At 33.3% G+C, this 72,089-nt stretch overlaps 3 protein-coding genes, 1 long non-coding RNA gene and 2 pseudogenes across 4 annotated transcripts; 2 read left to right on the top strand and 4 right to left on the bottom strand.

Moving 5' to 3' along the window:
* Window positions 1-19,005: 19,005 nt before the first annotated feature.
* LOC108450946 (uncharacterized) lies at window positions 19,006-22,060 on the bottom strand (annotated as a pseudogene).
* Window positions 22,061-22,120: 60 nt separating this feature from the next.
* On the bottom strand, window positions 22,121-27,472 carry LOC108450945 (uncharacterized; annotated as a pseudogene).
* Window positions 27,473-29,409: 1,937 nt separating this feature from the next.
* LOC128293118 (uncharacterized) lies at window positions 29,410-30,801 on the top strand. Its single transcript, XR_008283189.1, has 2 exons — window positions 29,410-29,611; window positions 30,528-30,801. It is a non-coding gene; the product is annotated as an uncharacterized LOC128293118 (long non-coding RNA).
* A 4,605-nt stretch (window positions 30,802-35,406) lies between these two features.
* On the top strand, window positions 35,407-37,806 carry LOC108450944 (patatin-like protein 2). The gene is made up of 7 exons (XM_017748706.2): window positions 35,407-35,786; window positions 35,879-36,066; window positions 36,205-36,391; window positions 36,494-36,655; window positions 36,760-37,062; window positions 37,204-37,376; window positions 37,492-37,806. The coding sequence occupies exons 1-7, from the start codon at window positions 35,625-35,627 to the stop codon at window positions 37,592-37,594; spliced, it is 1,278 nt and encodes a 425-aa protein (XP_017604195.1). The 5' UTR covers window positions 35,407-35,624; the 3' UTR covers window positions 37,595-37,806.
* Window positions 37,807-41,158: 3,352 nt separating this feature from the next.
* LOC108450943 (patatin-like protein 2) lies at window positions 41,159-42,943 on the bottom strand. The gene is made up of 6 exons (XM_017748705.2): window positions 42,728-42,943; window positions 42,410-42,591; window positions 42,143-42,332; window positions 41,867-42,028; window positions 41,488-41,787; window positions 41,159-41,373 (listed from the first exon to the last, which is right to left on the bottom strand). Exons 1-6 carry the CDS (start codon window positions 42,857-42,859, stop codon window positions 41,197-41,199), a joined length of 1,143 nt encoding a protein of 380 aa, XP_017604194.2. The 5' UTR covers window positions 42,860-42,943; the 3' UTR covers window positions 41,159-41,196.
* Window positions 42,944-45,392: 2,449 nt separating this feature from the next.
* Window positions 45,393-52,784, bottom strand: LOC108453852 (uncharacterized). The gene is made up of 16 exons (XM_017752198.2): window positions 52,140-52,784; window positions 51,135-51,535; window positions 50,780-51,005; window positions 50,432-50,677; window positions 50,201-50,316; window positions 49,747-49,845; window positions 49,506-49,593; window positions 49,151-49,380; window positions 48,776-48,960; window positions 48,327-48,526; window positions 47,500-47,832; window positions 47,307-47,408; window positions 46,789-47,086; window positions 46,256-46,404; window positions 45,891-46,175; window positions 45,393-45,809 (listed from the first exon to the last, which is right to left on the bottom strand). The coding sequence occupies exons 2-16, from the start codon at window positions 51,431-51,433 to the stop codon at window positions 45,600-45,602; spliced, it is 3,066 nt and encodes a 1,021-aa protein (XP_017607687.1). The 5' UTR covers window positions 51,434-51,535; window positions 52,140-52,784; the 3' UTR covers window positions 45,393-45,599.
* Between the last annotated feature and the right edge of the window lie 19,305 nt (window positions 52,785-72,089).

Below are 72,089 nucleotides of genomic sequence, written 5' to 3'. Positions count from 1 at the left end.
AATCATACATGTGGGCCAAACAGTGGGCAAGTCGTGGTCAAATTCTTGGGCATGAAAAGAGGCAAAATATTCTCAAAAAAAATATATATATGGGCAGCAATAACCAAATCGACAGTAACAACAAAAATTCAGCATCTAAAACGACAGAAATAATGAGGAATGCCTCCCCCTACTTAAAACACATAGTCCCCGCTGTGGAATAAATAAATAAATAGGTAGAAGAAAGGTTTAGAATAACTCCCCGTATAGTTATTGTCGTTCGCGCTTTATGGTAATGAGTTCTCCTTATTTTTGCTTCGGTTTACCTAGATAAAAGAAGAGAATTTTATCAACATCCAAAAAAATAAAATAAAATAAAATAAAATAAAATGAATAAAAAAATTGGGTTGCCTCCCAATAAGCGTTTGTTTAACGTCGCTAACTTGACGCCACAACTAGTATTGGGGTTGTTCCAGCTGAATTCTTTCGTTTGTATGAGTTTGAAAATTCTCCTTTTTTATCACATCCACCATATTTGGGTTTAATCGTCCTTGCGCCTCTTTCCTTGGTTTCATATTTTCCTCCAAGGGGTTGATCCCTTTTAAGTCGACAATGGTCTCATCATTCTCCAAAAATGTGCATTTGAGACACTCGAGAAGTGGTTTTAATTTTAGATCTGGTGCCTGCACAATAGAAGATAGAAGTTTAGTATCCATAGGAGTCAATAATTTATTAACAGATTTAAAATAATCAAACATCATTTTAGATTTATCTCCATAAGATAGCTCAAAAGTTTTTTCTACTGATGAGTCAATTATGTCGACACGGTTTACGTCCAAGACTTCACTTGGGTGACTAATAGTGTCATAAAGTTAAACTTCACGATCTCTCCGTCAAACTCAATCGTGAGGGTTCCGCTTCGTACATTAATTTTAGTATTTTCAGTACTGAGGAAAGGTCACCCCAACAAGATGTCTGAAGACCCAGGAGCGTTATCCTCCTTGATTTTTATTACATAGAAATCTGCAGGGAAGATAAGCCCATTGACTTTAACTAATACGTCCTTGAGGACTCCTTTAAGATGCACAATGGATCTGTCTGCCAACTGAATGATAACACCTGTCATTGTCAAAAAACCCACGTTAAGTGATTTATAAAATAGAAAAAGGCATGACATTTATGGAGGCCCCTAAATCACACATAGCCTTCTTAATTCCTAAATGGCTTATTTTGCATGGTATTGCAAACATACCCCTATCTTTACATTTCGCTGGCATTTTCTGCTGTAACACTGCAGATACATTCTCACCAACACTTACATTTTTATTACCTGTTAATTTTGGTTTGTTGGTGCAAAGCTCTTTGAGGAACTTGGCATACCGCGAAATCTGTCTGATGGCATCCAACAGTGGTAAATTGATCTCAACATTCCTGAATGTTTCGAGGATCTCTTTGTCTTCATTACTTTTTCGACACTGATTTAATCGTCCTGGGAATAGAGGTTGGATTTTAGGCAATGGGGGTTTCGCTTGGACTTGTTTGTCATTTTCAGGATTTTTCTAGGTGATTTCTTGGCCAAGATTCCTATCAAGAATTGGTTCCAATACTTTTCCATTTCACAACGTCACTGCATTTGCGTGTTGTCTTGGATTAGGTTCTGTTTGTGACGGAAACTTCCCTTGAGAGTTCAATTTCTTAATTGATATGGTCAATTCTCTTATATATGCCTTAATTTTCTATTGAAAATCATGCATATTAGTTGCTAATTTATTGACCAAAGTTTCTAGAGAATTACCTGAATCTTGTGGCTACTGTGGAACCCGATTTTGGTATGGCTGGTTATATTGTGGATTGGCCTTATTACTTAAGTTAGGGTGGTCCCTCCATCCTGGATTGTAGGTGTTAGCGTAAGAGTCGTATCGCCTTTGTGATGGCCTAGGGAAATTTCCCGTAGCATCTAAATGAGCTATAGTATCATCGTTCAAACTGAGACATGCATCAATTGTATGTTCAGCGGTAGAACATATTCCACATACTAGGGCTGGTCTGGCTTTTTCTACAACAAGAGAGCTCATAATATTAGTAAGTCTATCAATTTTATCTTCTAAGGTTGAATTACTTAGCTGATGAACCCTTTTAGGGGGTTCAGGATTGGCTCGGAATTGCTGAGAATTTACAGCCATCGTGAAGATTAAGTCTCTTGCTTGTTGTGGAGTCATGTTGACCAACGCTCCTCCACTAGCGGCGTCTACCATATTCACCTCCATGGGTTTCAGGCCTTCATAAAAGTACTAGAGCAAAGACTATTCCGTTATACAGGGTTGTGAGCAACTTGCACACAACTTTTTAAATCGTTCCCAATAGTCATATAGAGACTCTGCGTCTTTTTGCCTTATTCCCACGATTTCTTTTCTTAACTTGGCTGTACACGACGCCGGAAAAAACCTGTTGATAAACAAATGAGAAAGATCAGCCCAAGTCGTTACAGATTCAGGAGGTAAATAAAATAACCATTCCCTAGTAGAATCCGCTAAGGAAAAAGGGAAAACACACAATTTAATTTAATCCTCACTTACCTCCTGAGGTTTCATACTAAGGCAAACCATATCGAATTCTTTCAAATACTTATGGGGATTTTCGTTCTGTAACCCCCGAAAAGTTGGCAATAGCTCGATCAAGCCTGAATTTAATTCAGAATCAATATCCATAGTAGGATACGCGATGCATAGTGGCGGTTGTTCTGTCGGCGCTTCGGCCCGTTGCCGAATTGTCTGAGCCATAGGCTGAGGTGCTAAATTAGGGTTTTTGTCAACCCTAGCATTAAGCACTTCTTCTTGGGAATCGACTTCTACTTTTTTGCCTTCAACAGTTTGAGTAGGGTTTTTGTTAACCTTAGGCTCTGCTTCGTCGTCGATTCTGATTTCTGGCAGTGGATTACTTTGAGTCCCAACCACCGCTAACTTTTTTTTCTTAGCTTTGTTTACTTGCGATTAGCTCTCGCAGTCTTTTCAATCTCCAAATCAAACGCAAGAGTTCCTGGAGTAGATCTGGTCATAAAAAACAAAAAACTGGATTAGTACATTACCAATCCCTGACAACGGCACTAAAATTTGATGTGTCGTTGAGAGCACCAAAAATATTCTATTCCCTGTAAAATAATAAAAATAATAGTAAATGGGAAGTACGGTCTAATTCTCAAGGACCGGTGTAACACCCCTAACCTGTATCCATCGTCGAAACAGGGTTACAGAGTGTTACTAGTACATACAAAACATTTACAGATTAATCGAAACATTACTATTCACTTTCTGAGATCATATATATATAACGACCTTTATTTGGGCCCTCGAAGCCCAACACGAAGGTTAAAATCAAGTTGGAGCTCAACTGATTTCTCATAAAATTTTTCGCTTAATTTTTTTTTTTAAAAATTTACTTGTGAACAGTACCCACACGCCCATGTCATTAGGCCATGTGGATTCCACACGCCCGTGTGGCTTGGGACATGCCCGTGTCCCTTGTCCATGGAGCTTTTTGTTTATGACATCATCATCAATTTAGGGGCACATGGCCACATCGCACGCCCGTGTCCTAAAGTTGTGTTCCGTATACGGCTGAGACACATGGTCGTGTCTCTGCCTGTGTGGTCAATATCTAAGCTATTTTCCAAGCCTTGGTCAATCTTAATCTCTTACACACTTATACAAAATCAAAAACATATAACATGGTATTCATTTAATGATTAAACATTCTCAATTAAACTAAAAACATAGCATTTGTATGTCATCATATATGTGTCTCTCATACTCATTTTACCTGTCTATTATGGTGCCACTTATACTTTTATACCATGATTATCATCTTACCAAATATTTTCAGCTTAATCATCAAGCATTCATATTTAAAGCTAGATCATATCTTTATAAAATACCACATTTCAGATGCACGGAATAAAATACTTGCCTTAGACATTTCAATCCAACTTCATACCCAACAAGCATCATATTGAAACTAGTCATATATATACATGTCATGATATGTATCATTCTCACACTGTTTTCTTATAAACATATATCATTTGTTTTCCTCCTCCTCCTCTCCATTCCACATCCTTAATGTATATAACATTCTTGTAAGTACAATTTCACAATTTACTTATTAATGCTCACATCAAGCTGTTCACACGACTCATAATCACTCAATTATTTAAAATTCGAGCTACAGAGCTCCAAATTAAGATCCGTAAATTTTCCCTGAAACTAGACTCACATATCATTCCACCATAAAATTTTCAGAATTTTTGGTTTAGCCAATTGGTACAGTTTATTCATTTAAGTTTCCCCTGTTTCACTATCTGACAGTTCTGACCTCTCTTCACTAAAAATTAATTATATCACATTACAGAACTCGGATAATGTTCCCGTTGATTTCGATTGAAAATAGACTCATTAAGGATTCTAAGCATATAAATTTGAGCCTCTAATTAATTTTATCCAATTTTTGGTGATTTTCCAAATTCAGAACAGGGGAACCCGAATTCATTCTAACCTTGTCTCACAAAATTCATTATATCTCATAATTTACAATTCAATTACTTACACTGTTTCTTCTATGAGAAACTAGACTCAATAAGATTTAATTTCATATATTATTCATTCTCTAATTCGATTTTTACAATTTATCGTGATTTTTCAAAGTCAACCTACTGCTTCTGTCCAAAACTATTTTAGTTCAAGATGTTTATTACCATTTTTCCTCTAAATTTCACAGGTCATACAATTCAATCCTTGCTCAATTAGCCCATCTATTAAGCTATTTTTTCTCAATTAACATTTTGTTCCATCATTATAAACTATTACACAACCTTTGAAAATCAGAATTTTAACACTAATCCTTAATTCACAACTTTTTCAGAATTAGGTCCTAAAATCAATTTCTATTGAAATTACTTGATAAAATCATTAAACAACAAAATCAAAGCTTCAAATTCATTTTATTTCATCATAAACAGCCAAAACTTATCATTGATAGCTTTTAATTTTTTTCATAAAATCAAAAACTAATGAATTAAACACTTGGACCTAATTGTAAAAGTCACAAAAACATAAAAATCTCAAAGAAAAGGACAAGAATTGAACTCACATATGTCAAAGTATGAAACACCAGCAGCTTTCAGACTTCCCATGGCGTTTTTGCTGAAGAAAAATGATGATATCTCTAGATTTTTCAAATTTGTCTTGTTTTATATGTTTAATTTGCAAAATTTCCCATTTTGCCCTTGTTTCTCCTTGTCTTTTTTGCTGATTTTCTTGCCTAACCGTCCAGCCCTTACAATTTGGGTCCAATTTCCTTTTAAATCCCTCCTTTTTAATCACTTAAACTATTTAATCACAATTTAATAAATTTCGTACTATTTTCAATTTAGTCCTTTTTAATTAATTGACTAACCAAACGTTAAAATTTTCTAACGAAACTTTAATACTAACTTAATAACACTCCATAAATATTTATAAAAATATTTATGGCTTGGTTTATGAATCCGAGGTCTCAATACCTCGTTTTCAACCCAATTTACCTGATTAATTCTTTTAAAATCGCAAAATTCACTAATTAAAAATAATTCTTTTAAGTTCGTGCTTGGCCTATAATTATTATTTGTTAAAATTTCTAAACTGATTCGTCGGATTTAGTGATCTCGAATCACTGTTTCCGACACCACTGAAAAATTTGGCTGTTACAACTCCTCCCTTTTAGGGATTTCGTCCCCGAAAATCTTACCAGAAAAAGTTGCTTTCAACTCTCATGAAAAACATTCACAGAATTTCTCAGAATCACAACCGAATTAATCTCAAACATCTCTTCCCAATAACCTTTAGACTGTAGCATACAGTGTCGGAGCATATCATCAAGATCTCACTTATTCTCTCATAATTACTTATACTCAATTGATTTGTTCAATAAAAATTTTGTACATACTGAAATGATCATACGAATCTTTCTTTGTCAAATGGTCAACCACAATCAAATAACATCTTATTTTTCAGAGAGAATGACAATCCCGATACGAAATCTATGGCAATTCTATCTCATAACTTACTCGTCTCATCACTGACTGTTTTAGTACTAAATACACTTGGTTTCTCATCTTTTACCTGTTAACAAATCAATGTCTGAATACGAATCCAAAATATCATTAGACACATATAATCACTAGCACAACTAACTCACATAACTGCACATCTTATCTCTCTTGGATGAGCAGACTAACTACTACTGGGCCTTGTGCAAAAACTTCTATATAAACTTCAGATTCATCTATACATACATTCTATCTCGAGATAACAATAATAACAAAAATCATGTTCGACCTGAAATTCAGCATCAGAAATAAATTCGCTCCAAACTTATTTAGATTACCACCTATTATTACATTTCTGAGCTTCTCAGTTTCACAAAGAAAACCCCACTTTGGCATTTAACTGGGTTCGAATAAAATCATCAGCAAATAAAGCCAATCATGTAATCAACATTCACAAAATAATCAAGATTCTCCAATACGTATATAATGCAGAGTAACAACCCGTAAAAACAGAATAATAGCTTCACATGAATCTCACCATTTACTTTTATCTCAAACATAACAAAATAGTTTAACAAAGAAAAATGAAGAAGTCCCAATCATAATTTAATCAGACCAACGTTGCTCTCATCAAACATTTTAGTTAACTAGCATTCTTATACAATAAAAATTTCATCAGAAAATGAACAGCCACATATTCATCTGACTAATTCTATCATCCCTAATCCCATAATATTGCATTCATTAACAAAAATCAATTCAAAAGAATTTTCCGGTAAGTACACTCTTTAGGCATCATAACTGAATAAGTCAATTTATCAAAATTAGTTTCTTCTCTAACCATGACCTTGCATATCTCGAATGATCTTTAAAACATTCTAATACCTTTTTCCAGAACTATATTTACTTTTCAAACTATTCTCGTCTCTGTATGCCTTACTAATCACTTCACCACTATACTTTCCAATTCTACACATGTGACTTTATTAACATAAATCTCATGAAATTTTGTCATAATTACAACTCTGGTAAGGGGATGAGGCCGTAAAGCCTCTAACTTAACTCTCATAATTACACACATATGACTTGACATTCATCATTAACATAACATCATCGTTTTCACATAATTCACTTCAAGCAAAATTAATACACTTATATAGTCTATCAATATTTTCTGCCATCTACAATTTCAAACGATGAATTCACTTAGTTCAACTCAATATCAACAATTAATCAATTCAATCTCTTAAGCCCATTTATCACTTACCTTTCTTAATCAATTTAGGGAACAAGTTCGGAATTGAGTACTTCGTTTTCACCATGCCATAGTAAAACTATGGTCTTGCACATAGTCATATATCACACACTGAAGCCATAGCCCAGCCATGGTCTTACACAGATCACATATCACACTGATGCCATATCCCAGATATGGTCTATATTGAATAATATAAAAAGTGATAACATCTCAGAGAGAGTCCAGAAGAATAACATTGCACATTCACCATTCAGAGTTTCCACCAACAGAAATAAAAGATAATATCATGTGAATCTTAGTATAAAGTATTCTATCACATATATTGACTTGGATAACCAAAGAAGGATAGAGTAATACCACTTGTGAATCAATCAAACTTGCGACAATTTCTGTCTGTTAGCATATTCATCTAACCTTTTCCATATAATGATTATAGCATCCAAACATGAACAGTTGCATATACTTCTGAAAATATCAGTACATATAAAACATCCATATAAAATTCCCAACAAAAATTTTTATTGTAATATACCTATTTATAATAGCTATATTCAAATATTTTTGTAATTTATTTACCAATTCATTGACTGGTATAGTCATCAATAATTTCACATCATTCAGCTCACTCAAGAAATTAATTCGGAAGAAATTTTCAGTTAATCATTCTATAAATTCCATATTTGAACAGATTGATTTTCCTATAAATAACTTCTTTATTTAACAGTGGTACTGTATATCCCAGCTAGTTTTCAGAAAAATTTGATGTCTCTATTCAGAACCCATCTTTACCTATTAACTCATTCTCAGTTCCGACTGTATTATCAATTGTTCAACCATTGAACTTTTTCACTTTCCACTTTTGAAATCAATATAAATCGCATGAATTCCATTGTATATAACTGTACTAGTAAAGGGGTATAAATCGTAAAGTCTCATAATTTAATTTTCATATATTTTCTCATATAACATTTATTATTCTCAAGTATTATAAAACATTTATCCGTACTTTTACGAGTTCTACTTCATCATAACTAACATTTTTACTCAGGGATAATCTTTTACCTTGTAACGAAAATTGTTTACTTTTTACTTAACAGAGGCCCAGTAGACTAGATGGAACGCTTCGAATATACAGGACTTATACAGAGGTGCATTATTATGCACTAATGAACAGAGAGCACTGAAGTGCTACACAGAGAGCACAAATGTGCTAATCAGAGAGCACTGACGTGCTAAATATCAGAGAACACTGGTGTGCTAATAATCAGAGAGCACTGGCGTACTAATATTCAGAGAGCACTGGTGTGCTAATATTCAGAGAGCACTGGCGTGCTAATAATCAGAGAGCACTGACGTGCTAATAATCAGAGAGCATGCTGAGGTCCCTTAACATCCTAGTAGTTCTAATCTTGTCTACTTGGGCAAATTATTTCATACATGCATATCACTTTTACACCTTTCGCATAATATTTTTACATGCTTTACAATTTAATCCTTGTACCAATAATTCATATACTTATATCTTCTGTATCTTAAATACATGTAATATATTTCAAAATTCACTATTCATTCATAATTCTCTAATAATCCTTATCATGTACTTCATATATTACATTTATATATTTTGTAATTTAGTCATCAAGACAATATTTTCATGTAGTAATATAAATTGCTTTTAATAATACATATAACATAATATTCATCATCGACATGTATTATAAAACATTTATTCATGCTCTTTTCTTTTCTTTTTTTTATACCGATTCATCATAATCAACTTTCTACTCGTATACTTGAGTATCGCTTTTAGCATTATCAGAATTAGCTTGGTTGTAAAACATCTCTTTCTATAAGTAAAACAAATTTCATTAGAGTCGAGAGATATCACACTATCACATATTTTAATGATATGTGTTTTTAGACTTCACATATACTACGTTTGGTCCGAGAACCGACTAAACCATAGCTCTAATACCCTTAAATGTAACACCCCTAACTTGTATCCGTCGCCGAAACAGGGTTACAGAGTGTTACCAGTACATACAGAACATTTACAGATTAATCGAAACATTACTATTCACTTTCTGAGATCATCTATATATATAACGACCTTTATTTGGGCCCTCGAAGCCCAACATGAAGGTTAAAATCAAGTTGGAGCTCAACTAATTTCGCATAAAATTTTTCGCTTAATTTTTTTTAAAAAAAAATTTACTTGTGAACAGTACCCACACGCCCATGTGATTAGGCCGTGTGGATTCCACACGCCCGTGTGGCTTGGGACATGCCCGTGCCCCTTGTCCGTGGAGCTTTTTTTTTATGACATCATCATCAATTTAGGGGCACACGGCCACATCGCACGCCAGTAACCTAAAGTCGTGTTCCATATACTACTGGTGAGACACTGCAGTCGTGTCTCTGCCTGTGTGGTCAATATCTGAGCTATTTTCCAAGCCTTGGTCAACCTTAATCTCTTACACACTTATACAAAATCAAAAGCATATAACATGGTATTCATTTAATGATTAAACATTCTCAATTAAACTAAAAACATAGCATTTGTATGTCATCATACATGTGTCTCTCATACTCATTTTACCTTGTCTATTATGGTACCACTTATACTTTTATACCATGATTATCATCTTACCAAATATTTTCAACTTAATCATCAAGCATTCATATTTAAAGCTAGATCATATCTTTATAAAATACCACATTTCAGATGCACGGAATAAAATACTTGCCTTAGACATTTTAATCCAACTTCATACCCAACAAGCATCATATTGAAACTAGTCATTTATATACATGTCATGATATGTATCATTCTCATACTGTTTTCTTATAAACATTTATCATTTGTTTTCGTCCTCCTCCTCTCCATTCCACATCCTTAATGTATATAACATTCTTGTAAGTACAATTTCACAATTTACTTATTAATGCTCACATCAAGCTGTTCACACGACTCATAATCGCTCAATTATTTAAAATTCGATCTACAGAGCTCCAAATTAAGATCCGTAAATTTTCCCTGAAATTGGACTCACATATCATTCCACCATAAAATTTTCAGAATTTTTGGTTTAGCCAATTGGTACAGTTTATTCATTTAAGTTCCCCCTGTTTCACTATCTAACAGTTCTGACATCTCTTCACTAAAAATTAATTATATCACATTACAGAACTCGGATAATGTTCCTGTTGATTTCTATTGAAAATAGACTCATTAAGGATTCTAAACATATAAATTTAAGCCTCTAATTAATTTTATCCAATTTTTGGTGATTTTCCAAATTCAAAATAGGGGAACCCGAATTCATTCTAACCTTGTCTCACAAAATTCATTATATCTCATAATTTACAATTCAATTACTTACACCGTTTCTTCTATGAGAAACTAGACTCAATAAGCTTTAATTTCATATATTATTCATTCTCTAATTCGACTTTTACAATTTATGGTGATTTTTCAAATTCAACCTACTGCTTCTGTCCAAAACTGTTTTAGTCCAAGATGTTTATTACCATTTTTCCTCTAAATTTCACAGTTCATACAATTCAGTCCTTGCTCAATTAGCCCATCTATTAAGCTAATTTTTCTCAATTAACATTTTGTTCCATCATTCTAAACTATTACACAACCTTTGAAAATCATAATCTTAACACTAAACCTTAATTCAAAACTTTTTCACAATTAGGTCCTAAAATCAATTTCTATTGAAATTACTTGATAAATCATCAAACAACAAAATCAAAGCTTCAAATTCATTTTATTTCATCATAAACAGCCAAAAATTATCATTGATAGCTTTTAATTTTTTTCATAAAATCAAAAACTAATGAATTAAACACTTGGACCTAATTGTAAAAGTCACAAAAACATAAAAATCTCAAAGAAAAGGGCAAGAATTGAACTCACATATGTTAAAGTATGAAAAACCAGCAGCTTTCAGACTTCCCATGGCGTTTTTACTGAAGAAAAATGATGATATCTCTAGATTTTTCAAATTTGTCTTGTTTTATATGTTTAATTTGCAAAATTTCCCATTTTGCCCTTGTTTCTCCTTGTCTTTTTTGCTGATTTTCTTGCCCAACAATTTGGGTCCAATTGCCTTTTAAATACCTCCTTTTTAATCACTTAAACTATTTAATCATAATTTAATAAATTTCGTACTATTTTCAATTTAGTTCTTTTTAATTATTTGACTAACCAAACGTTAAAATTTTCTAACGAAACTTTAATACTAACTTAATAACACTCCATAAATATTTATAAAAATATTTACGGCTCGGTTTATGGATCCAAGGTCTCGATACCTCATTTTCAACCCAATTTACCTGATTAATTCTTTTAAAATCGCAAAATTAACTAATTAAAAACAATTCTTTTAAGTTTGCGCTTGGCCTATAATTATTATTTGTTAAAATTTATAAACTTATTCGTCGGATTTAGTGATCTCGAATCACTGTTTCCGACACCACTAAATAATTTGGCTGTTACAATCGGATTGTACGAATGCTTATTTATTGAAACCCTGGACAATTTCTTGGCCAAGAAAACTTGCATTCCTGAAAAAAAAAACAAAATTAAGAATTTCGGTTTGGAAAAGTAAAAATTTGAAGTAAATTGAAATTGCAAAATTAAATAAATAGCAAAATTTGAAATGAAGAATATAAAAATAAACAGAGTTTGAGGAAGAGAAAGTTTCTTATGTGGCGAGATTCCAGCCTCTGGTTGTCTCGTTCCACTTTGGGTTCAATCATTGACTTTTAAGTAACCCTTCTCGAGCAGGATAAGCCAATTATAGTGGAAGAGGACGCCTACGACCACCAGCTCTAAGGATTTAGACTTAAAATTTGGCGGAGCTTGACTCTAGCCAATAATCGCATTTGTGGGACTATCTTCTGCTAGATCATCACTTCCCGATGGCGAATACTATGCCGTTTTGTCTCTTGGATTCGCCAACCTCTGACGCAAAAAGCTTACGAACCAACTGTGCAATCTTCTCAAAACGTACAAAGCGGCTGTTCCTTACACAAGTTGAAAAGATCACCTATTAAGGGACATGGACGGAAGCATCAGCCCCATAATGTGGAGAAACGATGAATACCCTGTTGAGAAGGCTAAGCGCGGGTTCTAAGCCTCATGAACTCTTTTTTGGGAATTTTGACAACTTTTGGCTAGATTAGATTTAGTGGCTCATGATTTTTGAGGAAAAACAAAAAAATAATGGAAAGGGAATTTTTATTGAAAGAAAATATGAAAAGAATAAAAAGACAGAGTTTTGGGGAGATGGAGTGTTTACAAAAAAAGAGATATGTCAAATATGTGCCACTTCATCCCCTATTTATAGTACTAGAAAACCTAGTCTATTCTTAATTAAATTCTAAAACATAAATACAAATAAATAAAGATAATTAAAGATAAATGAAAATAAATCCTAAGATTAAATCTAAATAAAAATCCTTAATAATTATCCTAATATAATTGAAATTAAAATAGAGTCTTGTGCTATAAAATCTCTTCTTTTGCATATTTGTCCTTAGGTCTTCCATGTTTGCATTTTCGACATTACATTTTTCTCTCTGTCGCATGTCGGCCCAATTCATCTTTAATTTCACGCTTTTTGCCCTTAAATTTACTTTTGCCTTCAATTTAGTCCCTAAAAGATAAAAGACCATAAATAGCCCCAATTAGTAGAATCATACTCAAAATAAATATGCAATTAGCACATAAAAATATGACGTTCTAGAGTATTATCACCAACCTAGACATAGAATCACTCAAAAGAATTTTAGAAGAATTTTTAATTTTAAAATTATTCCATTTCCCATGCGTAATTTTATTTATTTTCCTAATAGCCTGAAATCCCCCATCTTTAGCCCCATTATTTTCCCCGGATTTCAAATCTTATTAACACCTGAATTATGCACAGAGCATCTTTCCAAGTGAATACCATCCGTTGGTCCTTTCTCTTTGAAAGAAACAGCAGTGTGTTTATTGAGATTTAATCCACCGAAAAAATCTACTACCCGAACTTCGACCAGTTCTGACACCGAATAAGCAGGCTTGGACGACATAATAGGACCATCATCCACGTTCGCTCCCTGGTCAACCAAAATTGGGTTAATACAAGAAATAGTTACTGGCATTGAATTGGAATTATTATCGTGCATTTTAAAAAATTCATCACCAGATGAAATTTTAAATTCAGAATCATTAGAAGGATTAGAACTCCCTGTTTCGTTAATAAGAGGTACTGGATCTGTACAATCTGGGCCTACCACATTGTTGATCTGTAGCACTCCATTGTTTGAATGATCCACATCATTTTTGCTAAATAATGGACTAACTGTTCTAGTGGTATAACCGACGGTGCCAATAGATTGGCCCACTGAAATATTAGCTACTGGACCGACCTTTTGTAAGTCCAAAGGCCCAATACCCAATTTATCTCCCCCAACTGCATCCTCCTTTTAGAAATAGGTTTAACCCTTGATTTCAGTCGCTGTTTCTCCACAAAATCCCCAACCTAAAAATCAGCCAGCTTTCCATCTTTTCCCTTATTCTGCTCATTTTCCAAATCCACCAAACCTTCCATATTAGCCAAGGCATCAAAACTGGAGCTTGTTTTGCCTTTCTTCCTAAAATTTGATTTACTAAGATTATTATTCAGAGGATTGCGCCAGATTTTCCTTTCAACCACCATCCATGGCTCGAAAGCTGCACCTTTTCCTCATTTCTTCGCCTCTGTCAGAGTATCATTAACCTGGTCCTTCTCCGCGCAAGGTCCTATTGCAGCAAAGCACATAATTCCTTGGTATGACCGTACTTTTCACAAGTAAAGCAAATAGTCGGTAATGCTTCATACTCGACTCTCTGGTTCATGCCATTCACGAGGACTTGAGCAATCAAAGGCTTGTCCAAGTTGATATAAACAGCTATCCTGGCGAAGCGGCCTCTTGTCCTACTATCGGTATTGAAGTCTAGCCAAACTACTTTCCCAATGATCCCTGATGGCTGTCGATTCCACCAATATAAACCTACACCTAGTTTGCAAATTAAAGCAGTATAAGGAGTAGGGTCGATCCCACAGAGACTGGAATTATTGAAAATTGTTTGTTTCTTGACTAGATTAGTGTCTGGGCAGTTGTCGTGCCCGCGACGTTTGGGGGGGGAATAAAATATAAAACTTAGCTCAGCCTTAAGCACGGGTTTTCCCGTCTTTAACCCGATCTTCGAAATTAGGTGAACTCCTCTTTTTTGATAAGCTAGTTATAGCTACCAAGGACGCCTCGGACACCAACTCTTCCTTATGTAAATTAGTTATGGAACGACCTATAACTAACCCTTACCGATCGAACAACCTACGAAACGTTCGTGATTTAGAACTCCGGCAGCTTTGCCTTCTAGAAGAGCCTAACTCGAACCAATGCCCTCAAACATTGGGACATTTAAATTCGGTTACTACTTCCCTTGACGGAACCAAACAGCAATCCCCACTTGGCACACTAATGTGTTCACGGAAGACCAATTAGACAATCGATCCTTTCGGAATTCCAACTGTACGTCTAGCCACACTAACTCAAACGACGTCTTTTTTGACTTAGTATTGACTTGACTTTGTGAGTTGACGAAGTCATACTCTTAATCCGGAGAAATAATAAATATCAAAAGTTGGGAGTTAAACAGCTCGGGTTCATAACTCACGGGTATTTTGACGGGGTTAACACAGGCTTAAAGCTGAAAGGGGTTTAGTGTGGCATGAATTTAATCATGCTTGAAGGTTATGGAAATGATAGAAATTATATGAAAAAGGTTGTGGAAATGGATAGGAAAAATTGCAAAGAGAATTAGACAAATTTTGTAAAAAGAAAACAAAATAATCTAATGCTCAATTGAATTAAGAAAAAGAAAACAAAGTGGATAATGGAATTCCAAAATGAAATAGGAATGTAAAGACAATTGATTAATGGATGATTTCCTAATAATTAAAACCCTCTATTTATATAGATAGGGTTTACTAAAAATAGCTTAAGAAAATTAATATAAAATCTAAAATAATAATAATTAAAAAAAATAAAATTAAAATAAACTTAAAATAGAATTTCCTATTTTTGGCTTTTTACAAAGTCAAATTTATGACTAGTCCTTGGCTTGCTCCATCTTTTCGCTTTGGCCCATTCCAATGATTTTCTTCTAATTTGGCCCATTTTCAGCTTGCTTTTGATCAATTGCATCCCTGACAAGAATTAAATCATAAAAACATTTAATTAGCAGGATTCAGTTCATCAATAATCCAAATTAAGCATAAAAAATATGCAATTTGACATGTTTATCAAATCCCCCCTACTTAGCTTATGCTTGCCCTCAAGCATGTTGTTCTTTCAAACATTAGAATCAATTCCATAATTTATTAAAAATCGAGCCCCTTTTCCATATCCTCAATCAATGCAAACAACATAGGCAAAAAGAAAGAAATGTTCAAAATATACATTTTAATCAACAAGTTTCATAAAATTAAAATATGTCAACTAAACAATTTCGTTAAATTGAGATTGAATCCCATGATTTACATGGCATTATTAATAAACTATGCATCAGAAAATTAATAGACAAGATCAAACCTTTTTACGCGAACTAGGATGACAACCCAAGCACCCTATCCCAGTTACTCAGTTCAAACAGTCTTTATTTATTATGTTTTTTTTTATGGGGTGTTCAGCTAGCGGAATGTTTGTAAGTTATCGACTTGTCACTCGAACCTTTTTACGCGAGACAAGATGACAACCCAAGCACCCTGCCCCGGTTACTCAATTCGGTCACGTTTTCGAAACTTTATTCATAGCCTGAACCTTTATTAATTTATTTATGCACAAACAAACATATTTTATTCAATCAATCAATTCATGCGAAAAAAATTCTAGCTACATATACCAATTTTAAAACCTAAATGTCGACCAATCTATATACTTAAACATTTAATTCGAAATTTGCCCAATTGCTTAAATCGACTAAGTACGAGGTTTTAAGGCTCAAATGTTGAATAAATTGTCGAAAGGATTCATCGTAAGATTGAACACATGCAAAAGAGAAAGACATGCAGCAAAAATTAACGTATCAATCCAACCCCCCACTTAAACTATGCTTGTCCTCAAGCATGTAAAATAAAGTCAGCAACTCAAAATAAATTAAAAATGAAAAAGTTCAGAACACTCCCTGTGTGTTTTAATGAAATCATTGGTGTTGAGCGTCGCGACTTTGCAGGATATTGAGGATGGTGGCGACTTGTGTTTCCATTGTTTCAAGTCTAGCTTCGATTCGACTTAAACGGGCCTCCACAGTCAAAGGGTGTTCCTCTTGCTCTCTCGTATTAGTGTGCGGATGTTTGCGAAAAACTTTATTTTCTCGAGCAGCCCGTGTACCTGGAGGAACAAAATAACACGAAGTAGGGGTGCCGGCAAGCAATCCCATAGAATCCAAACAATGTTTATCTAGGTGGTCCATACGATATGCACATGTGAAGGTTGCGAAATCAATTTCAGACTCAAAAAGTCGATAGGTTAAATTTGAAATAAATGATCCAAGTATAAGTGGACGGTTGTAACTCAAAACGGCATGAAAATTTCGTGCAAACCAATATCCTAAATTAACTTTAATACCCGAATGCATGCACTACAAAAAGAACAGTTCAGTCTTAGTCAAAGCAGCTGATGCGTCATTTCTACCTGAAAAACAAAATCCTAAAAATCGGTGTATGTATTTTAAAGCAGGCTTATACACCCATAAATCTTTTGTGGTCTTTGGATTATAAAGTCGGTCAGAATTAGTTAAAACACGATAAACATGCTGAGCATCGAAGTCATTGGGAACATCTAAAAGAGCAGAATGATAGCCATCGGATTGAATGTCATTAGGGTCGATGAAACCCATGGCAATGTTAAATTCTGAAACAGACATCCGAAAGTCTTTACCAAGTAAATGAAAGCACACTATATTTTGTGTTTCAACAGTATGCAATGCATTTATATTGAAGCTAAATGTGGTATAAAACTCATATACTAATTCATAATATGTATCACAAGTAATATTAGCAAATAGAATCCAACCAATAGCATCAAAATAATGGAGTACTGCATCATGAATATCTAGAAGTTCAAGAGTAGGGAAATCGATTTGCTTACAGACCGGAAGCGAGCGTTGTCGGATGGCGTTGTATCGTGTTTGCTGTTCGAATGTCGAAAACTCTAGAAATCCTTGTAAACGACTATCGGTAGGAATAACATTTGCTCGACTACGTCTGTTGTGTTGATTTGCTCGGGGTGGTCTAACGTGCTCGTTAGGCGAGTCGAGTGGGGGATTTCATTTAGCAGCTTCAGTACTGCTGTGTGGGTGCATCGATGGCTCACGTGTCGACCAGGGTTAGATTTCGTCGTCGGCGGGCTCTTGGTTGCACGGTTGTTCGTCTCGGAGGAGGTGGAGGAGGGTCGTCGTCGGCTAACTCAACGATAGGAGGTGCGGAGAAACGGTGTCGATGTCGATTAAGTGAAACCAGGATATTATCTGCCGCTTGGTTCCGAGTTCGAACCATGGTCCCAGGGTTATTTCCAAAATTAGATGTTTCAGATGGCTTCGACGGTGACGAGATGCGGCGGCGCACGGCAGCAGTAACAGCAGCGACGGTGGCGGTGAGGATGAGTGATGCGTTTTTGGTCAACTCTTGAATGGTGATGGTAGGGGGGTTGATGTTGGCCTCGGTTAATGCGGTGGTTGGGGGTTTGGGTGTTTATTAAGTTTGGTTTTAAGTGTTTTTGGTGATGGAGAAAAGAAGGCAAAATAAATAAAATGGAGAAGTGATAGCGTGGTGAAGGTTAAGGCCGTTTAAGGTGCGACGGTAGAGCAGAGGTTTTTCAGCGGTGCTTCGGTAGTAAATAGGGCCGTCGAACGGTGGTGTTGGGTTGAGGTGTTGGCTACGAAAAAGAAAAAGGAAGTGGGGGTGGTGTGTTGGTGCTTTCGACGGCGGTGGGTGGTGGAATCGGTGAAGGTGTGGCGTGCAACGGCTAAGGGGGACGACGGTGGTGATAGACGATGGGCGGTGTGACGGCGGCGGCGGCGTAGCTTGCTTGGGTTAGGGTTTCTTTTGGTATTTGGAAAGGATGAAGATGAAGAAGATGAGAAGATTTGGGAATTTAGGGATTTTGGGTGTTTGAATTTATTTTTAATTAATTTTTATTTTGGGATATTGGTTATAGTAATTGGGTTAGGTGTAGGTTGGGCCAACTTTGGGTATTGGGTTTAGATTTATGTGGGTTTAAAGGAAATGGGTAGTTTGGTATTTGGGTTTGGGTTATTTTAGCTTTTGGGTAAATGGGTTAGGATTTGGGTATTGGGTTTGATTTTTGGTTTTGGTATATATGGATAAATGGGTTTGGGTAGGAATTTTAGTGGATGATGGGTTTTTTTTTTTTTCACATTAGCAAGTCGTGCCCACGCCACCTTCATTACTCGTCTTTTTGAAAATTAATTACTTCCACAGTATTCTTGAAAACATCAAATTAAATAAGAATTTATTTATTTACATCCTAATTTACTTAAACTAAAAATTTAAATAAATGAAAATAAATTTCGGTTGCCTCCCAAAACGCGCTTTTGTTTAACGTTGTTAGCTCGACGACCTGTTATTTAGACTTTTGGCTCATCGAGAACAATCTCCTCAACTGTGTGTGTTTGAAAATTCTCAAAAAAGGGTTTTAGTCGTTGACCATTCACTTTAAATCGCTTTCGTGTCTCTTCACTTTGAATTTCCACTGCACCATTCACAAATAAATTAGTAACAATAAACGGTCCAATCCATTTGGATCGAAGCTTACCAGCAAAAATCTTTAAGGTAGAGTCATATAAGAGCACTTTTTGTCCTATTGAGAATTGCTTCCTGGTGATAAACTTGTCATGAAATGCCTTCGTCTTTTCTTTATAAACTCGAGCATTTTCATATGCATCGTTTCTAATTTCCTCGAGTTCCTGGATGTCTAACTTCCGAGACTTCCCTGCAGACTCCATTTCCATATTACACTGCTTAACTGCCCAAAAAGCCTTGTGTTCTAACTTTCGTAGGGAGGTGGCACGGTTCTCAAAGCGAGTCGGTAAGGTGACATGCCTATTGGTCCCTTGTAAGTCATCCTATAGGCCCAAAGTGCGTCATTCAGTCTCAAACTCCAATCCTTCCTGTTAGGTTTAACCGTCTTTTCCAGAATAGATTTGATCTCTCGATTTGACACTTCGGCTTACCCGTTTGTTTGTGGATGGTAAGCAGTGGCAATTCGTTGAGTCACTCCATATTTCTCCATTAATGCACTTACGAGTTTATTGCAAAAATGTGTTCCTCTGTCACTGATTAATGCTCGAGGAGTGCCATACCTGGAAAAAATAAAACTTTTAAGAAAGTCAACTACGGTCTTAGCATTATCATTGCGAGTGGCCTTTGCTTCTATCCACTTAGAGACATAATCAACAGCTAAGAGCATATAAAAATTACTGAAAGAAGAAACGAAGGGACCCATAAAGTCGATGCCCCATACATCAAAAATTTCACAAATATGAATAGGAGTAAGAGGCATCTTATTTCGACGACTAAGGTTGCCAACTCTTTGGCATTTTTCACAAACTTTGCAGAAATAAAAGGCATCATGAAATATGTTGGGCCAAAATAATCCACATTCGAGAATTTTGTGTGCAGTGCGTTTAGGTCCAAAATGCCCTCCGCATGCATAAGAATGACAAAAAGTTAAGATAAATTGTACCTCTGTTTCTGCTACACAACGTCGTATTACCTGATCCGAGCAATGCTTCCAAAGGTAAGGATCGTCCCAAATGTAATATCGTGCATCCTTTCTTATCTTATCTTTTTTAGACCTTGGCAAATCTGAAGGAATAGTACCTGTGACGAGGTAATTTACTATGTCTGCATACCAAGGATGCATTGCCTTTGCTGAAAATAGGTTTTCATCTGGAAAGTTGTCCTTCAATGGTGTGTCGCCTACTGGAATCGGTAATCGAATCAGATGGTCAGCTACTAGGTTTTCGCTTCCCTTCTTATCCCGAATTTCAAAATCAAACTCTTGTAGGAGTAGAATCCACCTGATTAGTCGGGGTTTTGCCTCCTTCTTCCTTATTAAATCAAAGCTGCATGATCAGAAAAGATAATTACCTTAGTTCCCAATAGGTAAGATCTAAATTTATCTAAAGCAAACACAACAGCTAATAATTCTTTCTCAGTCGTTGTGTAATTGCTTTGGGCAGCATCCAAAATCTTCGAAGCATAGTAGACAACATGAGGCTCTTTCCCTATTCTTTGGCCAAGAACAGCTCTCACACTTTGGTCACTCGCATCACACATGATTTCGAACGGGAAGTTCCAATTTGGTGGCTGCACTATGGGAGCGGAGACCAATTTCTGCTTCAGCACATCAAACGCGTCTTTACAAGTCTGGTCAAATTCAAATTCTTTATCCTTTTGTAACAGACTACAAAGCGGTCGCGCGATTTTCGAGAAATCTTTCATGAATCGTCTGTAGAATCCTGCATGGCCGAGAAACGAACGAACTTCCCTCACTGATGAGGGGTAAGGTAACGAGTTAATAATGTCCGTTTTTGCCTTATCGACCTCGATTCCTTTCGAGGAAACTATATGACCCAAAATTTATCCTTTGTCAACCATGAAATGGTATTTTTCATAATTTAAACCAAGATTAAATTCTAGGCATCTTTGTAATATCTTAGCAAGATTATTGAGACATTCGTTAAAAGAGTTACCGTATACCGTGAAGTCATCCATAAAGACTTCGATGATTTTCTCGACGTAATCAGAGAATATGCTCACCATGCATCTTTGGAAGGTGGCCGGAGCATTGCAGAGTCCAAATGGCATCCGTATATACGCAAATGTTTCGAAGGGACACGTGAAAGTCGTTTTGTCTTGATCCTCCGGAGCCACTGGAATCTTGAAAAATCCTGAGTACCCATCGAGACAACAATAATGGGACTTACCGACTAATTGCTCGAGCATTTGATTGATGAAGGGGAGTGGAAAATGGTCTTTTCGGGTAGCTGCATTCAACTTCCTGTAATGGATGCAAACCCTCCATCCATTCTGTACTCGTGTAGGGACCAGCTCACCTAATTGGTTTTTCACCACTGTCACGCCAGTTTTCTTGGGCACGACATGAACTGGGCTAACCCAATTACTGTCGGAAATCGGATATATCATTCCAGCATCTAACAGTTTTTGGATCTCCTTCTTTACTACCTCCATCATGGGTGGATTAAGACGTCGTTGAGCATCCCTCTTTGGTTTCATGTTGTCTTCAATGGAAATTTTGTGCATACAGGTGGATGGACTTAGCCCTTTTATGTCGGCTATCTTCCAACCAATAGCTTCCTTATAATCTCTCAAAACTCGAACTAGACTTTCCTCCTCGTCTTTGGTTAACTTGTTTGACACTATTACCGGTAAGGTGTCTTTCTCTCCCAAAAAGACGTACTTAAGATGGTCCGGTAATGCTTTAAGCTCCAAGATCGGTGGCTGTAAAACCGAGGGTAACATTTTAGTTCGGGAAGGTAATAGTTCAAATTGGTTACCTCGGTTTGTCAACGACGATTGCATATCCAAGTGATTGACGATTTCTTGTAACGGATCTTCAATGACTGCGAATTCCTCGAGATGATGTAAAACTTCCATGTCAATGTTTCTGAAAAGAACAGTTTCCAACTCATCAAAGTCATGATATTCAGAATAATATTAAGTTAAACAATCTAAAATATCAATGCTAGAAATATTCAATAGTGAGTTAGGATGACCCATAGCCTCGTAGACATTGAATTTCACAATTTCGCCATCAAATTCCATGGTCAGCGTCCCACTTCGAACATCTATTTTTGCGCTTGCGGTACTTAGAAACGGCCTTCCAAGCAAAATGTCAGACGAATTAGTTGAATTATCATCTTCCATACTAATAATGTAAAAATCTGCAGGGAAAACTAATTCGTTAACTTTAACAAGGACGTCTTCAAGCAACCCTTCGGTGTAACACCCCCTTTACCCGAGGCCGTCGCCGGAGTCGAGCACGAGGCATTACTAAACTTATTTGAGCACTTAAACAAATTCAAACAATTTATATCACACTTTCCAGACAAGCTGTCCAACTGTGTCATAGTTGCTAAATAATTCATATCTCAAGTTATAAAACTCAAAATCCAAATCCGTAAATTTTCTATGAATTTATACTCATATATCTACTTACCAATTTTTTTCTAGAATTTTTGGTCAAGCCAATTAGTACAGTTTATTATTTAAAATCTCCCCTGTTTCAGGGTTTGACTACTCTGACCTTTGTGTATTACGAATCAGATATCTCTCTGTACAGAGCTGCAATGACTATGCCGTTTGTCTCTAATAAAACTAGACTCAATAAGGAATCTGTACATATAAAGTATGACTTCTAATTATATTTTTAAAATTTATGGTGAATTTCCAAAGTCAGAACAGGGGATCCAAAAATCGCTCTGGCCCTGTTTCACAAAAATTTAAACATCTCATAAAATATAGCTCATATACCTGTTTTGCTTCTTCCATATGAGAATAGACTCATCGAGATTCGATTCCATAATTTATTCATTATTTAATTCCATTTCTACTATTTTTAGTGATTTTTCAAAGTCAAACTACTGCTACTTACCGAAAACTATTTTAGTACAAATATTGTTAACTAGTTTATAACATCTTTACTTCAATTCATTCAAACTCTATACATGCCATATAAATCTTCAAACATAAAACAAAAGCTACCGAATTGATCTGGATAGTGTGCTTTGTTGTGTTGATCCGATCTACCCACTTCACTTCAAGTCAATCTACATAAAAATATTAAACACACACAAGTAAGCTTATTGAAGCTTAGTAAGTTCATAGGTTAAAAGTAATGCTTACCAAACATAATATTTCCAAACAATACCAAAACATTTACTAAAGTTTCTGCGATTCACAACCATTGTTATAATAATTCACATAGTTGAGCTCAACAAGTAACAACTACTCAATCTCTTCCATTTGGATCACTTCTCTTTATTTCTTATAATCAAATTAGGAAAGCGGCTTACGAAATTGAGTACGTCGTTGCTCAATGCCACGATTCACAACTCAGTATGGTTTTCCTCATTGAAATACCATACCTACATTTTTTAACTTCGGTATAGGAAATGCCATACCTACATTTCTTAACTCAAGTATGGATTTGATAATACCATACCTACATTTCACATTTCAAGTATGGATAATACCATACCTACATTTCACAACTCAGTATGGATGATACCATACCTACATTTCACACTTTGCCATGGAACAACCATGGTCTTATCCGTCAATTCATCACACATCACGATCTGAACGCATTACTCAATCCTGCGTTTTCCTAATTTGCATTTCCACATTTATTCTTTCATTAACAAAATCTACACAATCCCACAACAAATTAGTATATAATAACACATTATATACTTCAATCATTCACAAATAAACATCTAATTTCAACCATATGAACTTACCCGGCTAATTTGTAGAAGATATTGAAATTTTGGGACTATTCGCAACTTTTTCTTTTCCTCGTTCTTCTTTGGATTCTTGATCTATAATATAAAATATTTCTACTCATTAGCATTTATTTGATTTCTATTTCACTTCACAATTTATGCTGTTCAAATTTCGAAATTGCACTTTTACCCCAAAATTTACTGTTTTCACAATTTAGTCCCTACTCAATTCACCCATCAATTGAACTAATTTTTCTCAATTAACACTTTATTTTATCATTATAAAATATTTCAAAACCTTTATATTCTGAATTTCAACAGCAACCTTCAATTCACAACTTTTTCACAATTAGGTCCTAAATATCATTTCCTATCAAAATCACTTAATAAAACCACCTTAATATGAAATTAGAACTTAAATTTCATAATAATTCATCATAAAATTCCTTATCCATCCAGGGTAACTTCCAATTTCACCCAAAAATCAAAAACTAATGAATTCTACAAGTGGACCTAATTGTAAAAGTCATAAAAACATAAAAAGTATCAAGAAAAAGCAAGAATTAGACTCACATGATGTAAAAATATGAAAACCAGCTTTCTCCAGACCTTCTATGGCGTTTTGGCTGAGAAATTATGAAGAAAATGTCTAGATTTTTCAATTACATCATTATTTAACTATTAACTTTTATCTACTTCCAATTTTGCCCTTGTTCACATTGTTTTCTTGCTTATTTCATACCCAAACCGTCCAGCCATTAACCTTTGGGTCTAATTGCTCTTTAAATCCATCTTTTAAATACTTAAGCTATTTACTCACAATTTAACAAATTTTGTGCTATTTTCAATTTAATCCTTTTCAATTAATTAGCCATCCAAACGTTAAAATTTTCTAACGAAACTTTAATACTAACTCAATGACACTCCATAAATATTTATAAAAATATTTATAGCTCGATTTTCAACTTTGAGGTCTCGATACCTCATTTTTGACCCGTTTGACCTAATAAATTCTTTTAATTCACTAATTTCACCATTTCACAAATTCTTCTAAATTCTTACTTGACTCATAAATATTAAATTACTATCTTGTTCAATCTTATTTGTCGAATTTAGTGATCTCAAATCACCATTTCCGACACCACTGAAAATTAGGCCGTTACATTCGGGATAGACGACTGACCTGTTCGCCAACTGGATTATTACTCCTGTCTCTTTTAAAGGACCCGCATTAATCAACTTATAAATAGAATAAGGCATAACATTAATAGAAGCCCCTAAATCACACATAGCTTTCTTAATGCCTACATTACCTATCTCACAGGAAATAGCAAACATACCTTGGTCCTTGAATTTGGCGGAACTTTCTTTTGCAGTACTGTGGAGACATTTTCTCCTACATTTACTCTTTCGTTACCTATTAACCTCCTTTTGCTAGTACACAATTCCTTGAGGAATTTTGCATAACGGGGGATCTGTTTGATAGCGTCGAGTAAATGAATATTTACCTCCACCTTTCTGAATGTCTCGAGGATTTCTTTTTCCTCCTTCTCTTTCTTATCCCTTGCAAGCCTCCCTGGAAAAGGAGGTGGCATTACAACTGGTCTCTGAATTTCTGACTCTGGCCTAGTTGTTGGATCATAGATCTGCTTTTCCTGTTCCTTTTCTTGCCTATGACTTTTAGTTGGTACTGTTTCCAGAACCTTTCCGCTACGAAGGGTGATTGCACTGGCATTCTGCCGAGGGTTCGGCTCTTTCTGGGAAGGTAATTTACCTTGAGACTCTAAGCGATTAACTGCCATCGAGAGTTTACTAACTTGATTAGTTAACTCTTGTATTGATGCGTCTGTCCTCTGTTGATATTTTGCAGCATCGACGGCAAGTCTTTCCACAACAGCTTCTAAAGATGTGCTCGGCTTGTGTTGTTGTTGTGGTTGTAGAGGTCTCGGTTGGTATAGTGGATTATATCGGGGATTAGCTCCGTAATTCAGGTTGGGATGATCCTTCCACCCAGGATTGTAGGTGTTGGAGAAAGGATCATAACGTCTTTGCGGAGGTCCTGGAAAACCTCCGACAGCATCTACATGTGCTGTTGAATTGTTGTTAAGGATTGGGCACAAATCCATCGGGTGTTCAGACGTAGTACAAATTCCACAAAGTGGGGTCAAACTCTTCTTTTCTGTAAGCAAAGATTGAACAACATTCGTAAGTTTATCCAATTTATCTTCTAAAGTTGAAATGTTTACCCCATTAACCCGTCTTGTCGGTTCTGAATTTGGCCTATATTGTTGAGAATTTGCCGCCATGGTGGATATTAGCTTTCTTGCCCTTTGAGGGGTCATATTGACAAGCGCTCCTCCGCTAGCAGCGTCGATCATCTTCATTTCCATAGGGAGCAAACCCTCGTAGAAATATTGAAGAAGTGATTGTTCGGTTAACCCATGTTGAGGACAACTCGCACACAGTTTTTTGTACCGCTCCCAGTAGTCGTAGAGCGATTCACTCTCCAATTGGCGAATTCCCACTATTTCCCTCCTAAGCTCGGCTGCTCGTGACGCTGGGAAGAACCTGTCAAGAAATACACGAGATAAGTCATCCCACGTTGTGATAGAACCGGGAGGTAAGTAAAATAACCATTCTTTTGCTGTATCAACTAAAGAAAAAGGAAAGGCCCGAAGTTTGATCTTATCTTCGAGTACTCCCTGGGGTTTCATGCTTGAGCAGACCATGTGGAATTCTCTCAAGTGAGTGTGTGGATTTTCGTTCTTCAAGCCTCGAAAAGTGGGCAAAAGGTGAATCAAGCCCGACTTCAATTCAAAAGGGGTTCCTCCGGTTGGATAGTTGATGCATAACTGTGTTTGCTCGTTGGGAGCAGCGGCTAGTTGACGAATGGTTCGGTTTGCCATTCTTTCTAGTTCACAGAGGTTGTTTTTTGTTTCAAAGAGTGGTTCGGTCTCAGGTTCAACCTCTTCGACTTGTTTCCCACGTCGAATTGCCTCTGCACGAATTGCTTCGCTCAACTTTTCAACGTCAGATTCTAGGATTCCTTGTCCTAGCTCTATTCCTATTTTACTTGCACGTTTAAGAGCTTCTGTCTCTTTTCGTCGTGCTCGCGCCGATTTTTCGATCTCTGGGTCGTATTCGAGATCTCATGATGAAGATCTGGTCATGAAGACGATTTAAACAATTGTAAGTGTTGCCAGTCCCCGGCAACGGCGCCAAAACTGATGGCTGTCGATTCCACCAATATAAACCTACACCTAGTTTGCAAATTAAAGCAGTATAGGAAGTAGGGTCGATCCCACAGAGACTGGAATTGCTGAAAATTGTTTGTTTCTTGACCAGATTAGTGTCTGGGCAGTTGTCGTGCCCGTGACGTTTGGGGGGGAATAAAATATAAAACTTGAAATAAACACAAGAAAACGTAAAAAGTAAAAAGTAAAAAATGAAATAAAAATAAATAACGAAATAATTTAAAGGGAAATCAATAAAACTTAGCTCAGCCTTAAGCACGGGTTTTCCCGTCTTTGACCTGATCTTCGAAATTAGGTGAACTCCTCATTTCCGATAAGCTAGTTATAGCTACCAAGGACGCCTCGGACACCAACTCTTCCTTGTGTAAATTAGTTATAGAACGTCCTATAACTAACCTTTACCGATCGAACAACCTACGAAACGTTTGTGATTTAGAACTCCGGCAGCTTTGCCTTCTAGAAGAGCCTAGCTCGAACCAATGCCCTCAAACATTGGGACATTTAAATTCGGTTACTACTTCCCTTGACGGAACCAAACAGCAATCCCCACTTGGCACGCCAATGTGTTCACGGAAGACCAATTAGACAATCGATCCTTTCGGAATTCCAAATGTACGTCTAGCCACACTAACTCAAACGACGTCTTTTTTGACTTAGTATTGACTTGACTTTGTGAGTTGACGAAGTCATACTCTTAATCCGGAGAAATAATAAATATTGAAAGTTGGGAGTTAAACAGCTCGGGTTCATAACTCACGGGGATTTTGACGGGGTTAACACCGGCTTAAAGCTGAAAGGGGTTTAGTGTGGCATGAATTTAATCATGCTTGAAGGTTATGGAAATGATAGAAATTATATGAAAAAGGTAGTAGAAATGGATAGGAAAAATTGCAAAGAGAATTAGACAAATTTTGTAAAAAGAAGACAAAATAATCTATTGCTCAATTGAATTAAGAAAAAGAAAACAAAGTGGATAATGGAATTCCAAAATGAAATAGGAATGTAAAGACAATTGATTAATAGATGATTTCTTAAGAACTAAAACCCCCTATTTATATAGATAGGGTTTACTAAAAATAGCTTAAGAAAATTAATATAAAATCTAAAATAATAATAATTAAAAAAAATAAACTTAAAATAGAATTTCCTATTTTTGGCTTTTTACAAAGTCAAATTTATGACTAGTCCTTGGCTTGCTCCATCTTTTCGCTTTGGCCCATTCCAATGATTTTCTTCTAATTTGGCCCCTTTTCAGCTTGCTTTTGATCAATTGCATCCCTGACAAGAATTAAATCATAAAAACACTTAATTAGCAGGATTCAGTTCATCAATAAACCAAATTAAGCATAAAAAATATGCAATTTGATATGTTTATCAATCCCTCTTATTTCTTCAAGAATTTTCTTCTTGTATAAAAAACCTGGAAGACCTGGTAATCATATCCAAGCCAACACCTTGCTTGAGTAGGGTTGTAAGGGATTGAATTCTTTTGTCCAACGTTGAAACGGTCAAATATTGACCGGAAGTCATCCAAGGGCCTTGCAGCAAAACTTTAACATAATCATCAATAGATTGAAATTTAGCCAAAAAATATCCATTCTCAATGTCCATGAGATAGAAGGGCTTTGAGGGATACCAAAGGCTACTAATTCTATTATTTAGGGCACTATATCCAATGTTTCTTCCAAATAATTTTAAAACTACTGTAACGGGAGCATTTATGATTCTATCCATTTTTACCTAACAATAATAATACCTTGTGTGCATCACACCGCAAATATTAGATGGAAGAGTTAATGATGGGACAAAAACTTGCCTGTGGGGTGTAACGCCCCAATTTTCGGGAATCCTGTGAATGTTGGCATAGGTTTAATTATGTTAGTGGGCCTCTAGAAAGCCCAAGCTTAAGATAGAACCCGGCAATTTTAGTTAATTTTTGTTCCATAAGAAAAAAGGGGGTGAAATTATGAAATAGGACCTGTGTGAAAATGTTTGAAAATGCTATAGGCTAAATTGAAGTGGCCAAATAAATAGGAGTGCAAAATAGGAGGATTGCAAGACAAACCTCCCATTTTACATGAAGTGGCCAGCCATCATGTTGTTGTAGACAAAATGTGCACTTGATATCCATAATTTATGGTACAAATTGATACAAATTGATAATAGGTTAGGTAAATGTTCCATGATAATAGGTTAGGTAAATGTTCCATGATAATGGGTTAGGTAAATGTTTCATGATAATGGGTTAGGTAAATGTTTCATGATAAGAATTTCATGTCTTTTGTATCAAGAATTAAATGGATGAAATATGAAGTTTTATTAAAAGAAAAAGGGGTGAAAAGAACAAAGTTTTGTCCATCTTTGTTCATCATAGCTGAAAGTTAGAGAAGAGAAAGGAGAGGAGAAAGCTCTTGAGTATTCGGTCATTAGGAGGAGGAAAATTGAAGGTAAGTTCTTGGTACCTTGCTTCTATTTTGAGGTTCATGAGTTCTTCTTGATTCTACCTTAACTCTTGAAGTATATTTTGATTTTTAGTTGTGTTGTGAGCATTTAGTCATGAATTAAAATGAAGGAAATGGTTGTTGTTTCATGTTCTTTTGATGAAAAATGGAAGATAGGTGAAGTTGAGCCAAACAAATGAGCATGCATGTGCCTTAGATGTTAAAGGGAAAAATCGGCTAACATGTTGTGCTTTAAAATGATGAAATGGAGATTATACTTAAGTAAAATCATAGATATGTGATGATTGATTGGTGATATACATGTTTAAATAACATGCATGCAAGTTATGTGTGAAAGAGTGATTTGGTAATAAATCTGCTTGGAATAGCAGCAGTAACGTGACTTTGGAAAATCACCATAAATTGTGGGAGATGAATTAGAAGCTGCATAAATTATGTAATTAAAGCTTAATGAGTCTAGTTTCAAATGGAATAAACGAAAACATATTTTGAATTCTGTACAATGAGAAATTTGATTCGTAATGAAGATTGGTCAGATTAGTTAAACAGTGAAACATGGGAAACTTTGAGAAAAATCTGGTATTGATTGGCTAGACCAAAAATTCTGAAAATTTTATGGATAGAAGATATATGACTCTATTTTCAGGGAAAATTAATGGAACTTGATTTGGAGTTTCATAGCTCCAGTTATAAATAATTTAGTGACTGTTGCTCAGGAAGACAGATTGCAGTGAAATTATGATTATGTGGTAAACATTGACAAAAAATTGTTAATGAGTTGCTTATTGATTTCTTATAAGCTTACTATGATCTGTAGGTGTGGTTGGTCGAATATTGTAAGGGGTTAATACGTAGTTTTTATTTGAATAGTTAGATTAACGTGTTAGTAATCCAATTGTAGGCGGTTCGTGTGTGGATCTCGTCAGCATATCGTCGCAAACAGGTGTGTAACTAACACCCTATTTCTTAGTCTAGATCGGCAAAAGTCGAAAAGCCGAAATGCCGAAAACTGGTATTTTGTAGATTTTCGAGTGTGCGAATGCTGGTGAGGTAAATCGATTAATGTTTTTGGTAAGGGACTGCAAAGTGCATGATTTCTGTGCCATCGATATTTTTGGGCTTAATGGGCCAAAATTGGAATGATGGGCCAACGGGCCCAATTCGGTAAGAACCCTCGGTAGTGATTCTGTTAGTACGTGAAAAGTAGGAATATGCATGAAAAACCCTAAAATAGATAAATTACTGAAATACCTTTAAAAGTGGAAAATTTACGGTTTACCCTAGTAGATAAATTACCGAAATACCCCTAGGGTTAAATTGACCTAAATGCATGTTTGATGTTGTTATTTCTTGCATGCCATGTTGTTATTATCGATGCATGAGATTGGGATATTGATGGAGGAAATCTGAAAGTGGCTTGTCCACGTCTTTGGAGGCTTTGCCTCAATTCTTGATAAGCGAGCAGCAAATTTGCAAGCTGTGGAGTGTTAAATTTGGGTGGGTTGAGCTATTCCCACATGGAGTGTATGGCTGGTACGGGTGGAGTGTAGTGGTTGGTGGGTTGAGTAGTCTCCCAAATGGGCATGCATATGTTTCTTGATGTTGCATGTATTTTGAAATGGGCCTATGGGCCATCTCATTATCTGAATAAGGGCTAAGGCCCGGTTTATTATAATCTGAAAAGGGCTTTGGCCCATACCACTATTACTGAATGGGCTTAGGCCCAATAGGCTTGAGTGACTTGGGCTTTGAATGGGTTTTCCTTACACCGAGTTTCCCCAAACTCACCCTTTTATTTTCATCCACGCAGAAATCCCCAACCATAGTGGGCTTGGAGTCGTGAGGGAATTGAGTGGCCACCCATTCTAAAGTTTGATTTTCTTCGTGAACTGGACATCCTTTTAATTACGTTTGAGGTTTTAGGCTTTTAAATGTAATAAGGCCGCTTATTTATTTTGATGGTTTTAATATGTATTACTAAGATAGGTAATACTTATTTTAACTGTTGAAATTGGATAGCTTTAGGGCGCGTTTTCAAAAACAACAGTTGATTTCAAAATAACACGACAACAAGCAAAGCTTCCGCAATGAAAGTATTTTCTAAAATTAATCACTTTTCCTAAAAATGACTTAATCGAATCGGTTTCCTAGAAATATCCATGACGTTAAGGTGTGGCAATGGCGGTATGCATGTCTAGGATTGGATCCGAAGGGAGCTTGGTACTTAAGCGATCCGATGGACTCACCACCTCTTTTCCGGTTTCCTACGGTGCATGACTTCCATTCACTTTAACCCTTAATGAATTAATCTTTTGAACATCAAGTACGATTTTCTGGACTTAGAATGGAATTTTTTTTTTATGTTTTTGATGTGGCATGCTGGATCCGGCCATAACTTCTGGGCCGGGTTTGGGGTGTTACATGGGGTTGTAACATGGAAAGTCAAATCTTTAATTATGAAAACGGGTTGATTTAGCTAACCATCCCTCAGCCACCAAATTTCCAATGGAAACTTGTTTATTTTTTTTTCCTAGTCATATTCAAAATATTTTATATTTATATAAATTTCAATAAATTGTGAGTATTCATATTTATATAACCTCTTCAGTTTTGTTCTTTTTACCTAAATAAAATATTTGAAAGCTTAATAAATTAAAAAAACATAAACCTCAGCTTATTTATTGTAAATTTGTGAGCCTTATTCATAAATGTAGACTTTTATAGTGATGCTTAACCAGGTAAAAGGTAAGTTTCACCCAAAATTTTGTAGCTTAAATTTGTCTATAAGTGGATGTGAGCAAACTTTTTCTTAAAATAGTTATCTAATTTTATAAAAATTATTTTAGTTGTCATTTAATTTCTTTTTATTTCTTTTAGTACTTAAATTTATATTATTATTAAATCATCTAAAAATAAAAAAAATTAAAGTACGTTAAATTTATTGATGTGACATCTATATAGAAATTTACAACTATGTCACGTTAACAATTATTTACTTCTTTTAAAATTAAAAATATATTTTATATTTTTAAATATTTTATTATTTTTAAATTATTTTTATATTTTAAAAAATTAATTATTTACTAACATGTCACCCACGTGAATTATCACGTGGATGTCATATTAGCAAAATTAATATTTATTAATTTTTATCTATTTTGAGTGATTTGATAAATAACAAAAAGGTAAAAAAAAAAAAAGAAGAGGAGGTAAAAATTGCTTTGTTATAGATATCTTGGCTAGCTATGACTTCCTATAAAAACAAGGCTTATTCAGAGAGGGATGAATATTTGATGGAATATGCAAATTGTGCTTTGAGGAGCTGGAAACTACGGACTATCTGTTTTTTGGTTGCAGGTTCACTAAAGTAATTTGGGAAGGGATTTTGCAGCACTGTCAATTGCAAACGCAAGCTGGAAATTGGCAACACAATGAAGAGATTAAAAGGGAAGGCATTGATAACTATTATTTTGAAGCTTGGATGGAATGCTTGTATTTACTGGATTTTGAAGGAACCAAATAATAGACATTTTATAGCAGTTCAAATGACAGAGGCAGAGGTTTTAAACAAAATTAAAGAGGTGATAAGTTTGAGACTGATGGGTACTAATATTAGAAGAAATGATATTGTAAATAATAGATTGTCTTTAGCTTGGGGTATACATGATATTAGAGGAAATTATTAGTCATTACTAGTTCATTTCACTGTTTCTACTGTTGTATACAGTTTCTTATGTAGCACATTTCTGCTTTCTTTGGGTAATAAAGTCACAATTATTCAAAAAGAAAATTAAATTGCTAGTTAAAATGATTTTTTTTTTTTTTGTAAAGTTTGAAAATTAAATAAGTTATTATGCCATAATATATAACTATTTGGAAGAAGTTGGACGGCAATAATATGTTTAATTGAAAAGAAATAATGACTTATTTGATCCTTAAACTTTATGAAAAATTCATTTTAATCCTCATTTAATTTTTCGTTAGAAAATAGTGGCGAAGCCACGGGAGCTGACAGGGCCCTGGCCCCCATCTAAAATGAAAAATTTTCAATTTCACCCTTTGTAATTTATCAAATTTTAAATTAGTAGTGATAAAATTGTACTTTAGCCCCAAAAATAATAAAAATTTGATTTAATCATTTAAAAGTCATAAATATATAGACTATTAAAATGATGAAATTGTATTTTTACTATTGTAAAGATATACAATTTAATTCCAGTCCCAAAATTTTTTTTGGCTCCGTCATTGATGGAAAATTAACGTTTTTTAATTTTGTTGATGTGGTACACACATGAATTACCACGTGGATGACACATCAACATTTAATTAATTTTTAAAATTTAAAATTTAAAATATATAAAAATTATTTTCAAAATTAAAATCATTAAAATATTTTAAAATTATAAAAATATTTAAATATATTAAAAATTATTTTTAATATTTTATAATTTTAAAAATTAATTAAATGTTGACATATCATCCATGTGGTAATTGCGTGTATGTTATGTCAACAAAAAACAATAAATGTTAATTTCTCTATCAATTTTAGGGTGATTTGAAAAATATATATAAAATTTAAGAGTTAGAAAAATAAAAATTTAAATATAAAGCTAAAATAATTTTTCCGCAAAAATTAATAAAAGTAGTGTATATTGTATAAAATTAATAATAAAGTCTAGTGAAGGCCTGGAAAATCTGTAGCCGACGTTAAAAGTTTACATTAAATCTTGGTTCCCAGGTCCGTTCGGGCATGGCCCAATTACAGTCCACTGATTGGAACTTCAGATCTTTAAGCCTGACAAGCCTTTAATGGGCCCAAAAATTGGTGGGACAATATAAAAAAGAGGGAACTTCGACGTAAAAAATTATGAAAAGTTAGAATATTGATAAAATATCAATTATAAAGAAGTCATAAAAATGTAAAACAATGTTAGTTTTACGAAAAACAGGGTTGAGGGAGTTGCTACTGCCGTCATGTCCTACCACCCTTCAAACTTGTCTCCGAACTTGGTTCTACCCTACCCTAGAAACTTGCAGACCTTTCTCCGACTACTCTTCTAATTTAGAAGAAGTAAAAATGATTTAGATGACAAAGAAAGCTTTAGCCTCGTATGAATCACAATTTTTTAGTGAAATTGCTTCGCGGTTTCCCATTTCCACAAGAGTTTGACGCTGTAATTGTGGAGATCCACGAGTTAATTTGAAAGTATTCATGGCGTTTAAAAGTACAAAACAAGAACATTGATAAAAATGAGTTGAAATCTTCGTATCAGTATTGTTGCAAATTTTCAGCGCATGCAATAAAAGGTTGCTACGGTTACAGCAACAACGTATGTACTCTTGAGTATTATCACACCAGCGGTAGTACTAATCATTGGCTCCTGACGTACGAAAGTTGCCTTTGAAAGGTGTAGTCAACATTATTGACTTTAATCTCCTTCCTAAAAGTTTCTTGCTTGAATAATTCCTGAATAATTGTTTACTAATTCCCGTGGATGGCGACAGCCGTACAGGTGCTGCTTGAAGGGAAGAATTACTGTTGCATAAGTAGGTCCACTCTCACGTGTTGAAGTTTCAAATGGAAAAGTAATACGACGACTTAGGCAAAAAAACAAAACAAGTTTAGAAAAGTACATTTGCTCACTATTTCAAACCCTATGGGTTTCCTTGAAGTTGGGATTTTCTATTAGGAAACAACATAGATTGTATTTCGGTCGACCAAGCTTGGCCGATCTATCCAAGAAACTGCAAGCCGTTTTCGCTTTGCATGAAGACTAATGGCATCGTTGAATGATTCAATTTAGCATGCATGAGAGAGAGAGAGAGAGAGAGAGAGAGAGAGAGAGAAGTAGTGCTGCCTTCAACTGTATAAATACCCATGACATGCCTTCCTCCAGAGAGCATCAAACATACTAACTAACCAGTAAAGCTTTTAGACATCTGATTCTACTAGTTCTCTTGCTCAAACCCCGAATACATTTCGATCTCTGTCATCATAATGGGAAGTATCCCACACGACAATTTTGCAGTTGCAAGCCCAAAATCTCCCCTTCAAGCTCCCACCTACGGGAACTTAATCACTGTTCTCAGCATTGATGGAGGTGGAATTAGGGGGCTTATCCCCGGAACTATTCTTGCCTTTTTAGAGTCTCAGCTTCAGGTTGCTACAAATTTGTTTTCATTCATTATCGGACACATATTTTTACCATTTTGTATGTTAATATATATGCATGTTAATTTTGCTATTTACAGAAGCTGGATGGTGAGGAAGCAAGACTGGCAGACTATTTTGATGTCATAACTGGGACTAGTACGGGTGGCCTTGTCACTGCCATGCTGACGACCCCAGATCCCAATAACGGAAATCGCCCCCTTTTCGCTGCCAAAGATATCAATGATTTCTATCTTGAACACTGCCCAAAAATCTTCCCCCAAGATTGGTAATTAACTGATGATCATTTGTAGACTTGTAGATGAGAATAAAACCGAAGCAAAAATCATACTAACAAATGTCATATAAATGATATACTATGATTACGGGGAATCTGACATGATATGCCGTTTGTTATATGTAACAGCACCCCATTTGCCCCAGCTACAAATTTGGTGAAATCACTAACTGGTCCCAAGTATGATGGCCAATATCTGCACAAGATTGTTAGAGAGAAGTTGGGAGAAACCCGATTGCACCAAACACTGACAAATGTTGTCATCCCCACGTTTGACATCAAACAACTCCAGCCAAAAATCTTCTCCTCCTATGAGGTTTTATTACTCTGCAACAAATACCCTATTATTACATATTTAAATTATAATCTCCTCCTTTGCCTTTGTTCTTTTTGCCCTGACATATATGTAAATTTGTAGGTAAAGAACAACCCTTGCAAAAATGCTTTGCTCTCCGATATATGCATAGGAACGTCTGCCGCGCCAACTTATCTTCCAGCCCACCAGTTTGAGACCAAGGATTCCACTGGCAAAGTTCAAGAATTCCATCTTATTGATGGTGGAGTTGCTGCTAATAATCCCGTATGTATTTATATCTATCTAAAATGATGGAATTGATGTCGCAAGTAATTCACAGAAACCTTAATCTTCATATATATGTTGTTCATTTGGGTTAATTCCTGCAGACCTTAATAGCCATCAATGAAGTGAGCAAAGAGATCACTCGCGGGAGCCCTGATTTCTTCCCTATAAAGCCAAACGACTATGCTCGCTTCCAAGTTTTATCCTTGGGTACCGGTTCCCAGAAATGTGAAGAGAAGTACCCTGCTCACATGGCAGCAAAATGGGGTCTCTTGGGATGGTTGACCTGCGAGCACTCCACTCCCCTCATTGATGTCTTCATGCAAGCAAGCAGTGATATGGTGGACTTTCACAATGCTACTGTTTTCAAAGCACTTAAATCTGAAAATAGTTATCTCCGTATTCAGGTATATGATCTATATATGGAAGAGACAGAGAAATCAAGATTCATTCTTTTATTGGGAAATGTAGCTGCTAGGTCATACATAACATAAAAGAGACCTAGCATATACATACGTGACCTAATTCAAGCCAAAAACAATTTGCAGGATGATACATTGAGTGGGACAGTGGCATCTGTGGATATCGCTACAAAAGAAAACTTGGAGAATCTTGTAAAAGTTGGGAAAAATCTGCTGAAAAAACCAGTTTCCAGGGTGAACGTGGAGAATGGTAAATTTGAGCCTTCCAATCAGGGTACAAATGAGGAGGCGCTCATCAGGTATATATATATATAGTTAATCCAACATGTATCATATTCTTTGAGTTCCACCTTATGTTATTAGTCTACTATATATCCATATATAGTGCTAATTCGGATTATTTTTGGCTTGCAGATTAGCGCAAGTGCTATCTAAGGAAAAACGGCTTCGTGACATGACATCACCTCTTGGAAAGCACCAGCTTGTAGGGCATAGAACAGCTGATCCATCTTCTTAATTTCTTAGGAATTTCAGAAATTTAATTTAATTAGCTGTTAACTACCCCTAATTAGCCTTGAATTATTTTATTATTTGATTTCAGAAATTCATATATATGTAGCATGTTTTGCCTTCTTTTCTTAAAAAAAAAAAATTTAGTGTGCGTAGCTAATGTATTAATTACAGCCGTCAATTTGTAATCGATTAATTATTTCTTCTTCTTTGTTTAAATTATCATATTTCCACGCACTTTTATATATATTGTCTTTAATTTCCTAACATTTTCTTCAATTCGCAACAAAAAATTTATGTTTGAAATCATGTTAGAAGTAGACATCAAGTTCAATTGTGAATAAGTACTTCCTTCTCATATCTGCTCCTAGTCTTGTGAATTGTCTACCTAATCAAAATTGTAACCAAATCCAATTAATTTTGATTTTATTATAAAAAATTAACAATTTAAATATAAGTTAAAATCGTATTGTTAACATAGTTACTGGACGGAGAACCAAAGAGCCGAGCAAGGCTGGAACCGGAAAGGTGAGCTCGTTTGGGACCAATCGGAAGAAGTTCAAAGATAACGATTTGAGAGACAAGATGGGGATATGAGAAATGAGAGGGTTGCTATTAGACATGAAGGGGATAATGATGGTAGGGATAAAGATGATGAACAATGTGTTAAAAGGGAAACGAGTCCATGGGGTTATTGATGACAAAATACATAGTTTGCAACGATGCTTTAGTAGGATGGTGCAAAAACTTTATAAAAATAGAAGACCTAAAGATGAATATGAGTGAAGCGGGGCTTGTTGGTTTTTCAATTGTAAGAATCTCGGGCACAATAGTGCTTATGGTATTTGAAAGTGAGGAAAAGATGAAGCAGGTGGTATTGGAAGAAGGTAAAATCTTGGATGAATGGTTCTTAAAGAAACAAGTATGGACTGATTCAATTAAAATGGAGAACCGAAGAGTTTGGCTATCTTGCTATGGTGTGCCAATTCATGTGTGAAATATTTTGACACCAAAGCATGGCAGGGTGGTGGGGAGAGTTTATTTCCATTAATGAGGAAACTCAAGAACCTATATCTTTTATGAGAGGAAACATCCAACTCATCACGGATTGTTTTAATGGTATCGATGAAGTAATTGACCTGCAAGTTGGTAATTAAATTTATTTTATTCATGTGTTGGAAATATATTTCAGCTTAGTAAGATATTCTGTCATTTTCAGTAATTCCGATGAAAGCAACGGCAATGAGAAAATAAAGATGAACGGAAGTGACGATCGAAATAAGGGTACTGAGGCTCGGTTAGAATACCATGAGTCATGTTCTGATAAGGTGGCAAATGTATTGGTATGGAGAAACGTGCTAGTGACATTAATACAAAGCTGAATGTTGATATGGGAATTTGTGAAACGACGTATGATTGTGAAAATTCAGATGGCGTTGTAGGAGAGAAAATTTTAAATGAAGGGAATGGAAACCAGGAAGATATAATGAATGGCCTAGTGGGCATAGGCAACGAAATTGGATTTGGATGCGATGTGCCTTAAAGCTGTTAATACAAATCATGGGAATGGGGATTGTAATATGGGAGTGGATATATCTAAGGATAAGGAGAAGCATGTAGACGCATCTGAGTACAAATTAAATGTGTAAAATAAACACTATGAACATAATATTTAATATAAAATCTATAAATTAAATAAACAAGATGCTTCATTTTTTCTAATATTTTCCCATAAAACAAATAAGAAGAAGGAAAAGGAGAAACTTTACAAGTTTTAGTCTCATGTTGTAAATAAAGAAAAAATATTTTAATTAATTATAAAGAAGTCATTAGCTTTAGTTAAAAGTAAAAAAAAAATTATCACATCAGTAATCTATTAGTGGATTAACGAAATTTTTAACAGTGGTTATCATTTCGAACAATTATCTTATTTGGATGACTAAATTGACAAAAAAATTTAAAGTGACCAAAATCAGAACAATTCTATTTTAGAGTGATATGCATTAATATAGTTTACCCAAATTATAATTAACCTCCCCATGATAAATAAAAGTCTAACATGACTAAAAGTTGGCAAAGATATTTATATCAAAGGTTAAAGCTTAATGATATTCTTTATACTTATCAATTTATGCATAATTAGTCTAGAGATGTATTCAGAAAATCTTTTAGAGAGGTTGAAATTGAACTATAAATTTTTGAATGGTTAAAATATAATTTTATTATATATTAATTTAAGATTTCATCATTTTAAAAGGATTTAACATGATTTTTTTCATGAGGAGTAAAAATATAATTTTATCATATGTTAATTTATATTTTCATTACTTATATGTGTACTAAATAGCAACTTTATATTTTTGGGAGGCAAGGCCATACCTACCCCTTTTATTTGCCCTTGATTTAGCTCCTTTATTTTTATTTCTTCAAAATCAATCCCTCTACTTTTTGAATTATACATTTATTACAACACTTAATATTACAGACAGAGAATTCGGTAAGGGTATAGAAGCACATCCTGCACCCGAAATGTCAAAGCAGCTTGAAGCCCTTCATTTTTTCCATCAACTCTATTAAAAATTAGGTATAATCACAACTTTAACTTTCAACTTTTACAACTTTCATCAATTTAGTCACTACATATTTTTTTCTTTTATTACTAAAAATTTAAAAACATTTAAAATGTTTTTTAAATGTTTTTAAAATAAAAATTGATTATTAGTGAAAAGACATATACACTTAAGATACCACTTCATCGAGTGTGATGAAATCCAGATAAGTCATATATACACTTTTATATTCATGACACCACCACTTCAATCAAAGATACATTTTAATTTTTTAATTTTTAAAATTTTCCACAAACAATAATTCAACCACATGATTTTAGTATTATTATTAATTTCAAAAGTAAAAGTATTATGGAAGACTTATACTAGAAGTTAAATAATATTTTGTCTCATTTACTAAAAATGAGTAAATTAATCCTAGTACATTAGATCAAATGGCAAATCGATCCTTTTAATAACAATTCTATTTATTTTTATTGTTAAAATTGGTCCATGTATGTTAGCATAAGATAGATGTAACACACCATATGTAACTATTTAGCTATTTTTATCATCCAAAGACCAGCTTTTAACAGTAAAAGTGTATAAAAATTTTAATAAAATAGTCAATTTGCTCTTTAAACCAACTTTTTTACTTTTGTTAAATTATACATAAAGAGAGAATGGAGGAATGAGATATATTATATAGTCCATAACCATTTGATCTATTGATTAAATCAACTTTGGCAATTTCAATTATAATAATAACAAAAACATATACAACTGTATTGTTTCATTTGGGATTATGTTAAACCTAAAAGTATAAAAGAAATTATTACAACATATTCTAAAAGCAATTATTATAAAAATAAAAAAATAAGACACATACACACTAATTTTTAACACCATTTTGATAAAATCCTCCAGCCTTTCCTTGGGGTGTCCTAGAATGTCGACGATGCCTTTCTCGAGACAGTATTGTTGCAAACCTAAAAGATCAAAATTATTATCCAAAATCAATAATCCATTGAAATTTTAGCTAAAACACATGTTATAGTTTCTACCTTTTAAGAGCTTCTTCATTGGTTTCTTGAGCAAAGGGTTGAAACATGCCGGTTTCCAAGTTAACTCTAGAAACTCGTTTTTTTAACAGTCCCTCACCAACTTTCACAAGTTCATCCAAATTCTTCTTCGTTGCTATATCAACGGAGGATACATCCCCACTTAATCCATCATCCTGTTCATAATTCAAAGATGTTAAAAACCACAAAAGAATAAAATCAATAGTGCATTTCATGTAATCTTTTCCCATTAATTGGAAGCTTAGACTTTGACTGCAAAATGTATGTACCTGAATACGTAGGTATTTATCAGAGTGAAGAGCTTTAAATACTACAGAAAGATGGAAGTCAACCATGTCTCCGCTTGCTTGAGTGAATACATCAACTAAAGGTGTGGAACCCTCGCTGGTTAACCAACCTAGCACACCCCACTTAGCTGCCTCTGCTGCATTGTATTTCTCTTCGGCTTTTGGAGAGCCAGTCCCCAAGGAGATAACCAGAAATCTTCCATAATCTATGGGTTTAATTGGGAAGAAATCAGAGTTTCCGTTAATGATCGCCTTGCTCACTTCCCCCATAGCAACTAAAGTCTGAAAGGGCCAAAATATATATATAAGTGATTTGCTTCATAACTCAGAAGTTATATATCTTTGGGATGCGCGTATATACCGGGTTATTTGCAGCTACGCCGCCATCTATAAGGTTAAAATCTTTCACGTTTCCTTTGTTGTCTTGGGTTTTGAAGTAATGGGCTGGGAGATAGGTTGGTGCAGCTGAGGTTCCAATGCATATGTCTGAGAGTAAGGCATCTAAAGTAGGTTTTTCCTTCACCTGGTTGCATTGAAACACAACATTATATTAATATAAGAAGTAATCCATATTGATTCGGCAACAGTTCATGAATTGAAAGGTGAGTTCTGAAGTGAATATATTGTATATACTAACCCGATAGCTTGAGAAGATGATTGGCTGAAGATGATTGATGTCAAATGTTGGGATAACAACATTGGTTAACGTCTGGTGCAATCTTGTGTCTCCTAGTTTCTGTTTAACAAGGCTATGCAGGAACTTCCCATCATATTTTGGTCCCGATAGAGCTTTGATAGCTTTCGTTGTTTGAGGGAATAATTGAGATCTGCTAGTAAAAAAACAAATGTCAGCAACATAATATTCAGGTCTGGATCATAATTGGATATTAATCTAAACATATACCCTGGTTGAGGGAAGATTTTAGGGGAGTTCTGTAGGTAAAAGTCTTTTATATCTTTGGCAGCAAACAGAGGTCGATTCTTTTCATTTGGACTAGTTAGCATGGCGGTGACCAGGCCGCCCGTGCTAGTCCCTGCAATCACATCAAAATAGTCTGCGAGTCTTGCTTCCTCACCATCCAGCTTCTGTGTAATACGTACCCAAAACATCTGATGTCAGTTATCGTTATAAATTATTACGAGCAAAAAAGCAAGGATTGATCAAGAACCTTTCTTATTTCGGATTTTTTGGTTTCAAGATCGAATGTAGGTAAGTGCGTACCTGGAGCGCAGATTCTAAGAAAGCAAGAATGGTTCCGGGTATGATTCCTCTTATTCCACCACCGTCAATGCTGAGGATGGTGATCAACTCTCCATAAGCTGGAGGTTGTAATTGTTCCTTTGGACCTTCCATATACGTTAAAGAGATTAGTTTCAGTTTTTAAGAGCCTTGAACTTGAAGGGAAGCTTCAACCTTTAAACAAGTTTGGAGGTTTGAGTTCTTTGATTGATCACACATGCTTAACTATTTATAGACACACAATCCCTCTCCTCCTTAATACTAATTGCGGTGGGGGGAGAATAATTTGACAACACATTCGTGTGACTTTTTCTGCTCTTATCCAAGCAAATTTGGAGCAACATTTAAAACGTTTACAGGGCCTAGTAGTTTTCAAAGGTACCTTTTTGAAATAAGGCTGCTGTTTTAGAGTTCAAAGCCGTCAATCTTCATTGTTTGTAAGGAGCCTTCTCCGTATCACTATTATTTTAATTTCTTTTACCTTTGATCAGTTCAAAAGATGTAGAAGATTTATAATATTTTAATCAAACAAATTTATTTTAACAAAATCTCCTCTATCTGGGAACTACATGCATTGGTCGATGAATTTCCCCATGTGGTACCTGGACCACATCCTAAACTTGCCGCCCATATGATGATATGAAGCAAACAAGTTAGGCCTATCACCAAACTTTACCGCCGTTTTTATGTGCATGTTTAATGTTTTCAATTTTTTAGTTAAAATAATCCAAAATTTTCTTTTTTTTTTCTAAGGCAAACAAGAAGATTTCTATGCTAAAACAAATTTTATGTGTTATTACCTAGACTGAAATATAAAAAATCGTTAATCAAATCGAAAGAAATTTTAAACATATTAATCTAATCGAGATATTACCGGTTAATTTAGTCGATTAACTGAAACCCAAGCGCTACATTTTTTTGTTAAAACAAAAAAAAAAAGATAAAAGGGAAAATAAAAGGGGAAATATTTTTGTAGGCCAAAAAAAAAACATCACCAAAGCATGAAAAATCCAAACAATCAAAAACAAATTACTTGAAAGCAATATAGAATGAATTCCAACAAAAGTAACCGCCCAGATCCTACAATTTTAAAAGCAAACTTAAGTTACCCAAAAAGTAAAAGGGGGGAAAACCATAAAAGAAAACACAAAATATAAAAGGAAAATAATGAGTCAATAAGAAAAATTTGAAATAAAAAAAATGTACCTCAAAATATAACGTTTATGGGGAAAAAATGAAAGAGAGGAAGCGATCATTTAAGATCTGATAGAATTGACGGAAGAAACGAACTGTTCTAAAAAGGGTAGAAGAAAGGAAGGAAGGTTAGAGAAAAGACAGGAGAAAGAAATAAAATAAAAATAAAAAGAGGAAGGGGAATGGGAATTGGAATTGGAATTGGGATTGGGATTGGAATTGGAATTGTAAACTATTTCGGTAATAAAAAGAGAATGAGAAATTAGCCAATTGGGAACTATTTCGGTTAATTTAAGTAATTTAGTTAATTATCTGATTTTGAATCGAATTAATTGATAAATTAAATTTTAAAAAAAATTTAATCAACTTCTAACTGAATTAAATTTAATCACCGATCACTTAATCAAATTAAATCGATTTGGTCGAATCCCTAATGGAAGGAAAAAACACATATAACTATAGAGCAAAAATTAAATTTAAATCTCGAATTAAATGATCAATGAGATTTATGCTTAATGGTAGAAGAAATTTTAAGGTTTTAAGTATGAATTTAGTGAGATTCTCCGACAATAGAAATATTCAGTTTATCAAACACTAATGAAGAATACAAGAGGTTCCATATTTCAAGTGTTCCACTGTAATTGGACGAAAGCATATTAAAAAAAAAAATGAAAAACACAAATTCCATTAAAAATTGTTCTATTTTTATGAAAAGATTGTGTCAAAGGATTGCTCTGTCATGGAGAAGTGACGAGAAGAATTCAAAGCATAGGTTTAGTCTATGTTTTGTGTAAATCTCAGGAAGAAACGATGAATCATTTGTTCTTAAAATGCCCCTTTTTTAGAGCAATATAATTTGGATCAAATCTAAAGCTAAGAATTGACAATTGGAATAATCATGACGTTTGATATTACAAATTATTGTTAAATACATTAGGGGAAATGATTTGAATCAAGGAGAATGGCAAAGAAACAGTTCCCATAGCATATTGGGGAGTATTTGGCTACAAAATTATAAACATTTAAAAAGTAAATATTACATTCTTTTCATGTTTGATAAATATAAATATTTGTGTATGAAATGTTATTGTAAAATGGTGCAATATCAAATAATTGTTTTAGTAACTTATAAAATTTGAATCAAAATTAAAATCTATGTATAATTTTAAAATTTTATCACTTAACAAAATTCTAGTCTATACATTCACTTTTTAACACTAAACGGGAAGATCTCATTTACAAATATATAAACCTTAATAAAATTAAAATTTCATTTTAATTTTATTTACTTTAATTGAATGTTAAATTAATCCATTAATTGATTAGTAGAAAGATTAGTTTTTGATCTAATCCACCATAAATGGATTATAACTTCTAAAGAAACTTTTTTTTTTAAAAAAAAAACTCAAATTAAACCACCATCCCTCACTGCAGCTATAATTCTTTTGGATAATTCTAATGAAAAACTCAACTATAAGCTTCCATTTAAAAATCCCTCAACTACAGAGCATGATATGGCTGTGAAAAACCACTATTAGCTGCATTAACATTTAACATTTGAATGATGTTAGTCCATCTAAACAACTATGACATTTGACGTATATACATTCCCTTCATTGCTGCCTATATTTAAGAAATTAGAATAATGTTACAACAAAGATCAGCGACTAACTGACCCATTACTTGATACAAAATCAGGTTCCTGATTTTGTCTTATAACAAAATGGTCAACCACCCTGACTGTATTCACTGGATCCTGTTGCCCTGCTGCTGCACTCCATTTGCTCGGGTATTTTCTCCTATGGCTCAACTGTTGTGGCTGCTTCTGCTCCATATCCCAATCAGGATCCAACATCCAGTCCCTTGGAACCTGCATCTCAAAGGGATTAATGTATACATTCAAACCATGAAGAAAAGGATCGTGGCCAGTGAATCACTCTAGGTTTCTTACCTTATCGACTGCAAGAGTGAAAACTTCAAGATCACCATCATGATTGATGTGGAATCGTGTGAATGACTTGTAATTAGCAATTCTGAGAGAAGAGAACGCCTCGTCAAAGTGTAGATGAAACCAGTTAATGCAGATATACAAGTAGCTTCCGAACACCAAAGAAACCACAGGGGTCGAGAAAACCCAGAAGTAAAGGAAGATTGAAGCATAATATATGACAGCACCCCCTCGGGACAGCGCCTGTATTCCATTCTTGCAAATATTGCTTCGGGTGACAGCCATAACCTGGTAATGTTTATAGCAATCCATCAATAGAGTTCAACTGGGACAAGGTATCTGTATTTCTTAGAGGAGACGGTTCTTACCTCTGGAACATCAAATGAGGACATGAGATACATGATACATGCTGGATAGAGGCCAAATGTCCATTGCTCCATACGAGCACGAAGACCACTAGGATCTGGAAAATGCTCACTTTCGACTGAACGGTACCACTGATACAAAGAGTGATAACCTGAACACAGTAATAAGTTATCATTTCCACTAAAAGGATGACATCAAGGCAGTCATCCCCAGAGTTATTTTTAGTTGTACTTTTTTTTGCTGGGATATTGGATTTGCTTTTACTAGGAAACATAAGCTAATACATAAAGATTCAAAACATAGATACCACAGGAAAGTAAAAATCTAAAATTGGGCTGCATATTATTGAAATTTTGAACCTTGCTCAAAAACATTAAAGATGACAAGAAAATAATAGTCTAAGTATCCACTTTTTATGGAGTTTTGAACAAATTCAATTTGCTTGATGCATATTATAATGTAAAACATTAAACATGAGGTGGTCACAGCAACAATATTAATGACAGCTTTGCAGAGAAGACAATTACAATCTCACCTGAAGTTGCCAGTAGTTTATGCCGTATGCATGTCTCCAGACCTAGTTCCATGAGCAGCATAAGAATAAGGGCCGCAGCTAGATGTGCAGATACATGAATAATTCCGATTATTGCACGTTTCTTCCGTGATACTTTGGAAGGAACAAATGCAATTGCCATGATCAGCAATAGCACCACGCCAGTCAGTGATACAAAAGAATGTTCCAGCACATATACAAAATTATCCCATACTGTGCCAAAGAAGCTCCCTAGATGACCAGAAAATGAATCACCTTGCAATATGTGATCAAGCTTACACTACAAAGTGAGGGAAACAGATCAGTCACTCAAGTAGCAGAGTTAGCCTACCTGACAAAGAGTCAAATAATATCATAAAACATGTACGCTTTCCAACTCAAAAATTAATAGAAAGATTAGGGGGATCATTGGAATTAGGCAAATTTTGGTCCAATGACAAGTGACATTAGGATAACCAAGTCGTACTCAATCAATTCCAAAGAGTTTAAAAGAACTTTACCTGTGGAAACATAGAGAAAACCAATATAAAATATATGACGCCTCCAAAGAAATCAAACTGCCAGTTCTTCTTCCGGAACTTCAAGATATTTCCTAATGCAATCTGCATCAAATAACAACCCCAACAAGAGTAAGAACTCAGAGGAAACAAGGGAAATGGAACCAAAGGTGTATTAAAAGAAAAGGAAGAATACCCTGTTTGAATCATGAAAAGAAGGATATGCAGCTTTACACTCATATGTCTTCCCATAAAATTTATTAAAACTACTGAACACATGAGTGGGGTGTAAAAAGGCCCCTCCACACCCATTTACAAGAAGATGGTGAACATGAACCGGCCCTTCTGATGGAACACATGAATGGCGCATATAATGATGCATGTCTCCAGCAATTCGAAGTTTGCACCTTCCCTTTAAGTAATCACATATAAGGTGAGAGACATTCTGTCCGGAATTTTCATTCCAATACCAATCAAGAAGCCACTGCGGTTCATGCGTCATAACAATCACAGTGTCATTTTCTCCAACCTGAAAAGGAAAATGGATGAATGGAATTATTCTCAACCAGCATAAAGTTCTGGACAGAAGTATAATAGATAAGCAGACAAAAAGCTAACCCTCAGAATAGCCAACTGTCTACGATCTAATAGGTTATATTTGTAACTGCTATATCATTTGGCAATTGTATCAGACTTCTTAAGGTATGCTTTAGTACAGAGGAACAAGAATGCGTGCACCATTCAATCTATACAAGGTCGATTACTATGCAGGTGAATCAAGGCCAGCAAGCTTTAGGCATCAAATGCAGGACACAACACCCAGGTAAAGAGTACCAGTGTTATTTAAATGTGAATTCTCAGGAATGCATTAATGAAAGACAAGAAATATGACATCATAAAAGAATAGACAAGTTTGGCATTAAGTTCCAAATATATCCCCTCCTTTCTAATCAAAGACAATTCAAAATGTAAGATTAGTAGAAGACATAACAGAAAATGACAGATCTTGGGAGTAAATGATACCTTGTTCTTTACTAATTCAGAAAAGAACTTGAACTGGTACACATCGATGTCATTATGTAGTGATAAATCGAGACCAAATACCCACCATCTTTTTGGGAGATGCAAAGCAAAATAACTTTTCTTTTGAGGCATAAACCACCCACCCAACCAGCTCTTGTGGCATATATACCTCATAAACGTATTAAGTCCATCAAACCAATCTGAAATTAATGTAAACTTTTGTTAAACATAATATAATCTTTAAATAGAAACATAAGTATAGGACTTCTTCATTAACAAAAATAAGGTTTTATGAAGCAAACATGAGAAAAATTTCAGACAATGAGAAAATTAGAGCAATATATACTTGAAAATAGCAGTACATACTCTTTTGAACTTTGTGTCTCATGCGAAAAGAAAAAATAAATAAATCACTCATGATTAAATTGTGCCTCAAATGTAGGACCTACCATGATTTCCAGGAATGAGAAAACACTGAGGTCCATCGTATTCCTTGAGTTGAGATATACCTTCTGGTAATTCAGGCTTGTTTACAGCAATATGTTCATGTTTGTACCAAGTTGGAGGCTGAAGAGCGTATTCGAAAGGAGAAAAGAGCCGCCTTTCATATGTGAATCCTGATGGATTAGGATACCTACACATCAACCACAACTTTTGAGTGCTAAACAATGAATATGAGAGTACTTTCGGCCAAATCATCAACCAAACATTCAAGAAGCTACAGAATAGGCTCTAGCTTCATCAATAACAAAACCATCAATATTAAAATCTTGATTTTCTCAACCCAAGCAACAAATTGTACCCAAGACATAGTATCAACTTACGCGAGATCTCCTCCAACAAGTAGCAGGTCCCCACGTGGCAGTGTAAGCACAGAATCCTCTTTAGAAAGCTGAATGGAAGGTTGAGCAAGCAGCCGAGCTACAGTATATGATGAGTTTCCACCATCACCAGTATCGGCCATGAAATCAAACCATAGATCTTCCTTTTCACTCAAATGATCATAGAAGAGATCATCTTGTTGAGCTCCTTCATGAACCCTGCTCATTGCAGCCTGACAAAGGCAGAAAGAAAGAGACAGAAAATCAATTCATGATGAAATATTTACAAAAAGAAATTTCATTAGAAAACAATACGAGAAGTACACTAATAATATAAAATCAAATTTTAGAACTATACCTGCATCATGCGCATATCAAACCGACCAACAAACAGAGTTACTGATACCAGGAGGTCAAAGGCAGTCTTAAACAAGTCAGCTGATGTTCTAAAAAATTAGAGATAAGCACCTTAAGGTCAAAAGATTGAAATATTTTTGCTCCCACCCCATAAGAGACTAAAAGAACATGAGAAATAAAAGGTAAAGGGCAAAGGATGAGAAATAAAAGGTAAAAGAACATGAGAAATAATGATCACTTACCCTGAATACCAAGGAACCATATCCAAGAAATCTGGTTTCATTTGATTCTTTTTAAGGTTCTCATATTCTTCAACAGACAAAGGATGAGTAAGGGCCCACCTGAATTTGATACAGGAAGTGCAGCAAGAGATCAGAATAAAGAGTAAGGATGAAGGCATCAAGAAGCAACAGTAACTCAATCCTATAAAAGATACAATCTTAGACCCAGAAACTGATGAAAGTCATCTACATGATGGATACTGTAGAAAATGGGAAATGATAATCAAAAGAATACATGCATACAGTGCCACTGCAATGAAATGACTCTCAACACTAGAATATAGAGCAAACTGAACAGTGGATGAATCTGAACCTCAATGCAAGAATCCCAAGAGAGATGCACTATAATTCTCATTCCAACAAGTAATAACACATATTTCACAAATTTCGAGACAAGCTAAATGCCACTACTCACCCTGTTGACCGTTCCACTACATAATTGGCCATGTAAAGGCCAATAAATGTAGCCCAAAGTGAGAATATGGGAGAAATTTCATCAGATGAACCTGGACAGGAACCATTGCAAGCTAACTGCAAATGAGATGGTAAGAGAAAAGAATGTAGTAAGGATTTGAAAAACCAAAGCAAAATGTTCCCAGAGTATGCTAGCAATGATATAGAACTTTGTAGTGGATTAGCAACTTACCTCACCATAAATGACCCACTTGGACAAAAGTGGATAATCACTAGCCAAGCCAACTGGAGCAAACCAAGATGAGCAGACCTGGTTTTTCAACTCACTCATGCGAACAAATTTTGCTAACCATGTGTTCCTCTCTTCTTTCTTCCAAAAGGAAAACCAATTAGAAGTTTTCCGTTCAAAAGGTCTGTCCCTTAACATAGCACGGTTACCACAATGACTATAGAATACACAGCAGGCTATACTAATAACCTACAAAGATCAAGTGAAAAATACTCATAAGGACCAGCACCTACATAAAAGCTAAAACCTTCATTGCAATAAGAAATCGTCAAGTTCATGTTCAACACTTACAGCACAATTCTGGAGAATGGTCAAGATTGCTGGCCTCCTTCCGGCCACACGAGAAACAAGACCAAGATACCATAGGCCAAGAAATATAATGTGGAAAACAATTAGAAAGAGAATCGAAGAGATGTATATTGACAAAAACAAAGACAAATTCATCCTCATATCCAGTCCCATTGACTGAAAACTAGGAAGATGATACAAAGCTGCAACTAAAATCCACGCTATGTACCTGCAAATTCAAGTTATATAAACACAAATAAGCCATGTCTTGCTCTTAGCTTCCTTCCGTATACCAAAAATTATTTAAAAAATACATAAATTCTCAATATGATTCAAGACATCAGATTAAAACACTCACCATCTACTGAAATTTGAATAGCTCGGTTTGATAGTCTTCCCTATAAATGGAGATGAAAAGAAATAAAAGAATCCAAGCAAACAGGCATACATAGACCACCATTTGATATTCTTATCCAACTTTTCTATCAAGGTATGCATGTTATCTGATGAAATAAAGAACAGACAACCCACAACTACAGCAATTATAGCATGCCGAGAGTGTTCATGCGGGTAAGGGTATGTATGAGTTAAAATCGTTCGAACCCTCTCCATTCTGAGGGTAGGTAATAATCCAGCTGAGTGCTTACCAGAACCCATTGCTCAAAAAAAAAAAAAAAAGGAATTAATTCTTTTGCTAGCTTATCCAATTTAACTTGATTCAATGTCTCAAAAATCCACCCCCTGAGGCCCAAATTTCACCTGCAGGAATAAATTGAAAAAGCAGCACAAGGATCAGCTCCAAGTTCCTAATAACAACACTGAATAGCCTTAAACTTAAATTAGTAATTTCAAATAAATTAGATTTAACTCAGCATTTTAAGCTTCCAAACAAATTAATAATCCAATGAGATCAAGTAAACATTTGCCATCTAGTTAAAATGATCTATTTATATTATAACTGTGATAAAACATAATCCAATGACGCATAAATCACGTTATTCTAACTGAACCCGTAAATTGCCACTTCATAAGGAATTTAACGTAAGCAGAAAATAAGCAATTGATAAAAACGTAGAACAACAATTAAATTTGTACTTGCCTAATTATTTAGCTGTTTTTTTTTCCCTCACCAATCAAACAGACCACTAGGGTTTTGCAACAAATTTATGCTAAAAAAGCGCCAAAAAAACCATAACCGCCATAGAACAGAAACTTCATCATTACAATACTTTAAAAAGTAACGAATTCACTAGACAGCTAGCAGAAAAATCAGGAAAATGTTTTTTTTTTATAATTAAAAAACGCCTAAAACAAGCGCCGGCTTTGATAACTCAAAAAAAAAGGATCGAGAGAGAGGGTGTACCTGAATAGAGAAAGAGAAAGTCTGCATGTGGAACCAATAAAAAAGGAAAGCGGGTATAGATGGCTGCGAAGAATTTAAATATAAATTTTAAAAGGGGAAAAAAATGCTTCTCAGTATGGGCATATAGCAATAGCATATTCCGTTTCTCATCTCTTATTACTTGCAGAGGTTCCTTACTGTTTTCTTTTTCGTTTTTCTTAAGAAAAATATTAATTGACTTTAAAAGAAAAAAGGGCAAAAAAGACTCGGTCTAAAATTTTTTGAAGCCAGGCTTCAAGTGATTGAGGGCCGTTTGATTTGGTGACGACGGTGGAGTTTGCTTGAAGGTGAGGGAGAGTGATAATCGGACACGTGGATGGTGTGCTGGTGTGAGGTAAAAAGAGAGAGGATGAACCAGTGATGTCTAAATTAATCCAACGTATTTTCAAGAAAAAGAAAAAAAGAGAGAGTGTTAGGAGAATCCCTGCCCCTGATTTTGTTGGGATTCGGCAAACTAATTTCGGACATGGATGGATCGTTTGATTTGCTTCTGTTTTTCTGCCCGATTCCGAATCTGTGATTCTTTCGATTTTGATATGTAGGTGTTCATTGTTACCTCGCATTTTGTTCAAAAATAAAAATAAAAATCTTGTCTAATATATGTTCGGTTTCATTGTTCTTTTTATATGCTATATAATATTAAAGTATTAAATTTATATATTTTAATTATGTTAAATTTAAATGAACAAAATGAATTTATTGAGTCAAACAAATTAATTTCTTTCTTAAACAAGTTATTATAATCTTTACTTTTTTTTTTTTCTTTTTTCAGTTTCATTTCAATGTATATGTAATATTTTTAATCAAATTAATTGATAATCCTATGGGAGGATTTAAATTTTGAAAACCAAAACAAGCACACACTTAAAAAATAAATATGAAACATGCTTTAATTAAATAGTAATTATTAACATTGGGCTGCATGTTGATTTAAAAAAATAAATTAATTAAAATAATATATATATATCTTTTCTCTCTTCTTGTTTCCCGGATTAGAAAGGATTATTTCCTTTTTGTTTAGTTTTTTTGGTACAAATATCCTCTCTCTCTTTTTTGTTAACTTAGCCAAAATACTTTTTTTTTTTGTTTATCATTTAATTTTATCTATATATAACAAGAAGAAAAAAAAATGCATGGGAACTATTTTTGAATATAAAACATGAATTAAGCAGATAGCAAGCGTAAGATTCCTACATTGTCACCTAATTTAGAAGTGTTTTATTAATACCGACCAAATAATAGCTGAATGTAACAATAGATATAAATTTGGAAGCCGTCACATGAGTGTCACGATGGTCGGATGTCATTTTTTTTTTTATAATTTGACCTCATTTATCTCATGTACGTAATTTAATGCCACCACCAAGTTGCTTTCTACCAAATTCAGCTAACAATTAAATCCAAACCGACCACTTCAATCAATTTTATTTTATAATTTTTTTAATGGTAAATTTATTAATTCAAGGAAAATAATAATAACACTCCTAATAGATTATAAAGAGCAAATTCGATCAACACAACAAAGGTTTTAACCTCAACATTAATAGAATTTTTAACACGTTGTCATTGACTTTTTCACAACTCAAGCACGACATTTTTGGAGTGATTGCAAGTAGTTAATACGATAAGAAAATCAGCTTCGGATAGTCCAAAGCGACAACAAAAAAATCAAGCATTCACCAAACTAGAGAGGATGACAATAAAGCCATCCCTAAAATCACTTGCAAAAAGAAATATGCTATAAGAGTAAATAAAAACTTCTAAAACTGAAGACTTATTTAACAATTAAAAAATAAACAAAAAAAATATAAAACTTAAAGACAATACAAGTCCAAATCGATTCATGAAATCATTTATTATGCTGAAATACTCTCAAAACAGAAATAAATTAAAAAGTTGACGAAGAGTCACCCACATTTCTAAAAAAACTACTGGTGGCCAATGGAATTTTAGCGAACGATAGACATCGTTATCTGTCCATCACAACTTTTGAAAATAACAAAGATACACACAAAATAAATCTATAAACTGGAAAAAGAGAAGACATATGGAGTGAATAAGAAGAAGAAAGAAAAAAATTATTGATGAGAGGGAGAAAAAGACAGACAATAGCCAACTTAAAAGATGACACCGTCACTAAATAAAACAAAATATAAAAAAACAAATGGTTTGGAGAAAAAAAAATTTAAGATTTTTAATTTTATATTTACAATTTTAAATTTTGTCGTAGTTGTTTCTCTTAAATAATAGTCATAAAAATTTAAAGAGTAAAAATAATTTATTGATAGTAAATATCGATATTATTCTAATTTAATATTTTAATCATTATATATATTAAAATTTCAATAAAAATGTGAAATTATTAAAAATCAATTCAGCTAACAGTTTTATTAATTTAAATATATAAATTCTAAAAATAAATGAAGAGAGAGGTCACTCTCATTCATAAATACAGTTTGTATTTACTGCAGAGTGCAGCAGGCAAATTGTGTTGAAAACTGATGGACAATTGTACTCGAAATCGACAAAAGCCTAACAAGTTCCACGAGGCCGGTGCCGACTTGGGATTGGGATGCAAGCTGGTCCATAAACACTGCTTCATATTCATTCCCTATTCCTTTTAGCCCAGGAGGAAGCCAGAGCTCGTTAGTTTTGGCCCGTTAAAGTTCGGGTTTTCAAGTTAATACATGTCTTGTCTGTTTCGCTTCACCACTCACCAAGTCACCATTACTTTTTCGTGGTTCACGATAAAGGTCGGTACTATAGCCAGCAGTTGATAGAATTTTCTGACTTTCGGATATAAGTTTTGATTTTTTCATTAATTTTTATTATTAATAAAGCTTTGTATTAAATGTTTAACATGTTTTAATTCATCCTTTTAATTTATAGTTTTAATTGGTACAACAAACTTTGGAAACGTTTAGAATTTCTCTCAATATATTCTCTCATCTTCTTCATTTTTACTTTATGTATCGCAAAACGCGAGATGAAGTTAAAAATATTTTAGAAGTCGAAATTAAATTATAATTTTTACGTTAATAAAAATATAATTTTATTATTTTAATAGTATATATTTTATAATTTCTAAATAATTAAATTAAATTTTTATCATTTTAGGAATATCAAAATATAATTTTATCTTTACTAATTTAAAATTTAAAAAATTTAAAACACCTAAATAAGAAAAATCATTTTAAGAGAGTCGTGCCTGCCACTAGAGCTGATCATGGGCTGGGCGGCCCGGCCCGGCCCGACCCGAAGGCCCGCCCGAAAAATGTGAGGGTTTGGGTAAAAATATAGGCCCGAAAAATAGGATTGGGCAAAAAAACGAGGCCCGTTTAGAAAATGGGCCGGGCCTTGGGTAAGAATTTTTTTGCCCGGGCCCGGCCATGCCTGAATTATATATTAAATATATATTTTTTATTTTATTTTTAATTATTTTAAATTTTTAATATAACTATTTTTCATTATATTATTAATTTGTGTATTGTTTTAAGAATTGTTTTAGTATTATTTTTATTTGTTTTAATATTTGTTTTTATGTTTTTAAATATATTTGATTTATTACATTTTTAAATTTTTTTATTTAATGAAATAAAAAAATTTTTAATATGGGCCGGGCCGGACCGAGCTCGAGCTTAATAATTTTATTTCGGGCCGGGCCTGGGCCTAGCAGACGGTCCTAAAAATCTGTATGGACCCAGCCCAAACCCGACCTGGCCCGGCCCATGATCACCTCTACCTGCCAACCACCCCCTAGCTAACCCTGCGGCAGAGGAAGCAATTGCAATGGTGAACTGAGTATGAAAATATTTTAAATTGTTGGTTTAAAATTGTGCATGGTACGATTCTAACATTCAGTGAACCAGTGCAATTTTGAACAGAGCAAACATTGCATCTGTAGACTGAAAATAAAAACAATCTTTAAAAAAGAAAATTGAAGCGGATCACGTAGTAGATGGTAGAATAACAAACTTTACAAACAACGTACTCCGGTTTTTTTTATCCAATAAAAGAGAAGGATAATTTTGTATGAAAAAGTTAATTTCTATCCTCCTCTCCAAAACAAAAATTAAATTATTGGAGAAGTATCCATCTTGATTCAAATGAAGTTTTGATTAAATTTTTTTATCAGATACCCATTTAACATGAGTTCGAATTGCATTATTTTCATTTAGACTTGTTCATAGGCTGGGTTACCTGCCAGGTCTGAAGATTTGTTCGAAATTTAAAAGGATTTAGACAAAAATATTAAACCCAAAAAATGAGTTTGGATAAAAAAATTAAGCTCGTTTAAAACATGTGCTAGGCTCGAGTTTGAACATTTAAGATAGAGCTCGGCTTAGCCTGACCCATTTTAAGCTTATAATATTTTATATTATGTAATTTAGAATACATTAAAAAAAATTTAACATATACTAAATATATAATCTTGATCTAACATAACCATTAAAATAATGTTAAGATGATTATATAAAAACTATTAATTATTAAAATAAAACAATATAAATATATAAAAAATAATATGACAGACTTAAAATAGATTTGAGTTAATATTTTATAAATATGAACAGGTATTTAGGTCCAAATTTCAGACTGAATCAGACTTAAGTAAATATAATATATATGTTAATATCATGCTTACACCCAACCTACAAGCACCTCTATTCACATCCCTCACCCTAATATTATATAAAAAAAACATATCTAACTTTAAAAATTCCAAGTAATTAAAATTAAAGACTTTTCATCTTATCAAAAGCGTCAGTGCTTTATAATTCCACATCCACTCCTCGTGATGATCTCTATCCACTAAGCCCTTTAAGTAGCATAGTCATAAAAGCCTGCGTCGAAGATTCCTAGATTCCTTTGACTTAATACAGGATTCTGCGTATGTTCAGAGGCTATGATTTGACGAATTAAGGAAAAATGCTCACCTCTTTCCAACCTTAATTCGCCACCGCATGTTCATTGCTATGATCATAATTTGCGACCAACGGAGCCCATTTATCCCAGATCCAACCGTGTCTCATTGGATGGTAAAAGAAGTTCCTCGACTCCAGGAGCCAACCAGGCTGTATATCAACCGGACAATCCTTCCCTTCAATTCTCAACACTAAACAAGTGGAACATCCTATACAACATCATTACATTCATTTGACTAATTGACTTCAACATCATTCATTCCAGGAAATATAGATTTGATACGCCAATGGACACTTTACATCTACGGGTCCTCTTGGATCTCCGTGGGGCTTCAACCCTTGTGCACCTTTCTTTTACTGGTAATATAGCTTTGAAAATGCAGTGCGCACTGGGTCACCATCACTAGCACTTTTAGTAATGCCCAACATTGTCACTAAATATTGTCAGCAGATCTTCATTTTAATACTTTAACCATGATTTGGTCATCCTTAATTAATAACAATAATCAGTATATATCAAGCTTAACCCCACTGCCATAGTGGCTTAGAATTTGTGTCGGTTCAGACTATCCAGATTAAAACAATCAAAAAGCATTTTCCTTTTAGACTTGGTATAAGAGGAAATGTGCTAGAAAATGGCTATTCTTTTGTATAAACTGTAGTCCTTCGAATCTTTGACATATGTCTATCTATTCTAATCTGGATAATTTGGCTTTTGTTGGCCTTTGCTGTCAGCTTTTGCCTGATATTGCCAAGCCTAATTGCAACTTTATTTACAGTTTCGTGACGCATTAAAATGGAAGAAGAGCAATAACAAGGCAATAAGTTAACTTCAATAGGGCGGTTCTAGCTCAGAGAAAATTAATTGGCGCGGGTTTTTCCTGGCCAACTTTAGTGCTGGGTACAGTAAAACCTAGCCAGTAGTATTACAATTTCAAGTTAACATGGAAGAAGATTTTCCGGTCGGCAGTGCCCCACAAAATCCTTCTTTGATTCTTATCATAATAACCGACCCAATTGTACGAAATTGCCTGCCCTAGCTTGTCACGCAACCATGGTTAACTCCAAAATAGTAGAGACTGCAAAGTAAATATATTTATATATACGTGTATTGCAGTAGAAAAAAAATTAATAATACTTGGTACTTCGACCATCTAATGTTGAGCTGCCAATCCTTAAGTCAAACAAGGTATGAAGTGATTGTTTGAAACTTTAAAGACTGGCATCTATTATTTGAGGGACACCAGAAACTTTGAAAGACACTTAGATAATGATTCACCACTTTATGTTCTTTGGAAAACAAAACAAAACTTGGTATCGATCGATTTTGATACTAATTTCTTTTTTAAATGTTAGTCTCTTGTATGCTTTTGTTATGGCCATTGATTCCTGAGCAACTGCAGAAAGAATTGAACTTGGAAGTTAATTAATACAGCAGATTCGGATACTTGCAGAAAGCTTAAAAATCATGAACGTACACTTGTTTTAAAACTTCTAGTTGAAATGAAAATTAATTAAAAGGCGGCTTGGCTGTAGCAGTAGTGCTTTCATGAGGAATTTCCTTTTTTTTTTTTTCTCAGTGAATGAACAATGAAATTAGATGTATGTATTATTCCAACTTGTGATGCATGAACAGTAATTCCAAGAACTTATTGAAGGCAGATTGAAGGAGCAAATTAAAAGAAAGACAAGTGTGTGTGTATATGTTGGTTTTATACCAGAAAAGTCTCATTCAGATAGTAAATGCGTGCGAGTTTCTTCCACCATATTCCATGTAATTTATGTTCCAATTCCAAAATATAATTGCATGGGACATGCAGAAATAGGAGTATAGGTACAGCACACCCCTGAGCCTGTCCTTTCGAAGAAATTAGCCAAAGGGGGACAGAGACAGACAGAGATCGTAATAACCCATAAGACTCCATTCGGTAGCAGCAGTTGTAAACGTTTAACGTTGACTAGTTGATAATCAACAACAGCATACGCCGGATTTGTTAGTCTATAAATAACCAATGAGGCAAAAGCTTTAAGGGCAACTCTCACCATTAGTCATCGCTCTAGTATAACAATTCCTTATTCACTTTGATTTTTCCTCTTAGAATTTTCTTATTCATTCTTAATTTTCACTCGCCCCAATGGCCCAAAACAACCTTATTTTTGCTGCTGCCCTTGTACTTTGGTTATTATTTTCTTATGAAGTTGCAACTAGTGAAGGGATTAGGATTTCAAAAGCAGAAAATTTGGCTGAGTCCGGAAACTACGTAACAAAGGTGATGACAAGCGGCCATAAGAGAAGCTTCAATCGTGACATTTTAGAGGACGCCCCGGCCGAAAATGTCAACGCTGCATATGGTACTAATGATGTCCATCCCACGCCTCGCGGACACAGTCCCGGCGCGGGTCACTCTACTGGACATGCCGGTGATGACAATAACTAGATTTACGGCAAGTAGTATTAGATTTCTCCCGAGTTTTATCATATATGTCCACACTGTGAAATAATGATAATTTATGTTGCTTTTCTAATCAATCTCATATATAGGTGGATCCTATGGTTATGTAATAACAATTCCTTAATTGAAGGGCTCTGATGATTTGTGTTTACGCATCTATATGTATGATAAGTGCTTTAAAAATATCATTTTCTTCCCATAGACTTTATATGATATTATATTAAACATGGAGGATAAAATAAGCCACGGCAACATGAATCAATAAAATAATAAAATTGATATTCCTAAATTTAGAAAAATATTAAGTAGAAGAAAAAATGTATATATAAAAATCAAAATACAAATGAATTATAAGGCTTGAACCTTAATGATTGAGGTAGCAATAAAGAACTTAACCACTACTGTTGACCATCAATTATATTAATTTACATCAACTTCAAAATATTCCTCAAAAACCTAAATCTTTAAAGTATTTTTACTTCTAATTTTGTGTTTCTAAAAAGCAAATTTATAATTAATTTTAATAATCTAATTTGTGTTTAGGTGTTATTTTCTTTTGCAAAAACTGAAAACCAATAAAATAATAAATAATAAAATCCCACCAATATAATAAGAAGTTGGTGTTGTCTTTTTAATTAATTTAAATGCCTCGTGCATCTTTTAAGGTTTTTTTTTTGGATCTCTTTGCAACTTGAAGATAAGCTATGATTGTTGTTTTTAATTTTTATTCTATTTTTTTCTTTTTTATGATCGGTGGAGACAGAGGCAATTTTAAGGGGCTGGCATGGCCCCAGATTCCATAAAATGAAAAATGGCCCTTTAAGCTTTCTAAATTTTTTTAAAATTTTAAATTAGTAAAGATAAAATTACACTTTAACCTCCTAAAATTATAAAAATTTAATTTAATACTTTAAAAATTATAAAGATATAGACTATAAAAAAATTAAATTTTCATTCGACCTCCTAACAAATTATTCTAGCTTCAAGCAACCATTGAATCCTTGACTAGTATTCTCTGCACTTAAAAAGGGTGCAAGTTCCGACTCCTACCAATTTGATTTTCTTTTTATATATTTTGACTATAAATAATTGCTGATTAATACTTTCAGTTTTTCATTCATTTTCACACCTTTATTAAACTATTTTGAAATATAGGTAAAATTTATAATCTCAGTGTGTGTATATATATAATACCTGCAAATTTAATATACTAAAACAGTAAGTGATGATATGTGAAAATGTTGTCTCTGTGCATTTTAATTGAATATCTCTTTTCATGTTATATAACATGTTTTATTTCATTTTTTAACGCAAAAAAAGATTGCTATCTAAAGATGAAAGAAATTAGTTTATATATATTAAGATTCAAATAAATATTACTTATCATTTTCATTGAATTCGATGGCATGCTTTATTTGGTTTAGTGCTCCATTTTGCAAAATAAAAACAAAGCTTTATAGCTTCAGCTAGAGTCTACACACGATGAAAAACATCTCGAAAGTCGAAACTAGGGAAACCACAAAATATACAAATGAGAAACCATAGATGCTATTAAGATGAAATTTATTGCAGATCAAAGCCTACTTATTAAAACCCCACACGACGGAAGTAATCAACATTCTGGAAGCAGCAGATCATATTAACAGGACATACATACATATATATATATATATATATATTCATAAGAGAGCTTATCTTATAGCATATGAGAACCCCGCAATACCAGCTTGCAGTAGATAATGATAATTATCTTACATACATGTGATGTAGATCTTGCTAACTAATATCTAATTATGGCCATTAGGTGGAGTTGAATGACCGGTGCCGGGACTGTGGCCAGGGGTTGTGGCGTGCAAATCCTTGGTATTGGATGCGGAAATGGTGGTAACAGCAGCAGCATCTGCTCCATGTATGCCCCGGCTATCTTCGATCTTATTACGGCTGCCAATCAGGGTCTTTGTTACCAGTTCTCCCGAGTAGTACTCATCTTTGTCTAACTTGGAAAGCCTAACTTCCTCGGTAAATCTGATTCCATCAGCTAATATTAGCAAAGCAAAGAGAATGACAAGTGTGAAAATGAGGCTGTTTTTTGCCATGAATAAACCAAACTAGATATGGGGAAGGGATATTATCTACAAGGGAAAAGAGAAACTGAATTGAAAAGTAAATGATGAGCAATGATGAGATGCAAGGTACATACGGCTTTTCGTTGCTGGGTATTTATAGGCTGCGCCACATGACATTAACTTCGTTTCTTCTTTGATTTAAATAAGATTCAACTACTTAGTGGATGCAATTGCAGGTCCACGTTCTTAGACAAAATTATTGCTCCCCATTTCTATTTCTCGACATTGTGCAAAGAGTACTTAGAGCAGTCTAATTTTGTTTCAATAAATGTTGAATTGGGTTTTTTGGGCTTGGAACTGTCGGAGACCATTTCTTTACGCACGGGTTTAGAGGCTCAAAATTGTAGCCTGGCAACTAATCACCCGTAAGCCCACAACACCCTGCCTGTGTCACGGTCCACACATAAAAAATTAGTGATCAAGGCATGCATAACACCCTAAAATGATTATTTGAGTAAATTAGGCTTACTTCATCAAAATTGGTCTAATTCTTGAAACATTTTAGAAGGTACATCTACTTGAAACTTATATTGATTCAGTAAATTATAGTTAACAGTTTCAACTCTAAAAACATGTAATAAACATAGGTTGATGTAAGGGGACTCAAAGACAAAAAGTGATGATAAGCGTAGCATTCAAACTCAAAAGCAAAAGGTGATGATAACCAGCCATAAGAGAAACTTTAACCGTGACATTTTAGAGGACACCTCGGCTGGCTATGTCAATGCTGCATATGGCACTAATGAAGTCCATCCCATGCCTCGCAGTCACAATCCCGATGCGGGCCACTCTATTGAACTTGCCATTGATGATAATAACTAGGTTTATCGTACTACGTTTGTATTATATTTCTCCCAAATTTAATCATATGTGTACCATGGACCAATGATTCCATGAGTGAACATTAGGAAAGCAAAGAGAATGGAAAGTGCAAAAATAAGGTTGTTTTTTATCATGAATAAACTCAACTAAAATACGAGGAAGAGATTGGAACAATATATTATCTACAAGAGAAAAGAGAAATTGAACTGAAAAGTAAATGGTGAGTAATGATGGGTACATACGATTTTGCATTGCCACATGACATTATCATCGTTTCTTATTTGATTTACACAAAATCCAACTACTTATAGTAGTCTAATTTTGTTTGAATAAATGTTCGAATTGGGCTTTTTGAGCTTAGAATTATTGGAAACTTTTTCTTTTCGTACGGCTCTAGAGGCTCAATTTTGTAGCGTAGCAACTAGCCACAGGTAAGCCCACAACACCTTGCCTGTGCACTAGTCCCACATGTCACGATCTGCGCACAAAAAGGCACGCATAACACATTAAAATGGTTATTTAAGTAAATTAATTTACTTAACTCAGCAAGATTGACCAATTCTTGGAATATAATAAAAGATTCATTTACTTGAAGTCTGTTGACTAAGTAAATTATAGTTACTATCTTGAATTCTAAGGATATATAATCAAAGAGGAAGAAGGGAGGATGAAAGGGGAGTAACATATAAGAAAATAGGGGTAAAAGAGACAATATTAATGTTGCTGATAGGAGCAGTTATAAACTTTAAATATTGAGGAAACGAAAAAAGTTAAAATATATAATAATCAAAACTATTTTACATTGAAATATTTATTAAACGGTGATTTATTAAAAATAAATATCATTTAGTAAATGTATTTAAAATAAATTGTTATTTTAGCACATTTTATTATTAAATGTAGTTTATTTAGATTTTTAAAATTTTATTTTAAAAGTAATATAATTAAAATACATTAATTAAAATTAAGGGTAAAATTTTAATTTATATCTATCCATTATGTATTTATTAAAAAAATTCAACCAATCAAAACAATTTAATACGTATTTTATATATATATATATATATCGATGCCTTTTAACCTAATCAAATTGCCATTATATTTATTTTATTCTATAAAAATAGTATCACACACTCGTAATAACATTCCCTTATAAATCTATTCTATTCAAAAAAATTTAAATTGCTCTAGATTTCTTCCTTAGGAATGCCTCCTCGTAATGCTTTAATTAAGTTTTAAAAGTTTTATTTCCAAAAAAAAATCACCTAAAATAAAATTAAATAAAAGGAAAACTTGAATCATTCTTCTGTTTATTTTATTATATTCAATATTTTTAAATAAAAATGTTAAAAATCTAATTGTTATTAAATTAAATTATAAATTATAATATATTCTAATATAATTATATGTTTAAACATAAACATATTTTTCAATTAATATATGTAAGTTTTTCTTTGATAGTTATAACTATAGTCATAATATCAATTACAAAATTACATTCGAATAACGATAATAAAAATTAATCATTATAAACGTAATCAAAATACATTCAAACCTAAGTTAGAATAAATCTATATAAAGCCTACATATGGTGGAACATAAAGTAGAATAAATATGGATTAATAACTCACACATGGTTTAAATAGAATATCCTGGGCATATAGAGCTGGCAACCAAGCAGGTTTGGGTGAATTCGGGTTAAGTTATTTATAGTTCAGGTCTTTTTTGAATTTGAGTTTTTTATGTTTGACCTTTTTTAAATTCGAGTTTGGGCCTTTTCGGATTTGAGTTATTTTGAGTTTGGTCTTGAGTTTAGTTCAATTTCAGGTTTGATTTACATTCAATGTAAGTATATATGTCTACATAATTTAAATGTTTATATCTCAATATAAATTTTAATTTATTTATTGTTTTAAATAAGTTTTTATTGTAATATAATAATTTTAATTAAAATTAAAATTGTTATTGTTACTTGTAAGCATAATTATACAAAAATAATGTATTATATAAAACCAATTGTGTTAAATAATTTTATTATAAAAATATGACACATTACAAGTTAATTATATTGAATTTTTAAATAACTGATTGGAAAAACTTGACTATGAGATAATAAATTAGAATTTATATTAGTATTCAGTATTCACTATGAAATACAAAACTTTTAACAAATGAAACGAGTCTCTTAATTTTTTTTATTGGTACAACAAAATAAAATAAAAATAAAACTTGACATTCTATTTTTATAATCAAAGACATTATAATTTGCATTCGTATAAAATTTGAGAATATTTAATACTAAATAATAAAATATAATAATTATTTAAACATATATTACTTCAAATTCTAAACACGTGATACTTTCATGTATTAGTATTTGATGACATATATTATATGTTTTAAGTATAAAAAATAAAATAATTTTTTAAGTATAAAATGTATTTGTCCTTAATTCTTAAAAAAAAACACCCTATTTTTTTATTTGATAACACAAAAGTTTAAACCCTAATAGCTTTTGATTTTTATATTTTCTCTAATTGTTTTATCAATAGTTGAAATAAAATATATTACTTGATAATATATAAATGTTTATTAGATCTAAAACATCTAAATTATGAATTACTTTATCTAATATAAATTTATATTCCAAAATTAGAAGCTAAATACAATAACAAATAATTGAAGAAAAAGAGTTTAAAATAAGGTACCAATATCATATAGATTTTGGTGTTTGCGTAATAGCAGTAATCTCATTTTCTCCAACAATTTTCTATTTCATTATATATAAAATAAAAATTGTTTTTATTAGTAAAAATATTTGAATAAAATTAATAATTACAATTTTTATAAAAATATTTAATTATAGTTAATTTATTTTATTTTTATTACTAAATTTGAGATTGGGTCAGTCTCGAGTTCGGTTTTTTTTAAGCTCCAATTTTTTCGGGTTTGAATTTTTTAAGTTCAGGCTTTTTAGAGTTTGAATTTTTTAAAGTTTAATTTTTTTATTTTTCAATTAAATTGAATGTAAAGGGAGTTCGGACTCGAATTTTTCAAAGTCCAATTCTCATGCTCAAGCCCATTTTGCCTCCTCTACATGCATAGCACAAGTTTAAAAATAATCTTTAATTTTATCATTTAATAATTTTTTTAGTAAACATAATTTTAAACAAAAAATTTTGCCCACTTAGTGTAAATAAATGGGTGATTTATATGTATATGCTGAAAAAGAAATTTGGAAAAGTGTATTGAAAATTTTAAAATTTACTAATTTTTGTTGTTTTTTTGAGAGAAATGAAAATGCGTTTTATAGAACGCGTTTTCACTACCACATTAGTGAAAAAACACCTTATACGAAGCGTTTTTAGGAGAGAGAATAAAAACGCATCCTACAGGACACATTTTCCTTTCAGTGGTAATTATTTCTATATAAATCCCTCCAAATTTCATTCTTTTCAACTCAATCCGAAATCCTCAATTATTATTTTTAATTTGTTATAATTTTTAAATGGTAAACCAGTTTATTCGTTTAGATTACAAGCATATCTCCGGAGTTCAATTATAAATGATAAGAAATACTATTTAATTATTTAATTTTAAATAGTTAATTATTATGTTGCTTAGATTATTAATTTTTTATGTTTATATACTCAGCTCGAAGATCGAATTTTAAAGACGTACATAAACAATTTAAGTAAAGGTGCATTGGAAGTTATTTATGGACACTTGTGAGATGCAAAATTTTTATGTGGCTCGAATGCTCGGGGGGACTAAATTGGATCATCCACTTATCAGTGCTTTGGTCACAAAATGGAAACCGGAGACACACACATTCCATCTTCCCTGCGGTGAGTGTACAATTACAATCGAAGACGTTAGTTTACAACTCAATCTACTAGTTGATGGGGAAGTCGTTACGGGGCCAGTGATTAGTGCCGATTGGAGTGCAACATGCGAGCAACTACTAGAGAAGATGTTGAATAAGTTTAGAGGTAGTCAGATTGAGATAGGATGGTTAAAGGACAACTTCCAAAATATTGAGGCTTCTGTGAGTGATTTTGAAAAAGAACAATTCACACGTGCAATCATCTTAAGACTAATTGGGGGTCTACTTATGCCAGATAAATCTCAAATTTTGGTATATTTAAGGTGGCTACCACTACTAGCCGACTTGAAAGAAGTGAGACAACTTAGTTGGGGATCGGTAGTGTTGGCAACATTGTACTGGGAATTGTGTCGAATGACGGAACTAGAAAAAGCCAAAATCGCAAGCTGCATGTGTTCGAAATAAATTCAGCTTGAAAACAAGTTTCTTGCATAACGAATAATTAAAGTTTTGAAAAGCGATCCGATTTGTAATATTTATAGCAATAAACATTAGATAGAAATTGTATCTATGTTTTCAGATAAGTAGATCCTTGATGTTTTTCGGCTTTCAACCAAACGATCTTCTCTACTATTCTTGTACCATGAATTACTTTAAGTGTGAGCTCAAACCAATTAAATTGAAACATAAAACTAGAAAAAGTTTTCTCTCATTTTGGGTGAAAACAAAAATTCTTTCTTTTGTAATAACAACAGATAAAATTGTTATTTTGAAAAATATATTTATAAGTTGAGAATAAATTCTTTTTATTTTTCTGCAGAATAACAATCTATCAAAACTTGTCTAAATAGCTCTTCCTATTTCATCTATTTATAAGAAGAGAAAGTAAAACCCTTGCGGAGTTCTAGATGTTTATGTCCACTAGAAAAAGCAATGTCCTAGTTTATGTAGGATATAGGGTGTAAAGACCCGATAGTCACAGGTATTGGAAAGTATATTTTTGGGTCTTTGTTTTTGTAAAACAGACTCGTAAATATTTATTAAAAATATTTACAAAGTTAGTTGTTTAGTTAATTAGATTTTGGTTAGGTAAATTAACTTGAATTAATAATAATTAGGTAAAATAACTAAATTGCATATAGTTTGGAAGTTGAATTATAACTTAAAGAAAGTTAAAAGGGCCAAATTAGGAATTAGGCCAATGACATAAATTGAGGCGGTATAAGTATATATCTATTTAAAAATCTAAAGTTAAAATATATATTATAATATTATAATAATATTTCTTAAAAGTTAAGTATATATTATATTATAATAATAAAATAAATAAGTAATAAAAAGAATAGAAAAGAAAGAAAGACAAAAATGAAAACGGAAAGAAAAAGAAAGAACAGGAAGAAAGAAGGAGACGAAAAGCTAAGGGCTTCAAAAGTTTCCAAGTTCAATTGGTTAATCAATTTAGTCTATTTTTTTTGCAATTTTTACGTTTTTAGAATCCCGGTAGTAAATACTACCCGACCCATGTCAAAATTTTAGAAATTATTGAGTTTTTAAATGTTGTTTATGTTGAATAAATTGAGTATTAGGGATTAAATTGGTAGATTTTTAAGTTAGAAATGAAAAAAGGTTGAATTATAGAATAAATTGTAAATTTTCAGTAATAGGGATTAAATTGTGAAAATTTTGAAATTTAGAGATTTATGTGAAAATAGGGAGTTGAATTTAGTCTAAAGTGGAATTTGCATGAAAATAAAGAATTAAATTGTGAAGAAATGAAATTAGTCTCGGATTAGGGACTAAATTGGAAATTAGGAAAATATTGAGTAAAAATTAAAATTTTTAATATGAAATTAAATTATGTTGTATTAATGAATTTTAATTGTTTTAATTTCGTAACTAACACTGTACTGGAAACTTCGACTAAGAAAGGAAAAGATAAAGTCGATGAGTAGTAGCTCAGAAATTCTAGTTTGTATTTCTATAATCCGAATTTAATTGTTAATTGTTGTATTTTGATTTAAATGTTTATGGTAAGTAAATAAGGTAAGTGTTAGCATTTTTTATATTGAATTGAGTGTATGTGAAATTGTGATTTATGTGATAATTGAGTATTGGATAATTGTGGCATTTGAAAAGTGAATTGAAACCTTATTAATTGTATTGGGCTGAGTCGGATATAGATGACATGTCAGAGGATTGGAAGAGTCCAGAGATTTCTTCGACTTCGAGTCGATGAGAAATTATTACTTCGGATAAATTCGATGAGGTACTAAGTACCAATTTACTTCGGCATAGTCAATGAGACACTTGGTGTAACTTATTGCTTCGAATTACCCATGAGGAACTGGGTGCCAAACTAGTGTGTTTTGATTGGATTCATGTATCCGTCCGAGTCCGTGTCATGTTAATACATGTTATTGAATAAAATAGTGTTATGATTGATATTGAGTGGTGATTTGAAATATGGTTAGAGACATATGATTTGTGTATTTATGAATTGAACATGGATGAACAATATTGTTGTTCAAATGATTTGTGTTCATATTGTGAAAAGCTATTTGGAATAACAAATGATAAAAATTGAATGTGTTATAATTACTTTATTTATGAATTGAATAATTGTATGACTATAGTTATTGTATGTTATATTATTTTACCTTTAAGCATTCGGATTATAGAAATACCACTAAGTTTATACTCAGCATACGGTTTGTTTTCTATACGCAGGTAGGTTAAAGTCAGATTGCCAATTTAGCATCTATCAACGATCCCGAACTTAAAACTTGGTGAAGTATATTTCTTTTTGTATCAACATGTACCTAGGGTGTCTAAACGTTAAGTATTATATGGATTGAATGTAAATAAGATTTATAAGTTGATATTGGTTGGTTTTATACTTATGAGTATGTGTTATGTTAAGACTATAATATGACATGTTTTATATTAAAATATAAATGTTCATGAATAGGGTAAATTTTGATTGAAATTGGTATGCTTATAATTTGGATTAAATTTAAGTGTTGATGTTATGTTTTGATTGTAATGCTCCTATACCATGTTCGACCCAAGGAACCTAATATAAGAATATTACATTTGGTGCCAAAGTGATTTTGGCTAATCACTACATATATTTGAACACAAAAACAAATAATAAATTTAAATAATTTATATTTTAGTCCCTACTACTACTTGGAACATACTTGATCTTCCAAAGTACATGTCATTCTAATCAAAATTTTAAAACATACAATCTTGATACTTGGAGATGTGATGAGATGAATGCTCGCAATCTCAAATACAACTCTTCAAAATTACTGTACCTAATCTGTGTACAGAAAAAAACCGTACACTGGGTATACATTCAGTGGTATTACTATAATTCAAATACTGAAGGTAAAAACAATAAATATGCACATTTAATCTTACCACCATTTACTTTCAATGAATCATTCATGCATTTAAACTTTAAATTTTCTTAATAATATCTATCTTAAATTGTTTTTATTCATTTTAATTTATATATCTCCTTACTATATCAATATCCATTTCATGCATTTCATCAATAACCATTTCATAAACCATTATTTCATACATTTCATTTCCATATCTCAATTCAACATCTTATTGTAACAGCCTAATTTTCAGTGGTGTCGGAACAGTGATTTGAGATCACTAAATCCAACAAATGAGTAAGAAATATTATTAATTTAGTGAGTATAAGTTAAATGTGAAGTTAGGAAAAATTTTGAAATAGTGAAATGTACAAAAAATATATATATTAAAATAATTAGAATTGAAAACGAGGTATCGAGACCTCGGAAATTTTAAATCGAGCCATAAATATTTTTATAAATATTTAAGGAGTGTTAATAAGTTAGTATTAAAGTTTCGTCAAGAAATTTTAAAGTACTGATAGCTAATTAAACAAAAAGGACTAAATTGTATCAAATGCAAAATTGTGGGAAATGATTAAATAGCTTAAATGATAAAAGAAAGAGGGTTTAAAAGGAAAATAGACCCAAGGTCTATTTGGGCTGGACAGCAAGAGCATGAAATCACCAAGAAAAAAAGGGCAAAATTAGAAAATTACAAAATTTACTTAATAAAGCTAGGGCTAAAGTGGAATTATCTAGATTTCTCTTTATTTTTCTGCATTCTCATCAGCAAAAACACCATGGACGAGTTCCCTTAAGCTGGTTTTTCATATTTTTACTGCAAGTAAGTTCAATTCTTGATTATTTCTTGAAACTTTTGTGTTTTTGTGACTTTTACAACTAGGTCCATTTGTTGAATTCATTAGTTCTTGATTCTATGAAAGAATTGAAAGTTTCTATGAATATGTGCTGGAAGTATATGATGATTTGATATAGAATTAGAGCTTTAAATTGTTTATATGCTGATTTTATTGAAAGAATTGAATAGAAAGTGAATGTTTGGGACCTAAATTGTAAAAGAGTTTAAAGTTAGAGTTTTATGTGGAAATTCTGAATTTCAATAGTTATGAAATAACTTATAATGTCTAGGAAAAGTATTAATTGAGAAAATTAGTTTAATTGAGGGGTTAATTAAGTAAGGACTGAATTGTATGAACTGTGAAATTTGGGCCAAAATGAAAATCAACATTTTGCACTAAAACAGTTTTGGACAGCAGCAATAGTCTAACTTTGAAAAATCTCCAAAAATTGTGTAAATATAATTAGAGGATGAATAAAATATGAAATTAAAGCTTATTGAGTCTAGTTTCTTATAGAAGAAACGGTGTAAGTAATAGAATTGTAAATCATGAGATATAATAAGTTTTGTGAGACAATGTCAGAATGATTTCGGGTTCTCCTGTTCTGACTTTGGAAAATCATAAAAAATTGTATAAAAATAATTAAGGGATTAAATTTATATGTTTAAAATCCTTAAAGAGTCTATTTTCAATAGAAATAAGCGGGAACATCATCCGAATCTCGTACGATGAGATAATTAATTCTTAGTGAAGAAGGTTCGGAACTGTCAGACAGCAGAACAGGGACAACTTTAAAGAATAAACTGTACTTATTGGCTAAACCAAAAATTTTGAAAATTCTATGGTAATAAGATAAGGAAGTCTAATTTCAGGGAAAATTAGCGGATCTTAATTTCGAGTTCTGTAGCTTAAGATATAAATAATTTACTGACTATGACGCAAATGGACAGTTTTGAATATACATAAGTAAATAATGAAATTATTGATAATGTTACTTGTTGCATGTTATATAAATTAAGGATGTGAAATGGAGAGGAGGAGGAGGAAAATATGTATGAATATTCAGCTAGCATGGCTAATTTGTATGTTTTAGGCTCATGGACTAAATTGAATAAAAGTAAAATTTTATGGGCAATTTTGTAAAAAAAATGTTAGATATGACCAATTTGCATGAAATGGATTATTTTATTATTTAAATTACAAAATTGAATGAAATTATTAATTTAGCTCAAGATCAGGGAAAAACATGTTTTAAGGATAAATTGAAAAGTGTTAAAATTATGGAAAATTCTGACATTTTATAGAATTCATAGGTTGTTATCAATTTGTGTGAGAATAAAGGCTGGAAATAAGGATTAAATTACAATAGTTTTATTTTATTTTAACCTAAGGATGAAATCGTCATTAATTAAAAGTTTAGGGGTAAAATGATAATTTTGTTTAGAGCATTAGTTGAATGTATTATAACATGAAATAAATGAAAACGACGATCAAATTTCTTTATAAAGATCCGGATGACTTGAAT

This window comes from Gossypium arboreum, chromosome 5, assembly GCF_025698485.1.
Source record: "Gossypium arboreum isolate Shixiya-1 chromosome 5, ASM2569848v2, whole genome shotgun sequence".
In the NCBI taxonomy this organism is placed as follows: domain Eukaryota; kingdom Viridiplantae; phylum Streptophyta; class Magnoliopsida; order Malvales; family Malvaceae; genus Gossypium; species Gossypium arboreum.
The sequence above is the reverse complement of the archived record's forward strand: the minus strand, read 5'-3'. Positions and strand labels throughout refer to the sequence as shown.

Bases quoted from the DNA above. Each gene is read 5' to 3' on its own strand.
- LOC108450944 (XM_017748706.2), top strand. From the start codon at position 35,625: ATGGGAAGTATCCCACACGACAATTTTGCAGTTGCAAGCCCAAAATCT. The intron at 36,656-36,759 runs GTATGTATTTAT...TAATTCCTGCAG, and splicing joins GAGTTGCTGCTAATAATCCC to ACCTTAATAGCCATCAATGA. The intron at 37,063-37,203 runs GTATATGATCTA...AACAATTTGCAG, and splicing joins ATAGTTATCTCCGTATTCAG to GATGATACATTGAGTGGGAC.
- LOC108450943 (XM_017748705.2), bottom strand. From the start codon at position 42,859: ATGGAAGGTCCAAAGGAACAATTACAACCTCCAGCTTATGGAGAGTTG. The intron at 42,592-42,727 runs GTACGCACTTAC...CGTATTACACAG, and splicing joins TCTTAGAATCTGCGCTCCAG to AAGCTGGATGGTGAGGAAGC. The intron at 41,374-41,487 runs GTACATACATTT...AATTATGAACAG, and splicing joins ATAAATACCTACGTATTCAG to GATGATGGATTAAGTGGGGA.
- LOC108453852 (XM_017752198.2), bottom strand. From the start codon at position 51,433: ATGGGTTCTGGTAAGCACTCAGCTGGATTATTACCTACCCTCAGAATG. The intron at 48,527-48,775 runs GTAGGTCCTACA...CATTAATTTCAG, and splicing joins TCTCATTCCTGGAAATCATG to ATTGGTTTGATGGACTTAAT. The intron at 47,833-48,326 runs GTATCATTTACT...TTTCCTTTTCAG, and splicing joins CTGAATTAGTAAAGAACAAG to GTTGGAGAAAATGACACTGT.